The 58,653-nt window shown below is 40.8% G+C and overlaps 4 protein-coding genes across 6 annotated transcripts; 3 read left to right on the top strand and 1 right to left on the bottom strand.

Annotated features, from left to right (window-relative positions):
• The first annotated feature begins 30,441 nt into the window (after positions 1 to 30,441).
• LOC114565749 (nucleolin) lies at positions 30,442 to 33,494 on the top strand. 3 transcript variants are annotated; one of them, XM_028593976.1, is made up of 7 exons: positions 30,442 to 30,526; positions 31,126 to 31,226; positions 32,246 to 32,274; positions 32,370 to 32,445; positions 32,548 to 32,682; positions 32,772 to 32,869; positions 32,974 to 33,494. In XM_028593976.1, exons 2-7 carry the CDS (start codon positions 31,133 to 31,135, stop codon positions 33,355 to 33,357), a joined length of 816 nt encoding a protein of 271 aa, XP_028449777.1. In that variant the 5' UTR covers positions 30,442 to 30,526; positions 31,126 to 31,132; the 3' UTR covers positions 33,358 to 33,494. The 3 variants fall into 3 exon arrangements, with proteins under 3 accessions (XP_028449777.1, XP_028449776.1, XP_028449778.1); XM_028593975.1 differs by having other exon boundaries at positions 30,449 to 30,522; XM_028593977.1 differs by lacking the exons at positions 30,442 to 30,526; positions 31,126 to 31,226 and adding an exon at positions 31,243 to 31,400.
• A 941-nt stretch (positions 33,495 to 34,435) lies between these two features.
• On the bottom strand, positions 34,436 to 38,519 carry sf3a2 (splicing factor 3a, subunit 2). The gene is made up of 8 exons (XM_028593680.1): positions 38,396 to 38,519; positions 37,329 to 37,620; positions 37,174 to 37,220; positions 36,834 to 36,943; positions 36,669 to 36,718; positions 35,210 to 35,350; positions 35,057 to 35,125; positions 34,436 to 34,946 (listed from the first exon to the last, which is right to left on the bottom strand). The coding sequence occupies exons 2-8, from the start codon at positions 37,524 to 37,526 to the stop codon at positions 34,680 to 34,682; spliced, it is 882 nt and encodes a 293-aa protein (XP_028449481.1). The 5' UTR covers positions 37,527 to 37,620; positions 38,396 to 38,519; the 3' UTR covers positions 34,436 to 34,679.
• Positions 38,520 to 39,344: 825 nt separating this feature from the next.
• Positions 39,345 to 45,998, top strand: plekhj1 (pleckstrin homology domain containing, family J member 1). The gene is made up of 7 exons (XM_028593235.1): positions 39,345 to 39,546; positions 39,667 to 39,790; positions 39,958 to 40,025; positions 40,136 to 40,202; positions 40,350 to 40,440; positions 41,466 to 41,529; positions 44,551 to 45,998. Exons 2-7 carry the CDS (start codon positions 39,697 to 39,699, stop codon positions 44,641 to 44,643), a joined length of 477 nt encoding a protein of 158 aa, XP_028449036.1. The 5' UTR covers positions 39,345 to 39,546; positions 39,667 to 39,696; the 3' UTR covers positions 44,644 to 45,998.
• A 627-nt stretch (positions 45,999 to 46,625) lies between these two features.
• LOC114565744 (fizzy-related protein homolog) lies at positions 46,626 to 54,057 on the top strand. The gene is made up of 14 exons (XM_028593964.1): positions 46,626 to 46,814; positions 47,588 to 47,661; positions 48,153 to 48,281; positions 48,440 to 48,503; positions 49,493 to 49,623; positions 49,716 to 49,801; positions 49,903 to 50,086; positions 50,224 to 50,289; positions 50,616 to 50,718; positions 50,860 to 51,044; positions 51,168 to 51,401; positions 53,215 to 53,319; positions 53,691 to 53,783; positions 53,894 to 54,057. The coding sequence occupies exons 2-14, from the start codon at positions 47,593 to 47,595 to the stop codon at positions 53,933 to 53,935; spliced, it is 1,491 nt and encodes a 496-aa protein (XP_028449765.1). The 5' UTR covers positions 46,626 to 46,814; positions 47,588 to 47,592; the 3' UTR covers positions 53,936 to 54,057.
• Positions 54,058 to 58,653: the final 4,596 nt, after the last annotated feature.

Genomic DNA, 58,653 nt, shown 5'->3' with positions numbered 1-58,653 from the left:
TTCCTGTTTTTATTTTATTATTACAAAATAAAACAGAAAATAAAACAAAACCCAGGATCATGACATTTGCAGTATCACACAGATATTGATATTGTGTTGAGTTGGACTTGCAGCATTTATGTATTTGTAGCACTTTTTGCTGTGTATGTAAATAAGTGAATGTGTTTCTTAATTTGTTTATGTTGTAATTATTTACAGTGTTTTTTTCTAAATTTGACACACGGGTTGTGGTGAAGATGTTACTCATTTTTGTTTTATTTATTTGCATGACATTAGGTTGTAGTGCTTTCTTTCTTTTGTCGTGATTACAGCGATACCAATAACTCTTTTAATGTACATGTAGTATGTGGCCGGGTTAGCTGAGTTGGTAGAGTAGGCACACATATATATAGAGGTTTACTCCTCAACACAGCAGCCGCAGGTTCAACTCCGACCCTTTGCTGCATGTCATTACCCCTCCCTCTCCCCTTTCATGTCTTCATCTGTCCTATGGAAATATAGGCCTAAAATGCCTGGGGAAAAGTCTTTATGTGTGTTATGGCATGTGAGTGTTGTAAGATAGACTTGAAAAAAATCTAAACTTATATCTTCTATTTGAAATCCCAAATCAGTCCAAACCTTGTGCTGCCCATATATTTACGCAAAACATAAGCAGGTCAAATTAGTCCTAAACAAAGTATTCTTATTTAAGAACAGAGGAAATCTGAAAAATATATATAGACTTGGATATAGCAAATGTTGCTGTCACACTTTCTGTTTTTATTATGCTCTGAATTAAAATTTCACTTTTTACTTTCTTTCACTTTAAAAATGATACGTGTATACAATATGTTTGAGTCACTGTCCTCAAGAATGCCTACAATAACATTGGATAAATGTAGTATTAATTGAGACTTGTGTTTACTGGTGCTTGGTTGGGGAAAAGTCTGTTTGTGTGGCTCAGACAGAAACATTTTATCTGTGTCTGACAATAATAAACTGAGTGCCCTTTAGCTCAGCCTGTGATAGAGCAGCTTATTCACCACTCTCACCTTAGCCAGCCATGACGTGTCAGGTAATAACGTTGTTTTCAGTGCAGCCCCAAACAAAATGGATTTACAAAAAAGGCAAGAACTTTTTGTCCTCTCTTGCTCACCTTCTCCCTCTCTTTTTTTCTTTCCTGTCTACTCATTGTTTCTATTTGGCTCAGAGAGAAAGATCACTGATGACACATTCATTAGCAATAACATTAGGGAAGAGAGAAATAGCAGTTAGCGGTGATGCTAACTATATTGGCAATTCAACATCATTATCTCTTCCTCTGCATGTTCGTGAGTGTGAGCGTGTGGGTGTTACTGAGAGTCTTATCAGTGGAAACAGACCTGGACGTGAGCAGGGTGGTGAGCAGGAAGGGGGGGGGGATCAGAAAGAAAAAGCAGAAAAGCAACCGTGAAAATGAAGGATAAGAAAAGAAATAGGAGACTGGAAGCAGGCAGAGACTTAGAGATGGACGATAGACACATGGGGAATATCAAAAAGTGATTAATGCGTTGTGATCGAGGAGAACGCGAGATAAAAGAAGAAAAAAGAGGATAGTGGGAGGGAAACAGGGACCAAATGGGACGTGATCCGGGTGGAAAGTGGGAGCAGAGGGAGGAATTGGGAGGAAGAGGACAACAGAAGTTGTGTGAGGGAGAAGATGCCTTAAAGGTGAGGAGGAAGACTGGGCAGGGGAGGGGAGACAGGCTTGAGAAACAAAGTTTTTGATGGACTGATCTTCCGTGCAGGTGCCTTGAGGGTGGTAAGATTCCACTAATCTTTCACTTTGGGCTCAGAGTATCGCCATGCTGGTTAAGATGTGGCCTGAAGGCTTTATACTGTACATAATGTCCAGCATATTCTGAATCTTGGAATAAAAAGATGGTGGCTGCTTGGAATTACATGAAGCACTCTCAAGCAAACCACTCCTATTTAACATATGTCCTATGATATGTCCTCAGACTCTTACAAGAAAGTATCCTCCAAAGAACAATTCAACACGTGTGCTGCATTTTGTATCCACAACACTGGTACCTTCCCACAACTACAAAGTTGGAAATGTTACAGTTCTGTACGACTGAAAAGGTTCATAAATCTATGTTTAAACAGCCTGAAACATGTATCTGTGAGCAGGAAAACATTTGTGAGCACTGTGTGCAGTTGTTTATGTGTGTTTAGTCTCACTTTGCCAGACCCTCCTCCAAAGCACCCTGAAGGAGGGTCTGGCTACTCCACATAGCATTTGGGGATGGGAGGAAAACGTGCTCTGGTTAAATGGCATTTCTTTAAACCAATCAGAATCATCATGGGCGGTGCTAAACTCAGAGCTGCTGCAAAATAGTCGTGCGAGAGAAAACTCAGATTGGACAGATAGTCTAGCTGGCTGTCTCGATTTACCCTGCAGAGATCTGAGGAGCAGTCGACAATAGTCCTCATAAATCCACCGAATTTAAAATTCCATCACAAACAAAGCGGAAGGAAACGGAAAATACATGCATCCGGCGGAATTTCCTGCAGCTCCGGTGCAATCCCAGAAGTGGAACGTGAAGGATATAGACTGATGTGTGCGTGTTCTGCTCCAAACAACCAGTGTGAAAACACATGCACATCTATCTTGTCCATATGCTGAGTCCAAAAAGCTATAAATGGGATTCATGACTCCCTCTAGACTCCCAACACCTTCATCTGCTCCCAATAAAATCTATTCTCTATTACATTAAGAATAGCATAATGTTTTAAAAACAAATTGGCACCTTGACAAATAGATTCAGGTCAATGTCCCACCCATAAGTGTTGTTACAGCCAACACATCCAGGTTAAGATTCAAAGAACTGCCAATAATAAATCCCAAATTACTGTAATGAACAAATTTCTGCCAACATATACTGTACTGGTATATATGGCTATCATGTTTATTCAGTGCCACACTACCAAACATTTTATGTAACAAAACAATCTCCGCTCAAAGTTGACATGCTTGCTTGTTTTTCAACATCACGATCAGATACAGGTTTGGTCAGTTGTTACTGAATTCAAATTTCTGAAATCAAATTTTCTATTATTCTGAGAACTTTAAGGATTTCTTCTACATGTACGTGACGTATTTTTTCTACCTTACTTATTTTTTATTTAACTGTTGGGTTTGTTAGTCTAACTGTTTTGAATATGATTTTTCATTTTGTCTTTTTCTTTGCATTTTAATGTTATTAAAATAATACTAATACATAAAAGCACACAACGCTGCATTTCATATACAAAAAATACTATGGAAATAAAGTTTGTCATTATCATGGGGTGTCTTTTGCCTCATGGTCTAAGATGTATACCATGTGGTTGCAACATGACTGATTCGATTCCGTCTTAGGACCCTTGTTGCAAGTTGTCGCCATTGCTTTCTCCCTGTGTCTCCAGTCAACCTCACTGTCATCTGTGAAAATAAAATTGGATTTAAAAAGATACATGAAATAAAGAAGAAATGCAGGCATAACAAGCATAGTTTTCATCCATGAAAAAATAATAAAGTAGCAATAAACTACAAAATTAATAGAATAAGCCAATAACCCAATTTGATTCCTTGTTTTACTGATTCCGTGCTACTTTCTGTCCTACCCTGCTCAACAAATCAGCATTTGTTTGGCATATATGGGACTAAAGCTATACATGTAGCACGTTTCAGCCTTCACACATGGGCTTCACACAGACCTTCAGTACAGGCCAGATTGTGGATTCCCTGCTATGCGATGGCTGTAAGGTGTTTCTCTCCTTTACCTCCACAGCAACTGCTGTGCCGTAACGAGCAGTAAAAGCTCTCTGAACTGGATGCAAATCTTCAGCATGGCATGGACGCTGTATTTTTCTCTGTGATACCATCAGAAAGAAAAGGGCATTATCAGCGTTTTGCCCTACAAACACTCTGCAGCTACGCAGCGTGCCCTGAAGGCACCGCAAACACACATTGCCTCGCTCAGAAGCCACAGCAAGCAGCCAAAGCCAGTGTGTGTGAAGTAGGCTACAACAGAAAGTCACAACAAAAGCTCGGACATAAGAAAAAAGGTGAGGAGGGGAAATGAAAAGAAATGAGGGGGGTGGAGATATTTTAGAGAGAGATTAAGATTAATCATATCTGGAAAAGACAGACAGATCGAGTGTGTGGTCCACAGAGATAGCTGAAGATAGATATATTATAATGATAGAGAGGGAGGCAGAGATTGTGGGAAAATGGAAACAACACTGTGAAGGGTGGAGAGAGATGGAGTGAGTGTGAGAATTCAGAGATATGGAGATATGACAGGAGAGACCTTGCGAAAATCAATACAGCTATGACTGGAGAGAGATAAAGTGGGAGAACTGGGGCAGGGATGGAGGGAGAACGGTGACAATGAAGCTGAAAGAAGGGTAAAGGAGGCAGGGGGAAGGGGTGAGGGAGGGAATGAGAGGGTGACAAGGAGAAAAAGAGAGGGTGTGATGAATATAAGAGAACGCAAGATGATGTGAGAGGAGCTGTTGTTTGTCCTCAGGCTGCTCTCTTCGAGGAAGGACAAGGATGTGGGGGTGGTTAGCAACATTTACTGACACAAACTGTGATTGTGTGTGTGTGTGTGTGTGTTCATTTTTCACAGCAACCAGCCACCAATAACATTACATAAGAATGATCAAAACAGAAGAAACCATAGCAACTGTAATCTAACAGCCACTAGCTTCACACACGTAGGGAACACACAATATTAAGTTTGACAGTGAAATTACAGATACTAAATATCTTTTCATATAAAGAAAAATCTGTCTTTAATAATCCACGCCTGATGTTATTTGTTGTTGTTTTTTCATGAGGAAAGAAGAGCTCGCAGCCTTACAGGGAAGAGATGTTTTTGTTATCGTGCCACTGCAGACCACAGGGATCTTAGTCAGAAAATTCCTGATGGGAGCCCAGACAGTGACGAGCATAGCTTCTTGCGGATGAGCGTATTTCAGGCCCAAAACAGAGAAGCATGATGGACAGAAGATCAGGGCATCTGGGTCACCGTCCCAAATGACTCCTTCGCAAAAACTCAGGCATGAGCCTCCAACGGCTGTCTGGATCCCCAGCTTAGGAGAGGATGAGGGGGATAAATGAGGTAGCTCAAGAGAATGCCGCTTCACTAGCTACAGCTTAAAAGCTCATTTACATCTGTTACACCCTCACACAGGGCTAAACTGGGCCTTGGATGGCCCAAATACCAGTTAGCCCACCTGTCTTTACTCTTCGACCCACAGACCATCAGATCACTGATTGTTTGGCCTGAGCAGTGTCTGCAGTGAGACCACACTGTGTCTATGGATGGAGTTACACATTTCTATGTTCAATATTGAAATATTCACAGATGTGAAGTGTGGGTATCCTCTTACAGCCATTAGGGAAGAGATGAATGAATGAATATAATCTCTGAGACCGTGAGGTTGTTTTCCTTCAACACGGTCAGAAATTTAGAGGCTCTTTTAGTTTCAGACTAAAAAAGAAAGACTTGGCTGCATCTTGATTTTCATATTGACTCTAATGGTCTGGGGTCCTGTGGGGACCTGTGTGCCATCTTATTGAATATAAGGAAATAGCAGCTTGAAAATGGAGTCAGCTAGAAGGTCCAGTGAGGCCTTTTATGCAATAATTAAAACATTACTATCAAATCTGAAAATCACTAGGGGCCACTGCAGAGAAGAGCGCAGCAGAGTGCCGTCTGATGTGTGTTTAGATTTCATCAGTATGACATGTGGAGCCAGAGGAGAATAGTGTCTGTCTCAGCTTTCACAACTCAATTGTCCAGCTTCAGGTACATAATACCTCATTGACTCTGAAAATGTTGGTGTGCAGTGTGTGTAGGCGGGTCGATGGTGGGGTTGTGGCTAATTGACTACCTTTGAACATCACCTGCTGATTTAACATGATCAAAAATGTGGCTGGAATAAACAGAAGGCAGAAGGCATCCTTGCCGTGAAAGAACAGTTTCCATTCAGAACCAATAATAGGGCATCTTTCACAGTTGCTCATGCAATATTCCATCACTTAGCTGCTCTGAACCATATTGGATATAGGCAAATTCTGGGTTTAACTAACCATTTCATTACAGTATGTTGTCTTTCTGTGCTTTGATCGCAGCAGACGTGATCGTGCTGAGGATGTGCCACAGCATTCGATACAGTTTACAATAAATGAACAGCTACTTGTTTATTCTGTGCAGGCAGTGTTGTAATTTTACAAAGTACAAATACTTTGTTTCTGTACCTAAGTAGAATTTTCATGTATCTGCTTTGTACTTTACTTCGTTATTTAGCCTATATTTCTGGAAACTTTTACTTTTACTCCATTGCATTTCCTAAATAAAATGTATACTTTTACTCCTTTTACATTTCCCCCAAGCATCTTCGTTACTCGTTACTACAAAATAAAATCAGAAGAAATTTGTTGGACTGCAAAAAAGCAGTTTGGGGAATCATCTATTGCAAGTTCATGCACGCTCCATTCCAGTTGATGATGTAATGCCTATTTGTTGCCAAGCGCCAAAACCATAGTCCAAAACTGAAGAAGAAGAGGAGGAAGCATATTAACTGATAGCGTCATGGAAGCACCTGCTGCAGGCTCTGCAGCCAACGTAACAGACGATGACCAACATGATGAATCGGGTGGTGATGAAGATAATGTTACACACCTGTGACCATCTTTGCAAGAAATGTTTTCGTACATTGGAGTGAAAGATACTTCCTCATTTTGTTAATATCATACTTTGAATTTGATGTTTAAGAAAGTGTGGAAACCAGTATTGCAGTCAAGACCACCTAAACCGAGACCAAGTCATCACCAAGACCAGAGTGTATCGAGACCGAGACAAGACCGAGACTTTGAGGGGTTGAGACCGAGACAAGACCGAGACCAAGACCAGACCAAACAACTGAAACATACAGTAATATACACAACTAGCTAATATGTATAGCTAAATATAGGTAGCTAAATATAGGTAAAAATATAGGTTGTGGTCTTGACCGATGTTAAATTAAATCCTCAGTCCTCTTCATCCGAGACTGAGATAAAACTGAGTAAAATGCGGTTGATTCCGAGACGAAACCTTCAAAAAGTCTTGAGACCGGCCAACACCGGTGGAAACCCTAAATTATAATTCTGTTTTTAAGGAAGCCACAATAAAGTTCATAATCAACGTTTCTTTTAACTTTAACTTTTACTTCTAATAATTAAATACATTTAATTTCAAAAAATTACTTTTGATACTTTTACAGTAAATATCAGATAGTACTCTAAAAGGTGACTTTAACTTCTACCATAGTCTTGTTATTTAGAACTACATATTCAAATAATCATTGTGGTTTTGAAATAGAGAGTTAATAATAAATTCACAGTGGGAGATTAACAATAAATGTACCCAAAATATGTGTATTTGTACAAAAGGATACATAAAGATAGAAGAAAACAGCCCTCTAATAAGCTGCCCAAAATGTAGCCCGAGAAGAACTTATCTGTGTGTTAGGATCATTATTTATCAAAGAATGGACCAAATCACTGGAGTTCTCTTAAAAGTTTGTTTACTTGCAGAAAGTAGAGTCAGTTTACAGCACTTCAGCAGAAGTACAGAAAATGACTGAGTGTTCTGAACAGTGGCTTTTTAAAGGAGTTGGGAGTCAAGTTAGTTATTCAGATTCATGCAATAAGTAGCTTTCTTCTTATTTCTGGTCAGGCCCTGCGTCTCCTCCACATGCGCTCGGCCCTCAGGGGCATTCTGTGCTTTTCACAAGGTCAGTGGCCCTCATGATTATCTCATGAGAAACAGAAATAGTTGCACACAGACTTCATGCAAATAGTTTAACACTAAAATGAAGCAAAAACTATAGTAAGCATAATTTTTTTTAACACTGTGTAATTGCTACTTTTTTTTGGTAAACTGGAAAAAAAACAACTGTATTTTAACTAGTCCTGTATTATTACAATCTATCCCACACTTGTGTTTTCTACTAATTTCAAATAGGCTTGATTTTGCTGTGTGATACTGTGAGGGACTCCAGGTGTGCACTGCTTCTTTTGGGGCTGGTGCCGAATTGTATTTATGAATATCATCACACTGGATAGACAGTGTTGAACAGTTGCTGTCTCTCCTCTGTTATAAGAGCTATTCTCATATTTCATGATACTAACTTGACTAGATGAAAAGCTGCTGGCACACAGACATACACTTTGCTTTTTTTCTCAAAATTTAAACTTAATTTTTCTATTCATAAAAAGGCACACATGAAGCACAATCATTTATGGACATATTAATCTTCATTGCCTCTCTTTTTCTGTTCGTCATAATGTCTCCAATAGATGGGAGCGGGGCCAGGAGATGAGTCCTTGTACACGCTGGCTAGAGATGAAATGAAAGAAAGATGAGTCAATTAATGGGCAGCAACAAGAATAATGTCTTCTGACATGTGGAATAAAGTGTGAAGCTCAAATGTTGTCACTGCAGATGTGCAAACACTAAAACACAATTACTGTAGCTGTGCATCTCTGCAGTGTGTGTGTGTGTGTGTGTGTGTTTGTGTGTGTATGAAAATGGTTTGTGTGAAAGGCCAGAGGACACAGCATGCATCATATTGTTTGCTCCTCATATTAGATTCTCTTTTTTTCTTTTTGTCACGTGACCCAAGATATCTCATACCTCTCCCCTTCCTGTTAAAGCAGAGTTTCATTTTCTCCCAGCATCGATCTGATTTGGACCGCAGTCTGCAGATGTGGAGGAGAAAGAAAGAGAAGGAGAGAGAAGTAGAGAGAGAGAGGCAGAGTTGTTGATTTTCTTTGTGTCTGAGTGTCGAAGCATTATCTGAGGGTGTTGTTCAGAAGCAGCCAACTGGAGAGCCCTGCCTGCTGTACCTAATCGGAACTGAGAGCGTGACCCAATGAAAGCACACACACACACACACACACACACACACACACACACACACACAATCCTTGTCTGCTTTTAAAACTACTCTTTCCAAACCTTTTCTTTCTTTAGTTCAGGGGTCTTCAACGTTTTTTAAGCCAAGGACTCCTTAACTGAAAGAGAGATGGATCAGGGACCCCCTACTACATATATTGTATAAAATGAAGTTGCATACTAAACTGGGCCGACAATAACTTGCAAGGCGGCCTAAAGCCTTTATACATACCTGTTTTGCATAGCATACTAAGCTATTAAAATAGCCTACTAATTGTTGTTTATAAATCATGTTTTAATGTTGAACATACATGTGGCACAGTGAAGCCTTAGGATTAAATGTATCTGTGGATGGCCTTAGTGACCACCTAGGCCAGTAAGCAGTGGGGGATTTATATTTGCTAATAATATGTTGGATTCATGTTAAGACTTTTGAATTTTTTTAAAAACTTTCCAAAATCAACAATAATTTGGAGGGCTCCCTGCATTGACTCTGAGAACCCCCTAGGGGTCCCGGACCCCCTGTTGAAGATCCCTGTTATAGGGTACAATCTTCCACTGTAAAGGGTCATGCTGACACACATGACATTATGTTACTGGGTTTTGAATCCTAGAGTGGATGTTAAAATCTCTAACAGGTCCTAATTTGACTCTAGAAATGAACTGATAAGTAACTGTAAATTCATAGGAAGGTGTCTGCAAAGGACTGCTGCCTGTCATGTGGTATTACCAATACATACATAAGAAAAAGTGTTAAATTGTAACATTAACAGTTAATTAATCCCAATTACTGTAATATAAAACATCAGCAAGACGACATAATTTGTCTCCGCCTTTCAAAACTTACAAATCACTGATGGAAAATCATTCAGTTTTATGATGTGACAACATTATCATAAAGGTTTGGCGAGGTTTGTCCTAGTCACAATAATAAAAACTTCAGGAACTTCAGGAACTAAATAAGCAACAATCAAAGTTAAAATGTGGAAACAGGGTGGAAGTTTTGGGTAGTTTCAAGGTGTAAAGATAAAGCATATGTCATATCTTAGTCCAGTAAGCCTTCCCTGGATAAATAAAAGTTTAATAAATGCCAACACACACATACTGATGGCTGAGGATATAACGACATATAGTAGCCTGACGGACAAGGCAGTTATTAATCTTTCACCTTCATCACTCTGCTACCTCCCTCCGCCTCTTTCAGTTTCAGTATAACCCTGTCTCCCCACCCTAACCTTTCATTCTCTGCCTCCTCTTAGTTTTGCGGCTCTCAACCCTGTGGTCACAAGCAGTTTTATGTATGCATGAAAACAGAAGGGGAGGAGAGGGGAAATTTTAATTAATTTCCTCGTCTATATCTCTCTCTATCCACCTGCTCTATAGTCCTAGCAGGCAGAATGTAACCTGGAGTCAATCCCAAACCTCCATGACGGGAGAATTGCAATTATTTCTTCAACGCCCTTATCGCACCTCATAACCACATTCATCCACCCAAGTTCTCTCTTTTAAAACCTTCATCCAGAAACTGAGGGCTGAGCACTTTCCATCAGCGCTTTAGCTTACACTTCCACAGGTAAATATCTTCACGCCTCAGTGTTACCCAATGTGCCAATATTCTCCATTTACTAGCACACAGCTCTGGTGGCCGGATTAGTTGGGGATTGAAAGACCATGTGTTTTAGCCGATTAAGTTATCTACAAATTGAAAACGTTTTAAATTGCAGGCTACACTGCTTTCCTACACCAATGTCCAGTATTGAAAGTATGTGACACAACTGACTCTGCTTTATATAATCTGTTTATGTATATATCTATTTATGGGAGGTTTCTTTTTTGCCCAAAATAAGGAATCAAGGATGTTGTAACAAGAAGACAAGAATAATGTGAATTCAGTTTAAAAGGATTAATCAAAAGTGACTCTAAAGCTATAGTTGTCAGGTGTGGCTCAGGTGGTAGAGGGGGTTGTCTGTTCTGTCTGTCTAGTTTTGGCGGGTCGATCCGCGGTTCCTCCTGTTCGTTTCTGCTGAAGCGTGCTAAATTTGCTTTGAGAAAAGCATTTGCCTAAAGTTCCCAATATCCCCAGGAATTGCGTCCATATTGGATAATGCTGCGCCTTTGTCTATCACAGACCTGCAATTATTGCTTGTCTATATAAAGTGGATAACCCCAATCCTTCCCTGGACTTAACCAAAGTGTTTTGCCTAACCAGTTCATTTTTATACTGTTGATACAAGAGTGGAAACATGCAAATTAATGACCTTCAACAACCTTGCCCAAGATTAACTCTGCTGCCAAGACTTTCCGGACAGTGCGAGGATTATTTCACCTTTACTCATCTTTACACCTCCGCTGCTGCCCTGCATTAACTCTAAGAATATAAGGGGGACATTTTCTGCAATAAAAAACAATATGTACTGAATGTTAATAGGTTGTGCTCTATCTAGTTGGGACAAATCAGCACATTTTCCCCCTAAAATAAGTGGAAACAATTTCTTTAATTTACTGACTTCCTCTTTACTGCTGCCCCACTTCCTGTCCTTGTGCTGCCTTTACCCTTTCCCAGGGTGTCTGATCTGCATGAGGGGAGAAAAGACAGCGCATTAATCACCACTGGTATTACTCGCAACTCCCCTGACAGTCTCTGAAGCGCGAGCGTACACACACACACACACACACACACACACACACACACACACACACACACACACACACACACACACACACACAAACATTAAAGATACTAAACCTCACACACTCCCAAGCTATCCGAGCCCTCAGGAAAGCGGTAGAGTGCCACGTTGTTTAAGCACTTGGGGCCTCTCAGAGGGTTTAGAGAAGGAAGGATTAGAGCCAGGTTGGAAGAGGTCAGGGAGAAGGACACAGAGGAATGGAGCAGAGAAAGAGGAAAAGATCCTGGAAAGAGGGAAAGTGAAAAGTGGAGATTGGAGAAGCAGAGGGAGAGATTAACTGGCATGAAAGAGGGAGGTCTAAATGAGAATATATGAAGCGTGAAGTAGAGGAGGATTGACAAGTGAGTGGGTAGAAGTGAAGGAAAAATGGAGGCTTTGGCAGAAATACAGTATGAAATTGGTTGCAGAATTAGAGTGCATTTGGAGACACGATGGCACAGAGGCCAGAAAATGAAAGGATTGTGCAAAGAGGATAAGGTAGAAGGAAGGTGGGAGACTGTCGAAGATTTCTGTGGTTACCACTGCTCACCTCAGACTGCAAAATGTATCCTTTGCTAAAGGCAAAACAACACACCCACGTGCATGTGCTTTCTCTCTTTCACACATACTTAAACACACACACACACACACACACACACACACACACACACACACACACACACACACACACACACACACAAGGTAGGATGCTGATCCCTGGACCCATGACTCCAGCATTGATCCCGTGCCACCACACTTTCTCTCTCTGTCTTCATCTCTCTGTCTCTATGGCTGAAGTGCAATAAGGCATGAAACATGGAGAGATTATTGAAGCACACTGCAACATTGTTACACCAAAAACCACACTCTGCTGCAGATGCCACCAGTGAAGAGCTGCTTGGCCAATAAACTGCACAAGCCCTTGACTCATTATTGTTTCCCCTTTGGTAATGATTTTATATAAAGATTTTAAAGTAGAAGATGGGGCCAAGAGCAAGTAAGCATACAACCAGCAAACCTTTCCATAAACAGGGACAGGTAGTAACTGGCATAGCTGGCACATTGTGCATTTGACAGCACTATGAACTCACTAATGTGATGTAACGCAGCATTATAGTTGCTACGTACTTTAAATAGCCTGCTGCAGCCTTGCAGGATACAGCTATGGTATGTATGCCTCCATAAGAACATGTATGGCGAGATTTGTAGTTCATTACGTAATAGCACTCTAAACCATAAACAGGCATACCAGCGATTTAACGTCTGGGGACTCATGAGTCACAGACTAATAAAATAATAGTAAAAGAATCAGCAGAGGCCCACATATCCTGACTTGTAGTCCCTTGTACATGTCAAGTTCCAAAAACATTAGATCCTGCACTTCCCATAATGCAACTCGACATCATCTTTTGTTACACCCTCACTACTTTTTTTAATTCTACATCCCCAGTTTGTAATGCAGGCTTTCTGTTATAAATCTCAATATAAATCTGAATCATCCAAGGCCAAGTGGGGACAACCCTGATGACATCACTATGACATCATCAAGGTTATTACAAGGACAAGGCTCCCTCCAGAGCCACAGAGGACATTATAAGTTTTCAAGAGCTCGATAGCACTAGCCATGACTAGGAAACTGACTTTGACATTCAAAATTGGTGGAGTACCCCTTTAACACAATATTTACCATCAAGGTAACCACTGTAACTATGACGACAAGCGGGTTTTGTGATGCAGCTTCTGAATAGGCATTGTTTTATTGTCCTTTGAGATGCTTACTCTCCCATGTGTGCACCAGTGTATTCACTTTCAAGTGTGTGTGTAATGCCTGTGTCTACCCAGGCTACAACTGACAGAGACAAAAAAGGTGTTATCCTTTCAGATTGTGTAGTCAGTGTGTGTGTGTGTGTGTGTGTGTGTGTGTGTGTGTGTGTTTGCGTGTGTGTAAAGGGTTTTCATAAGTTGTGCAGTGATGCATGGCCCACTCTTGGTCTGTGCAGGATATCTGATAATAAGCCAATCACCTGGGCTGATGGAGAGCGGTGAGTGATGAGCGCTCTGTCTCCGAGCGGAGAATGAGACAGAGGGGGATAGATGATGTGTTCTGATGCAGGGCTGCTTTCTGCCTGGCATGACCACCTAGCACCTGAGACCAGGGCAACAGCAACACGGCGAGCCACAGCTGATACAGGCCTCATTGTTATAGAGGGCACATACACGGTGAGTTATTATCTAAGCGCAAGTCTTGCCAAAGTAACGGCAGAAAAATAGTTATATAATGTGTCTCATCTGTAGAAAGGTTGATTCTGGCACAGGGTGTGCAAAGTCTGAGCTCTGTTTACTTTCACAGCGGAAACCATTGTCATTTCATGCATACAGAAGAGAAAACATTGATAAATGAGGCTCAGATTTGCATTAATCATGGCATTCTAACTGCACTGAGAACATAAATGGTAATCTTATTTTACTTTGGCATCTGGCGTGGGCCTCCCACGCACAGCTGAAACAGTCTTGGACTATTATTACGAGGCATACATTGATCACCCTCTCACCACCATTTGCAGGTCCACAGAAACACACACACAGAAGTGCACAGTCAAGCAGACGTTTCATCATACATACAGTTTACAAGCAGCTTGTCACACATCTCCCTCCTGAATTGATCCCATATCGATTGTTATTTTTCGCTGCAGTTGTATGTTGAACTTGGCTGTATATCTGGCTTCCTGGATTACTGTAACTGCCAAATAGTCTCAGATTAGATAAAAGCACAACTCCAGAGCGCTAAAGAAGCAAAAAATAAATAAATAATCACAAAACTTTCTAGATGATCTCTGATGGCACTACAGGGTCACAATCATGCAAATAGCCCAGTGGGGATGAATCAAAGGAAGCGGCAGCAAATCCTTCTTATCTGCAACCATTCACACATGCAAAAGAATATATACAGCTGGACAGGGGGTGGACATTTTGCTGAAAGCATCCTTTGAGCCCAAGTGATGGTCCCTGTTTTTTTTTTTAGAAAGAATACTCATCATTGCACGCAAATAAGCACAGGCATGTACAATGTGAACACACACTCAACAGACAGGCAATAAGAAATCTGCCGTCAGGCGCCAGCAAAACACTCAGTGGGCATAACAATCACATATGAGAGCCTGCATGGGAAATCAGAGTGCCTGCACCGGCGAGATAAACAAAAAGCAAGGCTTGCCCTTTTATCAGTGTGTGTGTGTGTGTGTGTGTGTGTGTGTGTGTGTCTGTGTGTGTCTGTGTGGTGTGTGTGCATCTAAATCTGTCTTCTACCTTCCAGGACAATACAAGCCTGAAGGAGACCAGGGACACAATTCAGTTCAATAATCGCATACTTACTGCCGTTTTTCCCCCCATAGTTCTTCTATCTCCTGCTTCTCCTCTGGCTGCCTCATTTCACAGCCCATAAATACAAACTGAGACCAGTGCTAAAGCAGCAAGAAGGAAAAAACATCCTAACAGGGCACGCACCAAAGCTTTTTGTATTCTTGTTAGCCTGTCATAATTTAAGCTCTGTTGCTCAACAAATCAATATCTGGCAGAACTGTTTTTTGATTACTTACACTTTCTTGTTTTTTACAAGGTCGACACAAAAGAACCATATTAAAGTGTCAGTGAAAAACAAATCCTACAATTGTAACTTATAGGATTGCTTCGAGTATGTCTACAAGCACACTCACATGTATTCAAAATTCATTTTTTTATTGTCTTGAAACAAAAAACATTGCGTTTCCTTTTTATTTTCATGACTATTTACATTGTAGATTCTCACTGAAGGCATAAAAACTATGAATGAACACATGTAGAATTATGTACTTAACAAAAAAGTGTGAAATAACTGAAAACATGTCTTATATTTTAGATTCTTCAAAGTAGCCACCCTTTGCTTTTTTATTAATAAGGGAAAAAATTCCACTAATGAACCCTGACAAAGCACACCTGTGAAGTGAAAACCATTTCAGGTGACTACCTCATGAAGCTCTTTGAGAGAACACCAAGGGTTTGCAGAGTTATCAAAAAAAGCAAAGGGTGGCTACTTTGAGGAATCTAAAATATAAGACATGTTTTCAGTTATTTCACACTTTTTTGTTAAGTACATAATTCCACATGTGTTCATTCATGGTTTTGATGCCTTCAGTGAGAATCTACAATGTAAATAGTCATGAAAATAAAGGAACACATTGAATGAGAAGGTGTGTCCAAACTTTTGGCCTGTACTGTACATATCACATATAAATACATAGGTGTCACATTGGTTCTATATAGTACTAATCCCACATTGCCAGACCTATATCCACAGCGCTGTGGAGTAAGGTCTGGCTACTCCATACATTCTGGAATAGGTGAAAAAAACGCTCTGGGTTGTTTGCATTTCTCTAAAACAATCACATTGTCTTGGGCGGCGTTAAGCCCCGGATGCAGTGCCGGTGGCTCTGCAAAATAATTTCAGGAAGGAACTTGTTTTGGTGGAACATTTTCACCCCGCAAAAGAAAACGCCACATTAAAGGAAGTAAACTGTTCACAAGTAATGTGAGCCATTTAAATTAGCTTGATAAATGGTTGAACATAATTTGCTCTTACCAGTGTATCGCCATGTGTACTTCGTCCACAGCAATACCCAACAACCGGTCCCAAAACGTTCCAGTTAAATAGTAAATGCCGTAAACATATTCTTTGTAAATCTTTACAATCATTCCCCGAAAGAACCAAGCAGGCCTGTCTTGATGCACAATCCAAATTTTCAGCTTGTAACTTGCTAGCTTTAAGGTTGTTGTTGTTGTTGTTTCTCTAATCAAAGGGATTTTGAGAACGGCAACACACAGAGAGGCAATTATCCTGGAAATGTGTTTCCATTTAACCAGACTGATATTGTACTGATGATTGATATACATCGTCTCTTATCTCTTATTCCTATTGAGTTTTTTGGAAGTTGCTTTGGCGAATGAATGTCATTTAATTGCAGCGTAATGACTTGAGAACTGAGTAGTTGTATTTCGTTATAGTCTGTTGTTGCAGTGAGTTGCTAGAGTGCAGAAACAAACACTGTTCAGAGTCACTGTATATGTAAGAAAACATGCAACACTGTTTGACGTGCATATTATGTTTATTCACATATAGTTCTCATGGCGCAACGTGGATGCATTAAGGACAGAAGAGCAAAGCAATAAACGGCCGTTTCAAAGAACCAGCCTGTGTCTGTGTTGTTGTGAAGAGAGCTACACTGAGAGAGACGCTGCAGAGAAGATGTTCACAATACAGCTGTATTAATGCTGCTCAAATTCCAGTAAAGTTCTGCAAAACTCTAGAGTTTTTTTGCAGTTATGATACTACAGCAATGTAATGCAATCATAGATTTGCTTGTGATGGGTTTGTAACCATTTAGTTTTTCTTAAAACTCAAACTGTAACATTTGCAGAGGAATTGGGGAACCGTATCCCTCTTTTACTTCCAACTTGTCAACCCTGCATCTCCCTTCATCACGGGGACAAAGTCTGAAAAAGTCTAATACATCTTTCACTGAATCTAATAATCAAACATTTATACTTTTTACTTTTGAGTCCCCTTTGAAAGTAATATTCCTTATGTACTGTATGTCAAGTGAGAGTCAGGGAGAAGGAGTGTATGTGGGAGAGAGAAAGTGCATGTGTGTGTGTTGTGTGTGTTGTGTTATCTTTTTCTGCTTTGATCTCTCTTGCTAGTATCCACTTTTGCCTGCGGTCAAGTGTGCAGTTGTCATGGCTCCCCACGAAACAAGGAGACAGACAGAAAGTGGGGTTTCTGTTGAGTGAGGGCTGTGATGGGTGCTCAAGTCTCCGCTGTCACCGCACACGGCGCAGCTTATGTAAGCAGGAGGCGGAGGAGGAGGGCGGGAGACAGAGACGCAGAAGACAATGAGCACAGAAAAGAGAAAGAAGGGGAAGAGGAACAAGTTTCACGCAGGCATTGAGAGAAAGAGAGGGCGATAGAGAGGAGAGCTGTCATCATAAAGACTCTGACTCATTCCTACTGTTCTGGATATAGCACTGAGCTGAGAGGCATGTAGCTGATGTACGACAGCTCGAGAACAATTACATTCCTTCAAATCAGGATTAGTCTCATAATATGTGAGAGTACGGGTCAGTCTCTACAAAGCTACAGAGAGAAAGAACTCAATTTCCGCTGAAACTGACACCAAATTATGCCTAGTTGTAAGTAGGGCTGCACAATTAATCGCAATTGTATTGAAATCGCAATATGGACTAGTGCAATATTCAAATCGCAGGGGGGCACAATATTTGTTAATGGCAAAACATGTGTCAAACCATTCTGAATTAAGACGTCCCGGCCTACAAATCCTATCCTACAGACTTAAGAAAAAAATCTTTGTTTGGTACAGATCCTTGAAAAACATCACACTATAATCATTTTAATTTCTTTCAATGTTAATAATTTTCAATGAAAATGAGAATAATGATACAAAAACGATCATTCCCTCCAATATCGTGAATCATATTGCAATATCAAAATAATCGCAGTTAGATATTTTCCTCATATCGTGCAGCCCTAGTTGTAAGTTATTTTATCCCAGTGTTTTCCTTAATTCCTTAATGTCTAAAGTGCAGATATTTTCTGTTACATTTCAAAAGACTTTAAATTACATCTTGTAACATTCCTGCTTGAAAAAAAGGGAATTATTTTAAATGTTTCTGCAAAACTTAGATGCAGCACTTAATGTTTAGGATGTGTATAATACAGCATCCTTGCTGATGCAAAGTTTTGCTGTTTAGATATTGAGGTTTGGACAGAATAAAGGACAGCTTTATGTGTGAAATACCTCATAGCACCAGCATCCGTCAGATATATGATTCATTTTTCCTCTCCCATTGTGTCTGTATTTATCCGTAGAGGCAGTTAAGGGCCTCTGCTTGGCATGTTCTCCCTCTGTAAGTGCCTTCAGAAAAGGACTGGCTGTAAAAGCTGCAGTCAAATAGCTGTAATTATCTACAATCAGTTGACAACCAGGGGCTGGCTGAAAGGCTGCTCGCACACAAACACGGCAGAGGGAAAGAGGCATCGAGGTGGGCACGGAGGGTAAAATATCTCTGGAAAAGAAAATGGTGGCGATGTTAGTTTCAATATCAGCTGGCAAGGTTGTGAAAAACACATTATAATTGAGATCACAAATGAAGCTGCAGCAGATGTGAATACTAATCAGAGTAGAAAATGAAAACAGGAATGACTCACCAAAGCCTTCTGTCTCCTACAAAACCTCGTATTTCTCCCAAAAAAAACACCAAACATTGTTGTTTTGAAGGATAAACACAACATTTTACACAACCTACTTTTCACATTTGATTGAATACGTTTACATTTATTTTACTCCTACTTGAGTAAAAGATTTAGGTTGAGTCACAAGACTGCAACTTGTGCACGGTATTTTGTCACACTTTCCCTTCCCACCACTTACAAAATATTGACCAAAATGCCATAGAAGATAATGTTTTGCACAGGTTGAACATTGCCACTGATGGCTCAGACAGGCAGAGAGAAACTAAGTGCATGTAGGCAAGGCAAGGCAGCTTTATTTGTATAGCACATTTCAGCAACAAGGCAATTCAAAGTGCTTTACATGAAACATGAAACATTAAAAACAGTTAGAAAACAATTAAAAACAATTTCAAAGCATTAAAACAATTAACAACAATTTAATTAAATTTTAAATCATTAAAAGACAAGAATAAAATGTACAGTGCAGTATAAGAATTTTAAAGAAAGAGCAGTTAAAAATAGGTTATTTAAAGAAAGGCAACATTAAAAAGATATGTCTTCAGCCTGGATTTAAAAGAACTGAGAGTTGCAGCGGACCTGCAGTTTTCTGGGAGTTTGTTCCAGATATGTGGAGCATAAAAACTGAACGCTGCTTCCCCCTGTTTAGTTCTGACTCTGGGAACAACAAGTAGACCTGTCCCAGACGACCTGAGAGGTCTGGGTGGGTCATAGTGTAGTAGCAGATCAGAAATGTATTTTGGCCCTAAACCATTTAGTGATTTGTAAACCAGCAAAAGTATTTTAAAATCAATTCTTTGAGGCACTGGAAGCCAGTGTATAGACTTCAGTACTGGAGTGATGTGATCCACTTTCTTGGTCTTAGTGAGGACTCGAGCAGCAGCGTTCTGAATCAGCTGCAGTTGTCTGATTGATTTTTTAGGGAGACCTGTAAAGACACCGTTACAGTAGTCAAGTCTACTGAAGATAAAAGCATGGACAAGTTTTTCCAAATCCTGCTGAGACATAAGTCCTTTAACCCTTGATATATTTATAAGGTGATAATAGGCTGATTTTGTAATTGTCTTAATGTGACTTTTAAAATTCAGGTCTGAGTCCATGACTACACCAAGATTTCTGGCTTTGTCTGTTGTTTTTAACATTGTCGTTTGAAGCTGAGAGCTGACCTTTAATCGTTCCTCTTTTGCTCCAAATACAACCACCTCAGTGTTTTCTTCATTTAATTTAAGAAAGTTATGGCACATCCAGTCGTTAATTTGTTCAATGCACATATTCAGTTGTTGTATTGGGCTATAATTCCCTGGCAATAAGGTTATGTAAATTTGTGTGTCATCCGCATAACTATGGTAACTTATTTTGTTGTTTTCCATAATCTGAGCCAGTGGAAGCATGTAGATGTTGAACAGAAGAGGCCCCAGAACTGAGCCTTGGGGAACTCCGCATGTCATATTTGTATGCTCAGATGTATAATTACCTATAAACACAAAGTAGTCCCTATTCTTTAAATAGGATTCAAACCACTTTAGTACTGAGCCAGAAAGACCAACCCAGTTTTCCAATCGGTCAAGTAATATGTTGTGGTCGACTGTATCAAATGCAGCACTGAGATCAAGTAATACTAAAACTGAAATTTTGCCACTATCTGTGTTTAAGTGGATGTCATTAAAGACTTTGACAAGAGCCGTCTCAGTGCTGTGGTGTGGTCGAAAACCTGACTGGAAGGCATCAAAACTGTTGTTTAGCGATAAGAAAAGGTTGAGTTGTTGAAAAACCGCTTTTTCTATGATTTTGTTTAAAAATGGAAGGTTTGATATCAGCCTATAGTTGCTCATTAGTGACGTGTCTAGATTGTTCTTTTTTATGAGTGGCTTGATGACTGCAGTTTTTAGGCCCTGTGGAAAGATACCTGAGAGCAGAGATGTATTTACAATATTTAGAAGATCAGAAGCCAAACAATTCGAAACACTTTTGAAAACACCCGTTGGTAGAATATCAAGGCAACAGGAGGTTTTCAGATGTTGTATAATGTCTTCCAGGTTGTTATGGCTGATCGCATGAAATTGTGTCATATTTGATTTTGTTTTGTGTGAACACTGTGACAACACATATCCTGTACTTGATACGGAAGCACTGACTGTTTGTCTAATTTTCTGAATTTTGTCTGTGAAGAAGATGGCAAAGTTATTGCAAGCCTTGGTAGACAACAGTTCAGATGCTATTGGTACTGGAGGGTTTGTTAATCTATCAACAGTAGCAAACAAAGCACGTGAATTATTATTGTTTCTGGCGATAATGTCAGAGAAAAAGGACCGCCTTGCATTCGTTAGTTCCAAATTATAAATGCGAAGTCTCTCTTTATAGATGTTATAGTGGACCTGGAGATTAGATTTTTGCCAACTACGTTCAGCTTTTCGACACTCTCTTTTTTCTGTTCTCACCACTATAAAATTTCTCCATGGAGATCTTTTCTTACCAGAGACAGCTTTGACCTTAGTGGGAGCAATAGCATCAATAACATTCGTAATTTTACAGTGGAAATTATCTACAAGCTCAGTGACTGAGACCCCTGAGAGGGTGGGTGTAGAGGCGAAAAGCTGAATGAATAATTCACTGGTGTTTTCAGTGATATACCATTTTCTGATTAACTTTGTTTGAACACTTTTGGGCACCGAGATAGTGCCGTTAAAGAAAACACAGGAATGATCAGAGAGATAAACATCAGTCATCACAACCTTGGAAATGTTTAGACCATTTGAGATAATCAAGTCCAGAGTGTGCCCCTTATTGTGCGTGGGCTGTGTCACATGCTGAGTCAGTCCATAGCTCTCAAAAACACAACATAGTTCTTTGGTTTCTCGGTCCTGGGGGTTGTCAACATGAATGTTAAAATCACCAGCAATAATTACACGGTCAAAGTTAATACAGATTATAGACAGCAGTTAATTAAAATTGTCAAAGAAGTTTGCACAGTATTTAGGTGGCCTGTAGATATTTAGAAGTATAGCTTGAGGGGAGGATCTTAGCTGAAGAGCCACATATTCAAAAGAAGCAAAATTTCCATAAGATAATTGCGTACATTGGAATGAGTCATTAAACAAAATGGCGACTCCACCTCCTTTCTTATTCACTCTATTCTCACTCATACAACTGAAGTTAGGGGGGGCTGACTCAATGAGAACAGCAGCACTGTTAATACGGTCCAACCAGGTTTCAGTTAAAAACATAAAATCAAGATTGTGCTTAATAATAAAATCATTGATTAAAAATGATTTTCCTACCAAGGACCTGACGTTTAGTAGGGCTAGTGTTAGTGTGTTTTCATTTTTTGTGACTGACTGTGGCTGACGAGGAATGGATGCTAAGTTTGCAAAGTTTGCCATTAAGTGCTTATTCGTTATTCTTTTTCTATTACCTATCACAACATAAATTGTGGAAGAATCTGATACGAAGGGCCCAGGCTTGTCTTGGAAAGAGTCATGAGTGCTACTAGGAATGCAGCCTGGACCCGGTCCATATCAGTTAACAGTTGCTGCATTTTGCAAACAAGCATCCTTATCAGTTTGGGGAAAATGAGTTAGCTGCCGCTCTTGAGGGGGCAGAGGTGCCTGGCATTTTACTTTTGGCCGGGGGCGAACGATGGGAGAAGGAAGGGGGGCAGACTTGGTTCCAGCATTCACCAGCTGCTTCATCTGGTCAGTGAACTCCAACATGGGGATGGGGGAAAGAGGAGAGAGCGACTCATCCTCAAAGACGTCCTCAAAGGCGTCGTGGTTGTTAAAGGAGTTTGAGTAGTGTTGGACGGGTGAGAATGGGGATTGAGATTTTTCATCTCCGCTCTTTGTAGGCTCCTTGATTAGGCAGAGAAGGCCGATGGATGAGTTAGAGTGTTTAGGATGTTGTCATGCGGCAGTCATCCCTCTTAACAGCCGCCATCATAAATGAGCAAGAACTTTGTTTACCAAGATGAAACTGAGCTTGAATTCTGCAAGGGAGATCATTAACTGTGCTGTTGTTGGATATGTCTGAATGTCAGAGAGGATAAGAGAGCACAAACAAAAAGCAGAGAGGCTTGGGTTAATCAACTCTATGTTTTTCATATTAAATATACACGTCAAAGCTCTTGAGTGCATGTACCTGACAGAGGAGCGGTGTTAGTGGAGTGCAAATTGCATCTTTGTCAGTGCTTACATCAAATAGTTCCCAAAAACAAAACATAAGTCTCTCCTGCTCTTTTTTTGTCTTCTGTATCTCTCCATCTTCCTGTCTCACTCTCACTGTGGGTAAAATGACAGCAAATTCCTAACACCGTATCTGTAATACAGGCCGCTGATCGTACATGGGTTACAAGGGTTAAGACCTCAATAAAGCCAAAAAAGCATCTCATAATCTGTGATGTCACGTGATCAAAGACTCACGTGGTCATCGGCGAGCAGCAATAATGTATCACACTCTTGCTCAGCACATTAGTTTTCACATTACTGGTCTCCCACAGGCACACACGCTTCTGCCGGAGCATTAAGGTTGTGACAGAAGCTGCGAAGCATTGGCCTGGAACCACTGCTCTGGAACACGCTGAAAGGCTGAACAGCCTCAGATGAATAGGTGGTAATTAATACACATAGCACCCGGGAGACTGCAGTACAATCTCAGGGCAAATTACCCTATCAATAAAAATGGCCTACAGACACAATGAGAGACAGAGAATAGAGGAGGTGGAGGGGTTTGACTGTGAAAGTCATGCTTCCCTAGAAAAACAAACATAAAAGAAGTGTTCAAAAGTGAACAATGAGGAGCTATGAAGGAGAAAACAAAACCATATATATATATCCTTCTCTCTGGTTTTCTTTTCTCCTTCAGATATATATAATATATATATATATATAAAAAGCTGTGATGATAAAATGACATGTCATTTAGCTGATGCTTTTATTGAAAGCGACTTACAAATGCTATATATATATATATATATATGTGTGTGTCAGAGGTAGCACGCCTCTGGAGCAACTATGGGTTAAGTGTCTTGCTCAGGGGTACATTGGTTGATGTATCACAGTGGGAATCAAACCCAGGCCTCCCACACCAAAGGCATTTGTCATATCCACGGCGCCATCACCACCACCCTAGGATAATGTGTGGCAGGCTAAAACAAAAGATAGCAGTATCATAACACCTTGGCATCAAAGTTAGGCTGCATAAAATAGGCAATGGTCTCTGTAGCAAGGGGATGATAAAGTTAAACTTAATGTTCACAGTCAAACACTATCAATTGGATTTCCCGGGTCTTTTAAGAAATCCAATATCTCTCACCAATTACTCTTTCTTTGCTTCTCATCTTCCCTCCATCTCCTGCGCGCACCTCCCATAATGATGAAACGAGGCGTCAAGATATCTGGAGAAAAATATCAATAGGGTAGAATGCATAGCCTGCACATGATAAAAATATTTCGCTTAATCTTCTTCTCAGATCATCTCATTCAATGTCCCAGCATTCCTCTGGGCCAGCGTCTCACTCCAGCTCCTGTCTCGCAGACGTATCTCTCTGGACGTTTCACCTCTGCCTCCCCCTTCAGCAAGAGACAGTTCATACATTGGAACATTTATCTGCCTAAGGGCACAGTCCAGATTACAGCAGAGCGCTCCCCCAGTGAACTTGGCAGGACTCGCACTCATGATCCGGTCAGTTACGTGCTGTGGTTCCCCGAAAGATAAAAGGCTGAGCGAGCTGCCTGAAGAGACACAGAGAAATACACAAGTCCCACAGTGACTCCAAGAGAGCATGAAGGCTCTGGTTTGAGATTCAAAGTGAAAGGCGAGCTGGATCCAATGTCATTCCTCTTCAAATTCAGGTTTTACACTGTCAGCACATCTGAGAGGGCGGATGTTTAACACAAAGGCAGATATCTGTGGCTGTCTGGTAGATGAGGGTTGCTGGTTCGGTCGCACTTAACTCACTCTCATGGAGGCAGCTGCTTGTTTTGGCCATATCATTTATGACATAAAATGGCATTTAGGGACAAAGCTAATGAGGCAACAAAAATGGCAGAATAAATCAAAATGAGAGTAAAAGCAGTCAAAGTCTGGTTTATAGGATAAATAATATATATATAAGGGGTGTTCTACTCATAAAGTATAAAGTCTATAAGGGGAGGTGTTTGTAGACAGTACTCACAACACTCACGCACACAAGGCAAAGGCATCTGTAACTGCAATGTAAAACTTTGTTTGTGTCATAGCTCCAATTCTTCAGGACAATGCCGGGTTAAGTGAGTCTTTTGCTAACTGCAAGTCTTTGAATGCTGACCAATAAAATGACACAGCTTTTGAGCTTTTTTTCTTTCAAAGGTGTATAAATACTATTACAAAACAACCTCAAATCAAGGCCCATAGCTTTTCCCGGAGCATTCAAAGTTATAGAACTTGTATTTGAACTTTATTGAACTGCTATTTCCAAGGCTAAGAATGAACTTTCATTCTTAAATTGAAAGCCAACACAAAATGGGAAGTGTTAAAGAAATACAACTAAAATCATAACAGCTACTACGCATGCATATTAAAAGTCCCATGGCATGCTGCTTTTTGGATGCTTTTATATAGACCTTAGTGGTCCCCTAATACTGTATTGGAAGTCTCTTTCCCGAAATTCAGCCTTGGTGCAGAATTACAACCACTAGAGCCAGTCCCACAATGAGCTTTCCTTAGTATGTGCCACTTCTGGCGGGGGGGGGCAAGGTGGAGGGGGTGTGGCCTTGACCAACTGCCACTTTGCAAGCCATGATGTCTCTCTCTTTCTCATGGGTGGGCCAAATTTTCTGGGCAGGCAAAGCAGAGAAAGGGGCGGTAACCTTTCCCCTTATGACCTCATAAGGAGCAAGACTCCAGACCGGCCCATCTGAGCTTTCATTTTCTCAAAGGCAGAGCAGGATACCCAGGGCTCGGTTTACACCTATCGCCATTTCTAGCCACTGGGGGGGGGACCATAGGCAGGATGGGGGAATGCATATTAATGTTAAAAAACCTCATAAAGTGAAATTTTCATGCCATGGGACCTTTAACAGACTCATCTGTGTGACAAAAGAGAAAAACTTCATCCGACTGAGAGCCCCAGAAATGGCTACTTCGTAGACTTTGAGTTGTGATTGTTTTGTCAAACTTTGCAAGACCAAGTTATACATTATCTTTTTACATAGCTACATAATTGACATCAAGTCAATAGGCCTCATGGTTAAATATGGAAGGTGTGTAGACATGCAAGGCCTGTTTGATTCAGTGTTATTTTTCTATTTATTCCTGATTTTACCACATCAAAACATGAGACATGCTCACTTTAGGGGTACCAAATATATTAAGCACGACTGTTACATACCACCACCACCACCACCCCCATAGGTTTGGTTCTCCAAAAATGATACACAAAAATACACACAAGAACACTCATTCAGCGGTAACGTACATTTTATTTACCCCTGTCCTTGAAAAATTACAATTGCCCCTCTCTGGGGATAATTGTGGGGTCAAAAATGTATACAAATTTTCACCATTGTTGTGAGGGCCAGTGTGTAAACACTCAAGCAAATCAAGTCTCAGGAAGTAAAAGTGAAGTCCTTAACTTTTCTGAATGAAAGGCTTTAGTAGGCTTTAAAATACCTAGTTTGTAAAGTTTTTGATCTGAAAGGCAAAAGAATACCTTACAGCTGTTGCAAATCACTACACTCACAGGTGGGACAAAAAAGCCTGCCGTCAAAGAGAAGGGGGAGATGTGATGAATTGTACAACTGGGAATAAAGCTCAAAAGCTTTCATGGTGTTGAACTCAGGTGTACACATGAAAAGTGGCAGAAGTAGAATGGAAGAAGTGAGCCTGAAAGAGAAGTTTTCATCCTGCATACTTTCTCACCTCCTGACGTTAGAGAGGTGTGCGGTGAAGAGGTTTTTGACACTTACAGGATCAAAGAAGTGGTTTGTTTGAGGCCAACAATGGTCTGGCTGAAGTCAAAGTCTCAGGTCTACAGCTGTGGATACATCATCTATCAGCGTTAGCTTTGTAGAGACACATATGCCTTTACAATGACTGCAGACACAATAATTAAATCCAATATTAATTAGTCCCTGTAAGTCATTCAAGCCTGTTAGTTTGAGACAGATTACACAGTCAATGTTGTTTCAAGCTCCACCATACTCCTCAGTGTACAAGGGCATAGAGCAGCATAGAGCAGCTCACACTTTTGGTAAGGACAAAAAGGGGACAGCACGGATCTCTCCAGTGACTGAATTTGGAACGTAGATGTCCGCGAGCAATGTTTGCTCACCTTATAGGGCATGACGTGCCCACATGGGGCTTGTGTTGTCCTTGAAATATTCTTTAAAGCAGCTACAAGGAGTTTTGAACAGGTTATGAGACCGTTTCAATTTAATACTGATGCCTCTATTTGACCTACATAAGCAAACGAGACCATCAGCGAGAAGACTGGCTATTTCTATATAGTTTTTCGTAGTGTTTGTCCCCGGGTCAATTCCAAAATCAGACTTAAACCATTTACGCCACGCAGACCAGAAAAGCCTATGTTTACATTGTCCTTGGCAAAGTTTCACAGTGAGTAGCAGTTTTAATGCTTTATTTTGTGGTTATGGCTGACACTGGGGCAGGATCATCAAAAGAGAAAAGAAAGAATAAATGACTGAAGAACGATAGATAGATAGATAGATAGATAGATAGATAGATAGATAGATAGATAGATAGATAGATAGATAGATAGATAGATAGATAGATAGATAGATAGATAGATAGATAGATAGATAGATAGATAGATAGATAGATAGCACTTTATTGTCCGTAGATACAGAAATTCGTCTTGCAATACAAGCTCCAACAATTACAACACAACAACCTAAAGACAAAAATCTAAAAACATATAGGCATCATAAAAAAATAAAAACATAAATAGATAATGAATTAATATGAGGGGGGCCCGTGCCTGGAAAGAGTGGTCTTAAATAGCCATAAATATAGATGAAAGTGGGGGGGAACTGTCACTTCTTTGCCCTCCTGTGTTGATTGAGCAGAGATATTGACAGAGGAGCAAAAGAGTGTTTATATTTGTTCTTTCTGCAGTCTGGGACCCTATAGCACCTCCCGGAGGGCAGGAGCTGGTACTCCCCATGGTGCACTGGTAACACAGTCATTGGTATAGAGTGTGAAGAGCAGAGGAGAGCTAACACATCCTTGTGGGGCACCGCAGCTGGTTGTGAATAGGTGTTATTGACCCTGACCAGGGTAGCCTGTTAGTGAGGAAGGAACAGTACCAGTGAATGAGATTTGGGTTCGTACCCAAGCTAAAAGGGACAGTGATTGAGCACAGGTGAAAACACATGTCAACCTTGGTCGGTCATTCAACAGATGGAGATAATTGCAGGATTTGAAGGGATTTAAACCAATCCTGAATTGGCTCTCTTCATCCCAGGTATTCCACCATTGTCATTTTACAGTTATTTATCTTACATAGCCACAAATAGATACATTACCTTATCGCTATGCATCCTGCAAATAGTAGTAATAGTAATAGTTTAAAAAAATAAGTTGCGTCATTCTTTCACTATAGCTTTCAAAACAAATGCACGCACTAGCCAGATCACGGTGAACACAAAATGAAAGTTCCTTGTAGTTGCTTTAAGATTTTGGCCCAAACTTGGCAGAGTTTCACCTTTTTACCTCGACACGTGCTGAGAATAAAATAGAAAGAGCTCAGATTACTAATTGACATTAAGAAGGAAATCTAAAGGCTCAGTTTAAAATTGGAGGAGCTCATTTAATTTATCCAAATCAAATGCGCTTTTGAATTATTAGTGTTTCCTCATGATGCACTCTAACTAATGATGGGGCCGAATCCTTGGGACTTCAATGTAAGCACTGACAGAGTGTGCACTTGGTCATTAAGTCTGCAGAAAAGCTCATCATAAGCAAGAATAACACTAAATGAAGACATGATGCCACTATAATATTCAGTGTGTGTTCTGTATACTGTAATAGGAGAGCCTACAGCACAACATATTGTACACTTTGTGTCTTAAACGAAGGGTTGGTTTTGATTTTAGTGGGGGGCACATGTGCACAGCACCTAACTATGCAAATTGGATGTGGAAATTTAAATCTAACCTGATGACAGCGCTAGATGAAAAAAAAAGAATCACCAGTTGTTACAATCATTCTGAGGGAAACATCAATGTCTCAACCCAAATTTCATGGCAATCAATCAGTTCAATTCAATTTATAGTGTCAACTCATAACAGAAGTTATCTCAGGACACTTTACAGATAGAGTAGGTCTAGACTGCACTCTATAATTTACAGAGACCAAACAATTCCCCCCAAGAGCAAGCATTAGTTGTTGAGATATTTCATTCTGGACCAAAGTGGTGGGCCACCTAATTTTGATTTTAAAAAGCACCACAACTGAAAGAGATTGATTGTGTCAGTTGTTGGACATTACGTCATATGATTTGGCGCTGGGTGTATCCCGGCCTTCTCTTGGTCAGTCTACCCACGGCAAAAGGTTACAAAGCTTATGTCCACTACAAAATGATTCCTGATGGGTACAGCAATGTGTGATTCAGCTGGAATTGGGCAGAGTCCCATGTATGAGTCATCAACATCGCCACAAGTCTGTTTACCAACACTTCCCTTCCCCTCCCACATAAAGGTGGCCTGCAACCACCTCACCCTGATATAACCCAATCATCTTTACATCTGTTTACAATGCCACACACACACACACACACACACACACACACACACACACACACACACACACACACACACACACACACACACACACACACACACACACACACACACACACACACACACACACACACACACACACACACACAGTATGAGAATATCCACTTGCCTTATTCTGTTGATAGGATAGCTGAACATAACGGTTGTAATTTGACTAACAAAATGGTCATGCGTGTCTAAAGAGTTTGATGTAGAGGGTGCGGCTGATGGTAAACTCATAAAAAGGAGCGTGTCAGCCATTCTGTTAATCTGTGTGACAGACTACAGACTTGATCTGTGAAGCAGCCTGAAACATCTTTTAAGTACAGTGGCACTCTCTGCTGGTGAGATTAGTAAAAGTGTCCATTATAATGTCCACATTTTCAGACCAAAAATGTGAAAGCATCTTAAAATAATATCTGTACCATAAGCAACTCCATTTGTTCTTGCTATCTGTTTTCAAAACACAAAACCAGTTTTTACAGTTTTTATTTATAGGGGTGCTGTCCTAGTTGCTCAAAATCTGTGGGACTGATACCAGATAAGATAAACATTTTTATGCGATTAATCCAAAACTTGGTATGAGGTGTGGGCCTTTCCTTACCATCTCAGCCCTCTCTTGGGATTTTAAAGCTGTTAATGTCACCCTCCCTCAGTCAACACGTATGACTGACATTCAATTCTTTTTTTGTTTTTTCATTCTCTGCCACCTGTGCTTGGCTGTCAGAGTTCAGAGCGTGACTCTGCTGCCATCTCTGCAGGGGAACAACAGGCTCTGTGACAAAGGTTCCCAGACGCTGCCCAGGGGGACCCCAAATGTTGAGGCAGGTAGGTCCTTATTTCAATCAGGTTCAAAAGTTAGGCTTCATCACGGGGACAGCCTAGCCTGGGGTATAATGGTAACATCAGCCCTTTATTTTTTTGTGTATTTGTATGCAGTGTGTATCCATCTGTCTCTCCAGTGGCTTTGCTTCATCTATTTATAGGGCTGCTAGGACATTAACCCAATGTCTGTGTAGAAATGTCATGTAAGACATCAGGGCCTCACAGCATTCATCTGTAAATGTGAAGGTCAAGAAACTGCTTCAATTTTATTCATAAACTAGAGAAGTTGACCTTCTACTTAAATCATTTTGTGCAGCCAATGTGGAACACTGATGAAACAATGGAAATAACTTTTACAAAGTCAAGAATACTAATAAGAATAGCTGTAAAGAAATTGTGATCATTTGAATCATCTTGTTTCTGGAAGGTAAAAGCAGGCAAGAAAGGCACTTCTAAAAATACCAACAATCTGAACTGGCCTCTGACTACAGCTAGATTCAAATGCAAAGCTTTGTGTAATATGCACGTCTAAATCTGCGGAATCATTTTTAAACAAACTCAGTTTTAAGCCATGTCCATCTTCTCCCCTCTCTGTCTCTCAGGGAAGGTATGGAAGAAAGCTATGACACATTTGAAGAGGAGTTAGGGCCACCAAGAGCAGATCCTCCTCCACTTAAGCCTGTTCGACAGATCTGCAGACCAGGTGGCAACACACACACAGAATCTGTAATGCCTGCACATAAAAGCCTTCATCCATTGTGCATATATTGTACAACTCTATAAATACTTAGGAGCAGCAGCACAGGGAGCGACTGAAATATGACTCCTGGTCAAAGGCAACACAGTGACAATGCAGCTCAGACGTACTGAATGGATGGTGGGTGTAATCAGCCTCACTCTCTCCAAACACACACAAAGTACTTGTGAAGCAGAGCTCTTAAAAGTCTATAATCTAGTCTAAAATTGCCAGCACTTTGGTCCAGACTGAAATACTTTTGTTGTCTTTTAAGGTCTCCAGAGAATGAATCCTAAGGACTTTGGTCTTCCGACTTTTCTATGTTCCCTCAGCCCTTTGTTCCCTTAACCCTATGTTCCCTCAGACCTATGTTCCCTCAACCCTGTGTTCCCTCAGCCCTATGTTCCCTCAACCATGTGTTCCTTCAACCCTATGTTCCCTCAGGTGTTCCCACAGCCCTGTGATCCCTTAACCCTATGTTTCCTCAGCCCTAGCGCTATGCAGCCCTATCCCCTAAACCATTGATCAGTATTACTGCAGTGATGAATACAACGTCACATATCCAAAACATCATGACTGGTTGGGCTGAGGGAACATAGAGCTAATTTTGATGTGGGGAAATTTAATAGAAATGAGGGAACATAGGGCTGAGGGACACACAGGGCCTAATTTGGCAGGAAATCCTTGAGGGAACATAGGGCGAGGGAACAAAGGGGCTAATTTTGATAGTGGGAAAATTTCATAGAAATAAAGGGAGCATAGGGATGGACCCAGTTTTGTCTGCTTGTAATAAAAAATCTTTGGCACAGTAGACTTGTAATTTTATGTAAATGAGAGGTTAATAAAATGCAGCAAATGTCAGCCAACAATAATGTATGAATATGGATGAAGGTGGATAAATACATTCCAGATTGAGGGAAGGGTTGTTTGTGGTTTATAAGATTTCTGATATCATCCCTCTGTAAATGTCCATCTGTCTGTTTCAGAAATGTACGTGACAAGGAAAGTCAGAGAGGTTAGTTGGAAAACACCAACATGAACATTTTTTTTTACCGCGTTCACATCGCCTAATACATCTTTTCTTATAAGCTACATGTTGTTCTCCGACAGGAAATGCCTCCATTTTCACAGCAACCAAGAGCAGAACCCAAGATTTTACCCAGGGAACCCAGCTTCTCCAGAACAAGTGAGTCACTACCATCTTTCTCCTCAACCCCTGTCAGCTTTCAATGTTTACTTCACTGGATTACAATACAAGTGTCCCTCCTCTTTCTTGCACTTCCTTCAGCATCCTTGCATAAAGCTGTGTCCATCCAAAACGTGAACCAGGTTGACAGACCGTGGGAGAACGTCACCCTCAACCGCTGTCTGTTAGTGGCCATTACCATCCTGGTGCTCACCTCAGGCTTTCACAGGCTTCATGGCAAGTAAACCAAAAGCAGCACCACAGTTACAAAATGACATGCCTGCTGTGACTGAGTGGTCTTTTTAGTTATTTATTTTTTTAAACAGAAAGTCTGCGCGGTCAGGGGAGAGCAGAGGAGGATGAGGAAGTTGAACTGACAGTGAGACGGTCTGGCATATTACGACACAGGGGACAACCACCACAGGTAAAGACATCAACAAGTAACTTGGACTCACCTATTGGAGTGCAGCTGTTCATGTACCACAGTTTGTATTGTGTCAAATACTTCATGTGTTCTCCCCATTCTAGCCCGAGACAACTCTTTGGGACGTCATGCTTTGGTGGCTGCCAGACCTTGATGATGAAGAGGATGAGGAGGACGATGATGACGACGACGGAGAAGTCAAAAGAGGAAAGCCAAAGAGGGGAGCGACAGCACGAGCATACAGAGGTCTCAGAAACAAGCCACTGCCAGACAAAAAACTCATGAAACCAAAACGAGGGAAAATAAAGGACAGGAGGGCCAGGAAAGCCAGGGACGAAGAAATCAAAGACAAGAAAGAAAGAGATACAAAGGAGGAACCTAAAGAAGCAGCAGATGAGGAAGACGAGGATGAAGGAATAGAGGAACAGCCAGAGAAGAATAAAAAGCTGGAGGAAAAGAAAGAGAAGAAAAAGACTCAAAAGGGATGAGTTCATTCTTTCTAAAGTGGCAGTGGCCATGTCATTTTCTAAATAATGTTCACCTGAATAGATTCGATAATATTTATTAAAGGAGGAAATATTGAACTCAATGAAAGATTTTCTTCTATTAAATCTTTCAAATACCATGAGGCTCAAAAATAATGTGTGCTTTCAGTTAAATGACCTCAACGTGTTACAGATATTGTTGCTTTGGTAGACAGATTTGCTTTGAGTTACCTGCAAAGACATTTAATGTGCTGACTGCATTATTTAAAATAACCATGTGATCATTTCATTTTCTTTAGTGTTGAAAGATCTACAACAGCTTTAATAAACTGCTTGTCAATCATGCCAGCTCAGTAAACTGTCAAAAGTACGTAGCTGTTAGGTACTGAACACGGCCAACAAAAGATTGAGATTGGGGGTCATCAATAATTTGACCCACAAGCTTGTTATGTCCTCTGAGAGCTGCTTCAGAGAGCCCAGTTAAAGTGCTCATATTGTGCTTTTTGGCTTTTCCCCTTTCCTTTATTGTGTTATATATCTTTTTTGTGCACGTAATAGGTTTACAAAGTGAAAAAGCCCAAAGTCCCCCTCCCAAGGGACTTACCATCTCCAACACAAACACACTGTTCACAAACTGCTCCAAACAGCTCTATTGTAGTCCAGCCTTTACTTCCGTGATGAAAGTGCGTCACTTTGTAACACACGTTATAATGCTCACCTAGCTGCTAGCGTGGCACGCCCTCATACTCCGTTTCTGACTGGCTAGTAGTCCTTACCTAGCAACTGCGCATGTGGACTTCCAACAAAGATGGAACAGAAGTGTGATGCCTCACTCGGTAGCTTAAACAGAGAGCTCAACACACAGGGAGAAAAGAGGAGCTGCAGCAATGTGCAGTACAACAATATGATGGTGTTTTTTGAAAATTAAACCTATTCTGATATAACCTCTGAATAAAATTATGAACCTGAAAATTAGCATAATATGAGCACTTTAAAAGGTCATCTCTTCTGCTATGACCCATTCACAGGATACATCAATTAATCCTTCTGTATTTGATGTCTTTGTAAAAAACCCAGACTTTGATAGGCAGATGTTTTTTTTTCTCCACGGAATTTAATTACAAAAACAGAATCTTAAAAGATGAGCTATTTTCAATCATAGCTCCATATCCCGAATCTAAGCATTTATACAAAACAGTGTGGTCATACGGGCTGCCCTACACATTAACATAAACCAAACATATGTATAAAGATTTTGTAAATGTAGACTTTAAACATAATTGAAAACAACATGAAAGAAAGCAATCATGATACGCTAGTAGGGATCAATTATTAGACATAAGACCGTCTGGAGGAGGTGGCCTCATTGGCATGGGGGGCATGGGCATCTGACGGGGCATATGGGGGTTACCCGGAGCCCCAGGTGGGAGAGGGGGCATCCCACCTGGCGGGGGAGGGGGCATAGAATCATTTGGTGGGCGAGGTCCAACTCCACTCATGAGAGGAGGAGGGCGCTTCACGCCTGCAGGAGGTGGGGGTCCGCTGGACTGGGGAACAGCTTTCTCCATTTTGAAGTGGAATTGTAGGAAGAACTAGGAAGAAAAATAACATTAAAACACTGGTTCGACCGAATGCTTCCACTTTCCTGATAAAATACCCAGGTTGGCTTTGTGGTAACAAATGTTAATCAGCTTATTAGTACCTGTTTAGTTTCTCTGTTCCAGTGGGTCCAGAAGCGGTTTTCTGCTTTATCAATTTCTCTACTCGGGACCTAAATGAGCAAATATGTTGAGGTTATATCACAGCAAGGAGAAAAATATTATAAAAGCACAGTAGAAGTGCAGCTTCCACTCACCTTAAAGGCAATAGTCTCATATGGTTCAGCAGCCAAAAGCAGGTACTGCCAGCGACGATCAGGGGGCTCGATGCGCTGTTCGTAGGCGGACATGAAACGATGCCTGGGCCCAATTCCTTCAGCGATCTCTGGGTAGTCAATCTGATGAACAGAGAGAAGAATATAGATTTGTCCTTTACAGTCAAAACCACGACGACTAAAAACAATTTTGTTGGTTGAAACGTGGGATGATGCTGATCTGGGACTATTTCAGTATACAGCCGCTCACTTCATTTGGCCAGCTGGACCAAATTTGTCAAGTTTGGTTTTATGTCTGACATGACACAACTTATCAACATCTGCTCTGCTGTGAACCACAAGCTTGCAAGCTCCTCCAATACGAAGAGATGCCAAAAAAAAGTATCAACTTTACACACAAATAGAGATGTATCAGCTCCGATACTGCCTAAAACGCTGATATCGGTATCGGGAAGTACTGGAGTTTATGCACCGATCCGATACCACGTAATAAAGCCCTAAAGAAAATCTACTTTAAAAGTAGTTTATTTATGTTCTTTTTCCGTTATAACTGACTGTCAAACTGGATAATAAAAGAAAAGTTATATGGCATTCATTGTTTGTGTTTGTCCATGTTTCACAAAAGAGTTTAACATGAGCCAGACCGACAACAAAGATAGAAATAATATCACATCCATACAGGGATAGTAGTATACAGTTGTTAAAACATAACAAAATATATGAAACACTGGTGTCGGATCGGTACTCGGTATCGGCCGATACGCAAGTTCAGGTATCGGGAAGCAAAAAAATTGTATCAGGCCATCTCTACACACAACGCACTTACAGGCTGTGTACAGGTAACGTGAAGAAGACGGCGCCTATTGCAAAATGGAGGAAGAGAGAAATAAGCCGAGGGGCGAAGAAAATTCTATACAGTATGTACATCTATTGTAAAACTCAACTAGCCTACCACAATAGCACAATTTGAACGCTTCAGAATTTCAGCAGAAAGCATCCAGTCTAACATTACATTAGTTGATTGGGTTAGTTGTTCATTTTAAAGAGATTATTTTCTCTTTTGTATATTTACAATTGCTCTTTAATAAAAGCAAAAGTACTTCTTATCAGAGTCCTTGATTAATGGATGGAATAATCTACTAAAATAATAGATGTATTAGACAGCAGTTTCAGACTGAGAAAAGGTCAGGTTCTTAGAAGTACAGTATATAGCCAGCTTTGGGAGAATGGGGATTGAGGAGCTGGACAACATCTGTTTACAGCTGTTTCAGCTGTAAGGGGTGAGACTAGACCACACTCATAAGCCAGCATCTATCTTAAGTGGAGCTTTATGTTAATTTGCTTTGTTTAAGAATCTTCACAAAATAATAATAATAATAAAAAAAAAAAAAACTTCAAATCAACAGATTTTATTTGCGGGATTCCCACCAAAGACACTAACCTGGAAAAGTAAGGACTGCTGTCCGGTCTCTGGGTCCCTCTGTTTGGTTACTATAAAGAGAAAGACATGGACCATATATTAAAATGCAATACATGTGCAGTGAAACCACAATCAGCATAAACTTAATAATGACTACACTGATTCATAACCACGCAGCCAGCTTACCTTTGTATCCTGGTCGGCCAATTTTGACAAACTTCTTGACCTCAACTTTTACTTTTGCTGGAGCTGGCTGAGCAGGAGCTTCTTTTGCCTCTTTGGCTGCTCTCCGCGCTCTGAAACAAACGAAATAAACAGTTTTTAACTGTTAATAAATGCAGCGGACACAGTGGGTTGTTGCTCCGTCAATTCACAGCAACCATAAAATAGCTGATGATCCACACACAAGTCGAGTATATTTAAAGTGAGAGTGTGGTTTGATAAGTTTATCGCGGGGAGGTGAGGTAGAATAAATCAGTCAGAGAAAACACAACATAAACAAATAGAAATTGCACATTGCACTTACAAGTTGGTCTGATGTTTCTTTCCTTGCGTGTGAGCCAAGTAGCTGCCCTGTGATGCAGAGGAGAGCGGTTTGTCAAACAAGATACTGGCATAACAAGAAATAACACCAAGTTCAGATAACATAATCTAGGAAAGTGTCATCATGTGCCTCCTCACCTCATTGTTATGAAGTGTCAAGCAAAGTTTGCACTCGTATGATCCTAAATGATTCTTCATAAAGTAGGGGTCTTTGTTTATGTCAATGGTCTCCAGGGCCAGCTGACGTAACCGTTCTCGCCTATCACGGTTACTCTCAGAGGCAGATGCCACCCCACCGCTCCCCGTCTTCCCTCCAGCTCGGTGCTGGAAATCCATCTTTGCAAGGTGATGGGTTCAATCACGCAGACAGTCACACCTGGTTACCCAGTTAACACTGGACAGGTACTCAACGCAGATCCTTCCTGATTATCTGAGGAAAAAATAAAGCACACACTGTTGCCAAGGATGTAAATAAAGAATAATATTTACTGTTATTACTATACTATGCATTCCTGGACTGAGGTATGAGTAAACATTGCAAGAATATTGACTGGACTGTATTTACTGTATTATTGCTCAGATAATAATAGCTATGATTTGAATGTTCATGTCATGTCAAGTTCATGTCTTATGTGCATGTACACAGTTTGAATAGCAGATTAAGTAAAGTATGTGCGCCTTTAACTCCAAGAGAATAGAACAAATACATCATAACTAGTCTAGGTTGCATATCGTGTTTTAAAGACAATACAATGGATCCTCAGTCCCTTCTAGGTTCTTTATGCTAACTTCTCTTAACGGGGATTGTTGTCCTACTAACTTAACTAGCAACAAGGTAACAGCACAGTTATTTAGCCAAATATTTCTGAATTACTTCAGATAATTTACCACAGCCAACAGGGGTTTTTATCACGCTGTAACACAAATGTATTCCATTTAATGACTTCTACGAACTCCAGTTAGCTGCAGCATGTTAGCATAACGCAACGCTAACGTTACCTACTGAATGCATTGCAATAATGCTAATGCTAAGCTAACGGTGTTACCAGCTAGTAATTGATGGATTTTAACAAATCTGAACAAACTAGAAGTAAAACGTATCTAGCTATATATGTGTGATAATACGGTGGTTAGTTACACGACAAAACGATAGCTAATTAACCATACATGGATATTGTAAACAGTTTACTGTTCAAAACACTCACCGACTTCCCAACGTATTAGAAATTCTTTGGTTAGGATCTCATGCCCATGTATATTTGGAGTGCGCATGCCCAAGTAGCTTCTTCTTTGGCTTTTGGCAGTTGGCAAACGGCTTCAGGTACATTACCGCCCCCTCCTGGACTGGTCTGACGGTCTGACTGTATATTATTAGCAGTCTATGGTCTGACCATAGAAATAGTTTTTTATTTTTATTATGTCTGACACTCAGTGCGTTTACATGTAGTTTAAAAAAACGATTATATTCGGGTTAAGCTTAGCTCCAAAAAATCAAATTGAGAATTATTGAATAAAGCCACAGAAGAGCGTACAGAGTAAACGTGTTATACCTGTCTTGCTACATCTGTGGTAGTCTTCATTGCCCCATGCACAACATTTTTATTATATTATGGCCTCTCAACCAAACTATTCCAGCTGAATCACAAACACATCTAACAATCACTAATAAAATAGACTTCCTCTCTGAGATTCAACCCATTCTTGCATTTCACACTGCTCGTAAACAGATGCATAGCTCACCTAGAACTTTTATTAAACCACTTGCCTGAATATTTACATAAGTAAAGCAATTCAAATTATTCGTTTCCATAATACTCAAATTTTTAATTATTAATCTGCTTTGTTTATATCACAATTGTGAATCTACTGTAAAACCCAATTGTATTGTTCATACATCCAACGTGGCGTTTATGTTTTTTATGTTATTTTTATGTATTCTTTTCCACATTCCTGCAGCATTTGCCAATAATGAAATAGATCTATGTATCCATGTTGTTAATTATATGTTTATCATAACAGTAAACAAATACATCACATTCTATTACATAGTCGGAACAACAGGCTGCATCGTTCAAGTATGTAGCCTACGCCTACGTTTGTAAACGCACTGTTCGCCTAATATGAATATGACCCTCACCGACTACCGTACTATTACCAGCAAAGCGCGTCACTGCCGTGCCTGCCAACCATAGCTGCCAACCGAGAGGAGTGTTGTGTGTGTGTCCGGTTCGGCTGTGTGTAGCATAAAGAAGAAGTAGGCTACAGTCCTGTCTGTGTTTGTTTGACCGCAGAAATGAGCAAACACAAGTCATATTTCGAGAACACCAGATAACGATACAGCGACGTTTAACCGACGGTATCTAGACAACTCTGTCACTAACGTTACGTACTGCTATCTCACTCCATTGTTATGTTGTCGGCGGGAATGGCTCAGTCGTAGCCAAAGTATCCCCTTTAATCTGTGTTTTACTCATAGTTTGTACTGCGTCAGTGAAACGTGAACGTGATGCGTTTCAACGAGAAGGAGCTGGTGTGTCTGAGCCGCCAGCCCTCGGAGATGGCAGCCGAGCTGGGGATGCGAGGACCCAAGAAAGGAGACGGTAACAGGCTTTATTACATACAAATTTAGTTCTTATCACACATCACACCTACTTTTGTTTCATGTAATACCTAATATTAGCATCGGCATCCATCAGATATATGTCATGCATCAGCTGTATACCGTGTCTGTACGGTCTCATATCAGTACCCTTTTGTTGTTTTACAGTTGTGAAGAAGAGGCTGGTGAAACTCGTCGTTAACTTCCTCTTTTATTTCCGAATTGATGAGGAGGAGGTCAGTTGGATTACGGTTTATACGTGCCCATAGGGCATTTCCTTCCATGTATTCATTATATTTCCTGTTCCTCTTGAGAAAGTGAAACAATGTCATTATTTATTTGTCAGCCAATTGGAGCTTTGCTGCTGGAGCAGTGTCGGGTGGAAAGGGAGGACAGCCAGAGCTTTTCTATTAGTGAGTTACACTTTCCATTTCACATTCACATGACCCACCTACACTTTCTTAGCCTGGCTCCGCCCTCCTTGTTGTTTTAGTTTCAGTTTGTAACTTTATATTACAGTTACCGTTTGTGCATGTGTAATTCTATGTTTCTCTTTGTAGCATTTCTGGATGAAGCAGAGAGGAAGTATCTGTTTGAGTGTGACTCAGAAGAGCAGTGTAGGCAGTGGGTAGACTCGATTATGAAGGCCAGGTAGGACTGACTCTTTTCCATCTGATTACAATAGACACCACGATCATATACACACGTTTGGTGACCTGGCGGTAACTGGCAGAACATTTTGATAATCAGTCATTTCAGTCAATTATCAAGTAAAAATACCAGAATTTCTCCATTACAAGCTAAAGACTTTGAGTTCTATGGCTGATAACACAATACAGCTTAAGGCACTAATGACTGTGATTTGCTTTTTATGTTTGTATTTTAAAGACTAAATTGCTTATGCATGCCTCAAAGAGAAGAATTAATGTGACTTTTGTTGCAAAGAAACCTTACAATAGTTGTGATCCTGTTGGCCTACTTGCTTTATGTCAGCACATCTGATGTATAATATATAATGATCAGCTAATAACCACATGAATCCCCCTAATGCCTATATCATACATCAATGATAGCCTCATTGTACACACGCTAAATAATAATGAAGAAAAATCTAAATGCATGGCAAAAATAACTATATTGTCAATATTTAAGAGAACCCCCAAAATTTCACGAATCATGTTTTTACAGGAGCTCACGTCTTATTAAGAGGCCCCTGGCTCCCCTGTAGTTTGCACCCTGCTTATTGCATATGGTCATTGAGTAATCTAAATACAACAAAATGCAGCAGCAGCATGTCTGAATTCTCCAACTTTACTACACAACTATGGCCATATGAATGAACAGTATAGCAAATGTGTTCTCTACTGAATACTAACTGAATATGGTCACATATCTGCAGCGATAAACAGCTTCGCAATGTGCGGTGAGAATTTACACCTCATTGTGTCTTAGCCTCCAGTAATAGACTCACATGGGTGAATCTGTCACAAATGAATGATGTAGCTGTTTCCAGAGACACAATGTCAACAATGTGACTTGTGTTGAAAAGTTTTTAACTGATTCATCACTACTTGACCTTGTGTTTAAGTATACTTGGGAAAACCATGATGTTCCCAAAACAGGGAATAATATCCCCCCTCGAATGTCAAATTAATTTGTCATCTCATCTCTTGCAGTTACGAGTTCATGAGGAAGAACCTTATATTCTATCGAACTGAAATCCACAGGCTCACTGGCAAGGTAAGACCCGTCATTGCAGCAATCTTGATGCATTAAATGCCACACAGATGGTGCTGGTATCCAACTGTGTAGTACTAGCAAGGATTTAGGTGTGAAGTGTATTTGTGCCATGCTTGACTCACTGAAATGCACAGTATCAGCAACTAGAAAATAGAGAGAGAGAGAGAGAGAGAGAGAGAGAGAGAGAGAGAGAGAGAGAGAGAGAGAGAGAGAGAGAGAGAGAGAGAGAGAGAGAAATTTCACATGAAAATCGGTAAACTGTTTTTATTTCAACCAACACTAGAGTTGTGATGGTGGGAAACGTGTAGAGAAGCCTAAAAACGGCTTTTCATAGCTTTCTTTGGTTTCTGTCGACTTTTAATGAAGTGTGTTTTACGATGCTTAAAGTACTGATTATTTACATGGAGTCTGGTGGGTTTAGCGACACAAGCCTCAGCACTACAATATATATATATTTGCTTAAATTTTAAATACATACAGTGTTTTAATGGTGAAGTGTTAATTGTCTTAACCTTTTAGAGATAAACCTTTTTAAAACCTATTTAAGACCTTATGTTTACCAGAAACAGGTATGAAGTAGCTAGCGCTAAACACACCAGACTCCATTTAAAAAATAGTACTTTTAGCAAGCATAGAGACAACATATATTTTCACATGTAAATCGGTAAACTATGTTTTTATTTCACCCAACACTAGAGTTGTGACCCTCCTTCTCTCCCTCTCTCTTTCCCTCCTTCCTTCCTTCCCTCCCTCTCTCCCCCTCCTTCCCTCCCTCTCTCTCCCTTCCTCCCTCTCTCTTCCTCTCTCTCCCTCCTTCCCTCCTCTCTTCCTCTCTCTCCCTCCTTCCCTCTCTCTTCCTTTCGCTACCTCCTTCTCTCCTCTCTCTCACTCTCCATCTTTTCCCTCTCCCTCTCCCTCTCTATCCCTCTCTATCCCTCCCTCTCTATCCCTCCTTCCCTTCCTCCCTCCCTCTTTCCCTTCCTTCCTCCCCCCCTCCCTTCCTTCCAGAAGTCTCCATGATAGAATGTGTCTGTGTCAGAACTTGTTGCTATGGTGATTTCCACAGTGCAGGGGTAGGGAGGGGGAGACAGTCTTCCATGGGTCAAACATATACATGTAATGATAATTAATACTCTTAAGTTTGTTCTGTAAGTCAAAAACGTGGGTCCAAACGGCAAAATATTATGATCACCAGAGAGATAAAAGTCTGGCAAACGCATTGATGTGGTTTTTATGTTTGTGGTATGAAACATATGGGACAAAGAGCAGGTAACAAACAGGGAACCATCTGCATCCTTCAGATACTTTTTTCCGTTTCTGTCGGCAGTTGGTTTCAAGTGGTAAAAAGTGTACGTCTGTTTCCATAGTTACATGTCTGCGACCGGCAAAAAATGTCCTACATTTTGACCAACTATGATGTATAAAGAGTGAAAACTGTAGGGGAGACAGAAATTTGTTTGGAAAACTTTCAAAGAATCATAATGCTGCTTCACCCTCTAGCTCTCAGGATTCTCTCCCCATACAAACACAATGGAAAATCTCAACCGGTCTGAAGAAGTACTGCAGCATCATTTTTGTTACAGTTTCTATCGGCAGTTGGTTTCAACATAACAAAAAGTAAAGGTCCGGTGGTTTCCATAGTCACATGTCTGCGACTGGGACAAGATTTCCACATTTTGACCAACGATGATGTATGTAGAGTGAAAATTGTACGGGAGAGAGCAGTTTGTTTGGAAAAAAATTTCAGCGACTCGTACTTCAACTCCACTGTTTCTATCGGCAGTTGGTTTGTCTAGAGCAAAAAGTGTACGTCCGGGGGATTCCATAGTCACATGTCTGCAACCGCCACAAGATTTCCTACATTTTGACCAAGTACGATGTATGAAGAGTGAAAACTGTAGGAGGGAGAGCAATTTGTTTGGAAAAATTTCCGAGAATCGTACTTCAGCTCCACACTCTGACTCCCACTCTAACTCTCAACATTCCGGCCCCATACACACACATTGGAAAATCTGAAACGGTCTGAAAAGACGACGATACGTAAACTGTGATTTCATAGAAACTGTGCTTGAGATCCGAATGCCCATTCAGCCCAATAAAGGCCAAAGTCTTGTCTTCGGTTTAAACTTTTTATTTTTTTTCTACATTAAAGTATGGCGATACAGCATAGTCCCAAACAGGACTTGTTATGAGCGATGTTAAGCGATTTCCCGACGATTTCCCATTCAAGTCTATGGGACAATTTTGCGCGTTTTTTTTGCAGATTTCGTGAAAACCGTGCGGCAAATCTCTTAGAAAACACATAGCACACCGCACAGCGTTACACACGTGATGATGTCATTTGTGTGCGCGTGTTGGCAACGCTTCGTGAGCCTCCGATTGCTGCTATTGCAGCACATTGGCACACTGAATAAGTATGAGAAACAATAGTCATTGTGCCCATGTGCTGCTATTGCAGCACATCGGCACACTGAATAATAAGTATGAGAAACAATAGGCATTGTGCCGATTGCTGCTATTGCAGCACATCGGCACACTGAATAAGTATGAGAAACAATAGGCATTGTGCCGATTGCTGCTATTGCAGCACATCGGCACACTGAATAACAGAAGATAGATCAGGATCGGAAAATTCAGTAGTTTAGGTTTTATTCAACAAGGTTTTGCTGTTGAGATTTATGCCACTCCATCAAACAAAAGAGAAACGTGAAATTTCATTTTTGGTGCTCAAAGCATATATTAAGTACTTTTAGAAAACTTAAAAACAGAAAAGGTTTCTTGGATGATCCAAAGACCTCGAAAATAGTTCTCGATGAAAACTGTTCATGGCAAAGTCTGTAAAGAAATGTGGTTGTTTAGGTTGTCAAATGTAATTTTTGGATGCTGTAAGAGCCGCTAATTAAATTCCACTCACCTACACTGTATTTTGGTGGAGGCAGAAGTCTCAAACTTCTAACCATTTTATTTAAAGTTTGATTTTGTTTTGACTCTACTTTTATTCATCTTCTCCTTTCTCCACAGGACCCCTTGGAGCAGTACGGTATATCTGATGAAACTCGCTTCCAGGTCAACAATGGCCTGCGACTTACGCCTAGAGATACCTCCTCCCTGTAGAGCAGCTACCTGTGTCCAGATGTACTTTATTTTCATTTCAGTCCGCCCTGCATTATCATAAGCACACCAGCTTTTTAGATCCTCACTGCTCTGAATGTATTTAGTGTTGCAGGGCATTCACACCCATTTTTGTACCCTCATTGTGTTTTAAAACTTTGTTGTGGCAGCGATAAAGGTATTAATGTTTCCTTTTTACCGTACGGGATTCTCAAACCGCCTCAAACCATAGCTCAAAACACTCTGACAAGTCGGATCTCCCCCGCCAGAGCCTAAACATACTACCCCCATTCAAAATAAATGGAAAGACCTGTGTTTTTTGTAGGACGGCCAACGCAGGCAGACTGAACACGGCCTTATAGCGGGATATCTAAGGCCGCGCAAAGTAATGGAGTGATAACGTTGATTATTTCTTTTATTTCAATCATCACACGTTACACAGGGCTGTGGAAAAGTAGGCACGCTTAGTTTTGGTTTAGGGGATATTACATGCTATTTTCCGACTTTTTGTCTTGGTTAATTGGTTGTCTTTAATAACGTGTTTTAAACTATGTTTTCTACTGGACTTTTAGACAATGTGATTTTCAGAGCATCTGATGGTGTACTTGTGCTGTAGAGCTGTGACTTTCTTTCAGGACTGTTTGTAATATGAACACTATTGGGTTTAACAAGAATCAATCCAGGACATATGAATATTGATAACTGAGTAAATGTATGCTGCTTGAAGAAGCTTATGATTATTAGATACAGTGCCCAATTTAGAAAATCTTTGGCAGTATTTACTGTCCCAATTTAGACTGCATGGGCCCTTTCATTTGCTGAGCTGAGCCACCCATTTCACTCCATTTTTGCTTGTGAGAAAGATATTTTTTAGCTATCCCATTATGTTTTTAGCCCATTTAGACTATTTAGTTTTAAAAACTATATTTATGCACAAACTACTGGGTGTTGAGGTTTTTTTTTAATTATTATTCTAATTTCACTCATTTACTTGAACCTACTGTACCTTTTCTGTGGCACTTTGAATCAGATTTATTTTAGATAAGCTGTTGGACCAACTTCTTTGACTACAACAGAGTTGCAGCTAATGCTTAGTTGAAACATTGCTCTCAATCTTATTTCACTGTCCTGCTACTCGTAGAGTAAGGTCTGGCAATGCGAGACTACTATTCTGCACATTGGTAAGATATTGATTTCAGCAATCAGGAGTCTAACCACATACAGGATATGTCATTTAATGTATTTCCAACCTTTGCACAATGAATGTGTTTAGTCTGTTTTTATTTCATGTTGGATTATATTTTTCACTTTTTTTCCATTTTTTGTTGTTGTAATAAAGCCATTTGAAAGACTGTAAATCGATGCAGTGTGTCTTCTGTTAATTAGAATACATTTGTCAACACCAGAACGTTATTTAATCGTGGTTCGTCCAACAAAAGTGTTCAACCGCTGGCAGGGGCGTAGAGCAAAATTCTTGGCCCTGGCCCCTCCCCACATTCACAGCTATTCATTGTAGCATCTTTTTGGGCCCTTCTCACAGTCTGACACCCCTGCCGGCTGGCTGGCTGGCTGATGCTGCGACGTGTGTCCATTGCATAGATTGAATAAGTCATTCACCCTCAATGGTATCTAGTTTATCATGAAAAACAGAGGCTTTATCACTCCTTTGTGCCAGTTCAGGTGATCATTTGACAAATCAACTATCAAAATGTGCATACCTGATTGAAACAAATCCATTTATCAGTAACGCTCGAATAATTAATAAATTAAAGCAAAAAAAATTACATTTGAAATATATTCCATCTTTTATATGAGGTGACTGAAAATAAGCTGTTTGATTTGTCAAATGCTTTTTTGTTTGACATAACTCTCTTCATAAAAGGATGTAGGAGGCAGTCTGTTGATAACTGACCATTGACATATATAAGTAACTGACACGTTTCTTTAATGGTTTCCTTAGCAACGCAGAATGTGTGATTCAAATATAGTGACGTCACATCCTTCCCGTGATGCTTAGCGAACCCAAATTGAACGCTCGGCAAAAGAAAACAATTGTGTTTAGCATGCTCTGTTTTAAAGAGTCAAACGCATAAAACAAGACATTTCAACTGGAATTGACACCACTAAGAAAAACAATTCAACTGCGCGTAACAATTAGAGTGTATCCGGGAGTGGTAGGTGTTAATACAGGAGTAGATTGTGAACAAACAATGTTGCTAATTCATTAGCCGGACAGCTAGCGTATTTTACGTTAGCTAGGTCACTTAGCTAGCTTTAGCATTAGCATAGCTCTGTATGCTGGATTATATAATTATTTGGTTTTTTTTATATAATTTTAGCGTCACGATTACAGATCAGCGATAGCCACTAGCCACAACTGTATTTTTGTCTAATGGAACCAGCAAGCATGCAGTTAGGATGGTTTATACAGTAAACTATCGCTATGTTAGTTCTCACAAAGATAATTAGCTACCGTTAACATTAAGTGTTGTTAGCAGAAGACTGAGCCCACCCGCACATGCACTGTAATTAATGTCATTGTCATTTGCGAACAGATTTGCCCCTAGTTAGCTAGTTTTAGTGGGATTCAAGTGAGTCACTATTATTTTCTTTACCGAATACCAAATTAAATAACGTTACATGGCGATATCGGAGGGACGTCTTCTGATAAATGTTTTTGTCATTCATTTATTGAAGAAGAAAAAAAAAGTAGATCAAGATTGATCGATTGAAAAAAAATCTTTTGTTGAAACCCCTAAACGGTGACGTTATTATTATGTCTTTTGCTCAACAGTCATGTCTGCGCTAAATAGGCGTAGCTATCAGTGTCAAAAGGATTGACCAGAAGTCAGCAAGTCATAGCTATGAGAGTAGAGATGTGCATTCAGGAAACCGTTATATGATGATGTTATACATGTGTTGATGATCAGTTTTAATTTGTTTTCAGGCATCATGGATCAGGACTACGAGTGCAGGCTGCTCAGACAGATCAACATTCAAAATGAGAACGCAAGCCCTGTAGTAAGTAAATAATACGCACACTTGTATATTAAGGAGCTGTTTTCTTTGGAACAAATAGTTCCTAAAAAATTAACCTAAATTGCCTCATCTATCCGAGGCTTACAGTGTGGACTAGTATCACTGGTGTGTTTAGGTCCTTATCCCTACGATAGCATGATGATAACCTCTCCCAAAGAGGATTCTTAACTAGCAAAGGACTCAGGATGGACGGAGATGGTGTTACTCTCCATGTGTTGGAAGAATAAATGGTTTAACAGGCCGGTCTCTTTCTTTTGACGATGTCGCTAGTGTTGAGTGAAAACAAGACCTCCCTGGCCAAATGACTGTGTTTTGTGAATGATGCCTCCTGTTGTTACCACCTCAGACAAAAGTACCATCTGCCACCTAAATGATCTTTCTGCTTTGTTACCAAGTTTCCACATCTCTGTCCAAGGCCGGTTTGTGTTTGGCCTCCAGTCAGAAAAGGTTTTCTCCTCTCTCCACTTGTGTAGAAAGTGTTAGGAGCGGTGCGAGCTCTGACACCCACCAGCTCCCCCCTGTCCTCCCCTAGCAAGCATGGTGATCGCTTTATTCCCTCCCGGGCTGGAGCCAACTGGAGTGTCAACTTCCACCGCATCAATGTGAGTCCGCTGCAATACACCCAGGACTCCGCTGTGTTCTCAAGATCTAAGTGTTGATATTAGCTTATGAAGAAAAAAAATCCAAACCGTGCCATTTTTCTCTTGCTTGCCTGTAATTGCCGTCCACGAATGTTTATGTATTCCACTTTCTGATGTAGGAAATTGAAAAGTCACACAATCAAAACAGAAAAACCAAAGATGGCACAACAGACGGCAACAAAGGTAATCAATTCACCGTTATGTCCTAGACTAGGCATGGGATTAAGTTAATATAATAATAGATCATGACACAGCGTTGTGCCAATTATTATTGGTACACTTGTACCAATATGAAATATTGTGCTATGCTTCTGAGGAACTGGTGCATCCTTCCTTTACTGCAGACAGTTGAATAATTTTATGACATGTATTTTGCTGTGTGTTACAAAGACTCTGACCAAAAGTGCATTATAATGCAGGAATTAAGTACATTTTGTGGTGGATTTATGTTTTAGAAAAGATTTTTCTTAAAAATTTGAGGGTGTATTTTTTTCTTCAGTTTCATTGCTGTGATGTATTTAAGACTACTTGTGCGGAAACTACAGTAGCATTCATTTGTATTATACATTACTTGTTTGGTCTATACGATGTCAGCAAATTGCAAAAAGATATGCCTGTCTCAAGTTGATGCCTTCAAATGTGTTGTTTTGTACAACAGTCCAAAGCCCAAAGATATTCAATTTACTGTCATAGAACAATAAGAAATCCAGAAAATATTCACATTTGAGAAGCTGCAACCTTTGAATATTTTTTCTTGCCCTTTTTGCTTAAAATGAATAATTGATTATCAAAATTGCAGATCAATTTTTAGCTCTAGAGATGACTGTATTGCAGAATTACCTTGATTATGAAAATGATCAGGATAGTAATGTAACCCTGAGTTATCTTATGGCTGTAATAGTTGGGATGTGTATCTAGTTTGAGTCAGATTATTTCTGCAGGTTTCTCTGTCTGCTCCAGTCAAAGTTGATAATGTGACCTTCTCTTGTTGACTAAGCCTGGACAGGCTCATGGAAACTGGAGATAAGGACGAAACAAAGCTTTGTGAAAAATTCTCCCTGATCTTTAGAGCTGTGAGAGAGAGCTAAAATTGCAGAGGGAGCACAGTGTTTGAACTTAATCATTTGGACAGCCTGGTCTGATTTCCCCTCTGTCTCTCCCTCTGCCTTCAGCGGATGGTCTGGCTTACTCAGCCCTGCTGAAGAACGAGCTGCTAGGAGCGGGAATCGAGAAAGTCCAGGACCCCCAGTCAGAGGACCGCCGTCTGCAGCCATCCACTCCTGCCAAGAGAAGCCTTTTTAGTGTAAACAATAGTTAACATGTCTGTAACTTTCAATGCATTGGTTTCATGGGGAGTTTTTCCTGCATCAATAATCCTCTCTTTGTGTTATGTAGTATTCCGTAAGTGCTAAGAGGGCTCTGCCAGAAGAGGATGGAAACACAGTCTCTCCATATTCTCTGTCACCTGTCAGTAGCAACAGGTACCATGTTTTCCTTGTCATTCCTTAAAAATGTCATCTCTCCCTCCATTTTTGGAGAAGTAGCGTTGTATTCCTTAACTAAATTGAGTTGTGCTTTGCAGCCAGAAACTGCTGCGGTCGCCAAGGAAACCTACCCGCAAAATATCCAAAATTCCCTTCAAAGTCCTGGATGCACCAGAGCTTCAGGACGACTTCTACCTCAACCTAGTGGACTGGTCCTCTCTGAACGTGCTCAGTGTTGGACTGGGTACCTGTGTCTACTTGTGGAGTGCCTGCACCAGCCAGGTGCGTGTGCGTGTGCGTGTGCGTGTGCGTGTGTGTGTGCGTGGGATCGGTTAACACCGCGTATCGCACATGTTATCGCAGGATGTAATTGAACTGCCTCTTGGACTTCAGGTTAATCTGTGTTTTTGTCTTTTTAGGTGACACGCCTATGTGACCTTTCTGTAGAAGGAGATTCTGTAACATCAGTGGGCTGGTCCGAGAGGGTGAGTTTCACTGTCATCTATTGTCATCTTTTTCAAATTGTTGTCAGGGTTACATAAAAAAAAAAAAATATATATAATATAACATCTCAAATACGATTGTAGTAGAACCTGCACAGCAAAACTCTATTCACTTTTTAACTGATCAAGCAAAGAGTTAGTGACAAAATTACTCCAATTGACCTGGCAAAGATCTGTAATGGAAAAGAACTTGGTGTTTAGTAAAAAGGGAAATGGAGTTTTTTTTTTTTTTGGTAAATGCTGTTTTGAAGTCATTTCAGACCCTTGACATGTCAGTGTGATATTCAGAGTGTGTTGTCTACTTTTAGGGTAACCTGGTGGCGGTGGGGACTCATAAAGGCTATGTACAGATCTGGGATGCAGCAGCAGGGAAGAAGCTCTCCGTACTAGAAGGACACACAGCCAGAGTGGGTGAGTGGATTGGCCGGAGACATGGAGGCGGAGACATTCACATTACAACCGTTTATTCATTTTCACACAGTTGTTTAGCAACATCTCTCATTCACGGTCGGTGAATCCTCTTTCCCTTTTGATTTCATTCTTCGCCGCCAGGTGCGTTGGCATGGAACGCGGACCAGCTGTCGTCTGGGAGCCGCGATCGCGTGATCCTGCAGAGGGACATCAGAGCCCCGCCTCTCCAGTCGGAGCGCCGTCTCCAAGGACACAGACAGGAAGTCTGCGGGCTCAAGTGGAGCACGGACCACCAGCTGCTAGCCTCGGGTGGAAATGACAACAAGGTATGTAGACGGAGAATCTCACCTGTTTGTGATCTACACATCAATATCAGGACCACGTTTTTTTTTCATAAAACATCCCGTTTCTCGACCTCCTCTCCCCTCGTTTCTCCCTGCTGTCTGTAGTTGCTTGTGTGGAACCACTCGAGCGTCCTCCCGGTGCAGCAGTACACTGAGCACTTGGCTGCAGTGAAGGCCATCGCCTGGTCTCCCCACCAGCACGGCCTGCTGGCCTCTGGAGGCGGCACCGCCGACCGCTGCATCCGCTTCTGGAACACTCTGACCGGCCAGCCCTTACAGTGCACAGACACCGGCTCTCAGGTCTGCAACCTGGCCTGGTCCAAGCACACTAACGAACTGGTGAGTCACTGGAAGTTTTGCTAGTCATGCATACTGCATGTTATACGTTATCTTTTCATAGTAAAGTTGCTACCGTAGTGGTCCGAATATAAGACGAGATAAAAAAAACAAAGTCTGAAAAAGTGGGGTTGTCTTATAATCGGGCTCTAGACTTTCAGCTGTTTAAGTCGCAGAACGTAAGGGACATCACCTGTTTCAACAGCCAATAGAGAAGTCCGATATAAACTATAGAAATAAAATGATCCATAATCAATTTTATTTTAATATTACAAACAGCTAGGCAAAAAAGCAGAGCGATAGAGAGAGCCCATCAGCGTTAGAACAAAGCCGTGACTCAGACAAATAAAACGTGTTTTTCGCTGACTCATCACTAGAAGTGTAGCTGTAGCAAGCATCTCACTGTCACTAACCTTATCCACATTCATACATAGACAAAACAAATGATATACACTACCGGTCAAAAGTTTGGGGTCACTTAGAAATTTCCATTCCAGACACAATACCTGCTGAGATCAGTTGTATTGTTTTTTTTTAACCAGGGCAGCAGTTTTCAGATTACATTATTTGCTTACATAATTGCAAAAGGGTTCTCGACTGTTGTAGAAAGAAGTGGCTGAAGAAACACTTGAAATTCATGCTTTTTGGTCTAAACGTCATACCCAAATTAAAAGACATATTTGTAGAAAAGAATTCATATAAAATCCATTTTTGAGTCTTTTAGCTTCTGAATTTTTTTCTGTAGTAAGCTGAGACGTGGCTAATGCTGTGTTGTCTGTCACCTGTCAGATGTGTTTACAACAGTGTATTTTAATAATTTTACAGATTTATAACTTGGACAGAAATAAAAAATCTCCATTCTAGCCTCTGTAACTCTGTGTCAGTAAGGCCTAGAATCACCCTGACACAACTTGAGTGTTTCCTTTCCAATGATATCAGGCACACCCCTGAGTGTCAAAGTATATGGGAGCTGTACCACTTTTAATTTGGGTATGACGTTTAGACCAAAAAGCATGGAATTTCAAGCATTTCTTCAGCCACTTCTGTCTACAACAGTCGAGAACCATTTTGCAATTATGTAAGCACATAATGTAATCTGAAAACTGCTGCCCTGATTAAAAAAAACAATGCAACTGATCTCTGCTGGTATTCTGTCTGGAATGGAAATTTCTAAGTGACCCCAAACTTTTGACCGGTAGTGTATATCCAGCTACAAAAAGCCCAGAATTCGGAAGCAGAATGGAAGTACAACGAGGCGTCAAGAGATTGACGGGAGGGTGTGTGGTTACGTCACAGAAAAACGTAACGATGGGATGCCCGTTACCAGAGCTTCAGCTGAAGGCCTCGGAAATATTTACCATAGAATTCAATGCGACACTTTCATCTAAAACTTTTTATTAGAATTATTTTCAAATAAAATAATTTTCTTTATGAAAACAATATTTGGCTTTTATAAAGTATTTTTCCAAAAATGAGACTTGAAAAAGGGGGGAGTTGTCTTATAATAAGACCACTACGGTACTTGCACACTGTAGTAACTGAACTCCGTCAAGGTGACTCCAGGATGTGTTGCTACCCAACAAGATACATCATGTAAATGACACAATTCTAGTGTTGTTGAAAGGTCGACTGAAGAAAACGGTTTGCCCTGCTTCCAGTCTTTGAGCTAAGCTAAATGCATCTGTCTGTAATCTAAGCAGAGTTATGGCCTTTGTAATGATTTTATTTGACAGTATGCAGGCAGTATATGTCCCAAACGAACAATGTACTTTGTCTGAGGCAAATATGTGAAAAGCACTGTTTGTTTTTTTTGCAGGTCAGCACACATGGTTATTCCCAGAACCAGATCCTGGTGTGGAAGTATCCCTCTCTCACTCAAGTGGCCAAACTTACCGGACATTCCTACAGAGTACTCTACCTGGTCAGTGTGTGCTGACAGACTGTCTGTCTGTCCCAAAAGTGAAGCAACAAGCTAGGCGCTAAAAAGTTAATATAAGATAATATGAATATATTGCTGGGAAATGAATATAAGACACAATCTAATAAACAAAATAGGTGCACTCACTAAAACCTTTTTAGTTAAAAGTGAGAAATGTGCCGATGAAGTATTATAATTCTCCTTTGTTTATTTCTTCAAATCAAAGAAATAGAATCAACTCTGACAAACAAAATGTCGGGATGTTTTCCTGGAAGTGAAATTCTGAAGTGTCTCACACAAAAAAGAAATGCCCCTGATTACTTTGGCGTTCTGGTGCTGTATATTCCGTGTCTAATAATGAGTCCCGTGTGCAGGCCATGTCCCCTGACGGAGAAGCCATTGTGACTGGAGCCGGAGATGAAACGCTTCGCTTCTGGAACGTCTTTAGCAAGATGAGATCCACTAAGGTATCCTCGCTACCTCTCACTTTACGTCTAAGACCGTTTTCGTTGTTCCCTCCTTTGTCTTTCACTTTTTGGACGTTGTCTTACATCTTACGTCTCCCTCCCTCTTTTAGGAATCTGTGTCAGTGCTGAACCTCTTCACCAGGATCCGGTAGTGAGCAAGCCTCTGTGCTATGACGGAATAAAGCCAGGAAGGGAATTCATCTTCGCATGTATCAAGCTGAAAATGGGCCCTTTCTTTGAGTTTTCACCTCAGTAGTCTACAGAGGACCCCCCCCCCCCCACAATTGTCCTTAGTTGTTTAGCCAGGTTGTAGCTGGTGGTGGGAGAGAGCTGGAGAGTGTCGAGGGCAGAGGACACACACACGCACACACACACACGTACAGTATTCCACTTCCTCCTGAAGGATGGAGCCGCGGCCGCCCCCATCAGACCAGTGATCTCTGAGGAGGAGGAGCGTTTTGGGGGTCGCTTCCCTCCCGACGTGATTATGTTTTGTTTACAGACTGACGTTGTGCTTACCTGCCAAAATTTGAGTTTGTCCTTTTTGATTGTCTTATTTATTTTATTTAGGTTTTCTTTTGTTTTAAAAAAAAACTAAAACTAAATCATTTTTAACATATATTCCTACCAGTGTGTTTGTTTCAAATGCTGGTGGAGTTTTCCTCTTTTATGTGTGAAACTGCAGTTTCTGGTCTGATCTGTGGAGTAGGTTTGGCTTTGTTCAGGTTTGCAGAAAAATCCCAGCTCGTCTTTTTGTATTTTACTGAGGAACAATAATGTTTCATTTACACTGATAACCGATTACATAATTCCACGCCATTTCGAGAACTGTTAATGGTTAACAAGGATCGGAAGAATGGACCTGATCTCCTTCTTTTTTTTGTTTTTAAATCTTGCATTAAGTTAATTTTAGTCTAATGATATTAAGCAGTATTGGCTCATTGTTTCGTAATCTCTCTTGTCATGGCATACGGCACATCTAGCACTGTAGAACGGTCGCTCACAAAAGTAGTTCACATAAAAGCAAAAAGATTCAACTTGACTTGTGTAGATGCTTTTCACTCATCTTGTTTTCCGACTTTCCTAAATGGAAGATCAGGCAAGGAAAGTTCAAATGAATACACTTTGGCTTATCAGTGTAGTTTGTAACAGCAACGAAAGCACATGGTAAAACGTGGGGTTAAATGAGAGGGAAATGCTGTTTTGTGCAGAGCTCCTGCTTTGTGCTGCGTCTTAAGATATTCCAGCTCAGGGCACTTTGTCTTTTGCTACTTCAGACCATTTATGTGTTGAGCAGTCATTCAGTTATACTTTTGTTTTTATCTGGGGGGGAAAAAAGGATTTCATATCATCTGCAATTTGTTTTCTCCCAGTTTTGATCATTTTCCCCCGTTTGAATGTTTGAGTCAACTAGCGCGCCACATTTAAACGAATGCTATTTATTTGTGTTGTGAAGAAAAGTTATTGTACAGAAATGGCTTGTTTGTTTACTAATGTTATCTGAGGGAGGTCGATGGGCAGTTTTCGTTGCTAGACTTTATTTCTTTTAATGCCACTTCAAAATCAAGACAATGCTGCCAACTTGAATTACAAAAAGAATGTTAAAAAGAAAAATATTTCTGTACTGAGAGATAATCAACAAATAAATGATCATATCTTGTACCTCACGTTGTCGCGGTTTTACTGTCCCATAACTCAATAGTATACATCTATAAGATCAGTCTACTGCTGTGACGTAAAAGGCATGAAATCATTGTAATATGATGCTTTCTAGTTCAGGCAAGATCAGATCAATGAACTGATCTATACAAACGTGTAGGCAAAGCCTCATATAGCTTAAGACTGATTCATAGAGCTCCGAAACACATGAATGAGATGCACTGGGTGACCTGTCCCTTCTTTACCATGAACATGGGCATTGTAGTTTTTCTTAATTCAGCTAACGTAAATATTCTCTAGAGAACCGAATGTGTATTTCTCCACAGGCGGTTGTAAATGTTAGCTAAAAGATACAGGGCCCAGCCGGTTTTAGTTTTTTTGTTTAAAGGAACACGGCGACTTATTGGGAATTTAGCTTATTCACCGTAACCCCCAGAGTAAGACAAGTCGATACATACCCTTCTCATCTCTGTGCGTGCTGTAACGCTGCCTGACGGTTCCAACATTAGCTTAGCCTAGCACAGATCCTGCAGGTAACTGGTTCCAACTAGCCTACTGCTCCAAATTGTGACAAAAGTGACAAAATAACGCCAACATGTTCCTATTTACATGTTTTACATGATTTGTAGAGTCACAGCGTGTACAAAAAACAATGTAACATGAGACACAGCCATCTTCTAACAGAGAAACAAACCGGGAACTATATTCTCAGACAGGCTTGCTGCGAGCATATCACTCCGCCCAAGTACTATATTCTTCCGCCTGAGAATATAGTTCCCGGGTTGGTTTACAGTTAGAAGACGGCTGTGTCTCATGTTACGTTGTTTTTTGTACACGCTGTGACTCTACAAATCACAACATGTAAATAGGAACATGTTGGCGTTATTTTGTCACTTATTCGGAGCAGTAGGATTGCTGGAACAATTCACCTGCATGTTCTGTGCTGGCCTGATGCCGCTGGAGCCGTCAGACAGCATTACAGCACGCACGGAGATGAGAAGGGTATGTATCGACTTGTCTAACTCTGGGGGTTACGGTGAATAAGCTAAATTCCCAATAAGTCGGCGTGTTCCTTTAAGAAAGGAAACCACACATTTGTGACCTGTTTTTAATGATTTACTTCTTCTTCAGACGAAAGAGTGCCACACAGGGTAGGAATGTACAAAAAAGTGAATAAGAATAAAAAAATAAACAGAATATTGCCTACACTAGTGCTTTAAAGGAGCAGTTTCTAGGATTTATGGGGATCTATTGGCAGGATTGGTATAAAATATTCATAATGTTCATATAAGTATATAATCACCTGAAACTAAGAGTCGTTTTCATTAGTTTAGGATGAGCCCTTCGTATAGGGAGCAGATCCTCTTCCTCGGAGTCCGCCATGTTTCTACAGTCGCCCCGAACGAAGAGAGGGCCTTCAACGTTTTTACGTTATCTGAAGGCAACGCTAGGTTTGGAGGCCACGTTTACACACACACATACACACAGGTCCTTTATCTAGAGTCGTTTTCATTAGTTTAGGATGAGCCCTTCGTATAGGGAGCAGATCCTCTTCCTCGGAGTCCGCCATGTTTCTACAGTCGCCCCGAACGAAGAGAGGGCCTTCAACGTTTTTACGTTATCTGAAGGCAACGCTAGGTTTGGAGGCCACGTTTACACACACACATACACACAGGTCCTTTATCTTTCTTCTTGATTTCAAAAGATCCCAAAAGGAGTTCAACTGAATTGTTATTATAATTCCTTTAATTTGTCACCTGTCAGAAGATGTGGCTTCCAGTATTGTCCAAATTCAAAGTTAACACCAGAGGGAGCCATGCTATGAGCAGCTCCAGAGTCAGTGCTACACTGTTGCTACCACACACAATCAACCTTAACCATGTTACCTTAAAGGTGAGAAATCAATCAATCAATCCAAAAGAACTAGATCGCGGGTACAAGCAGTCAACATGGGTTTTCTCAGAAGTGTGGTTGGCGTCTCCCTTAGAGATAGGGTGAGAATCTCAGTCATCAGTAAGGAACTCGGAGGAAAGGAGCCAGCTGAGGTGGTTCGGTCATCTGGTGAGGATGCCCCCTGGGCGTCTCCCTAGGCTGGTGTTCCAGGCAGGTCCAGCTGGGAGGAGGCTTTGGGGAAGACCCTGGGCTGGATGGAGAGGTTATATCTCCGCCCTGGCCTGGGAATGTCTCGGGACCCCCAAAGTCAGAGCTGGTTAATGTGGCTCGGGAAAGGGAAGTTTGGGGTCCACTGATGGAGGTGCTGCCCCTGCGACGCACCCCCAGAAAGGCAGTTGAAGACGGATGGATGAAATCATATAAAATATGATTCCAGTGATTTGTAATCCCGTCGTTGTGGTCCGCCTTTGTGAAGGCTGTCTCATAGCTCTTACTCCTGCCCCGAGGAGTGAGGAGTGAGGATGGATCTCTGAGGATCTATGAGCGAGGATACAGGAGAGCAGCCTTCCCGGAAGCCGCGCAGCTGAAAGCCGTTGCTAACCCGCACAGCCGACAAATTCACGTGATGCTTCAGAGGAAAGGATGTCTCATCCCTCTAAAAACACATTTCCTCGTTTCCTCTCCTCGAAAGGAAACAAGTGGAGGAAACGTGGATGAAATTTAAGGACCTGGCACGTACTCCTAGTGTCCTGAGAGTAGAAGCTCCTCCTGAGCCTCTCAGTGCTGGCCTGGTGTATCGGAACCTTCTTCCTGACCTCAACAGGGAGAGAAGGGTGCTATCCGGGTGGTTGGGATCCTTAATGATTTTTCTAGCCTTATTATTGCAGTGTCTGGTCTAAATATCCATTAGGCAGAGTAAAGCACCACCTATTTTATGTTCAGCCGGTCAAACCGCTCTTTGCATGGCCTTGAGATTCTGTTTGGTGCTGTTTCCGTGTCAGGCAGTGATGTTCCCCGTCAGGACGCTCTCGATGGTGCAGGAGTAGAAATTCCTCAAACACTCACTAAAAGAAAAATCCTGCCAGTAATGCTGACTCGCAGGATTATAACCATCTTTGAGGAAGGTTAAACATCCCAACAGAGATTGTATCTGGTTTCATTTTGTCCTCGGTTATGCATCACATTGTAAGAGCGAGAGTTTTTAACGGCAGAAAAACATCCTGTGGCCTCACCTTGCTCCCTGAAAGTCAGCAAATGTTCATCATATTATCAGTCCAGCCCACACAAGCATAGTGTTTTACCCAGAGCATGAAAAACA

The sequence above is a fragment of the Perca flavescens genome, chromosome 12 (genome assembly GCF_004354835.1).
Source record: "Perca flavescens isolate YP-PL-M2 chromosome 12, PFLA_1.0, whole genome shotgun sequence".
In the NCBI taxonomy this organism is placed as follows: Eukaryota; Metazoa; Chordata; class Actinopteri; order Perciformes; family Percidae; genus Perca; species Perca flavescens.
The sequence above is the reverse complement of the archived record's forward strand: the minus strand, read 5'-3'. Positions and strand labels throughout refer to the sequence as shown.

What these genes read in the sequence shown, in the direction of transcription:
- LOC114565749 (XM_028593975.1), top strand. An exon ending in TGACAAGGAAAGTCAGAGAG is followed by an intron (nt 32,275 to 32,369) that starts GTTAGTTGGAAA and finishes GTTCTCCGACAG; the next exon opens with GAAATGCCTCCATTTTCACA. An exon ending in AGGCTTTCACAGGCTTCATG is followed by an intron (nt 32,683 to 32,771) that starts GCAAGTAAACCA and finishes TTTTTTAAACAG; the next exon opens with AAAGTCTGCGCGGTCAGGGG.
- sf3a2 (XM_028593680.1), bottom strand. Translation starts at nt 37,526, where the DNA reads ATGGATTTCCAGCACCGAGCTGGAGGGAAGACGGGGAGCGGTGGGGTG. An exon ending in TGGCCGACCAGGATACAAAG is followed by an intron (nt 36,719 to 36,833) that starts GTAAGCTGGCTG and finishes TTCTCTTTATAG; the next exon opens with TAACCAAACAGAGGGACCCA. An exon ending in AGCAGTCCTTACTTTTCCAG is followed by an intron (nt 35,351 to 36,668) that starts GTTAGTGTCTTT and finishes TCTGTTCATCAG; the next exon opens with ATTGACTACCCAGAGATCGC.
- plekhj1 (XM_028593235.1), top strand. Translation starts at nt 39,697, where the DNA reads ATGCGTTTCAACGAGAAGGAGCTGGTGTGTCTGAGCCGCCAGCCCTCG. An exon ending in AGGACCCAAGAAAGGAGACG is followed by an intron (nt 39,791 to 39,957) that starts GTAACAGGCTTT and finishes GTTGTTTTACAG; the next exon opens with TTGTGAAGAAGAGGCTGGTG. An exon ending in GACTCGATTATGAAGGCCAG is followed by an intron (nt 40,441 to 41,465) that starts GTAGGACTGACT and finishes CATCTCTTGCAG; the next exon opens with TTACGAGTTCATGAGGAAGA.
- LOC114565744 (XM_028593964.1), top strand. Translation starts at nt 47,593, where the DNA reads ATGGATCAGGACTACGAGTGCAGGCTGCTCAGACAGATCAACATTCAA. An exon ending in AGGACACACAGCCAGAGTGG is followed by an intron (nt 50,719 to 50,859) that starts GTGAGTGGATTG and finishes CTTCGCCGCCAG; the next exon opens with GTGCGTTGGCATGGAACGCG. An exon ending in CGGGTGGAAATGACAACAAG is followed by an intron (nt 51,045 to 51,167) that starts GTATGTAGACGG and finishes TGCTGTCTGTAG; the next exon opens with TTGCTTGTGTGGAACCACTC.